A 71,640-nucleotide genomic window follows, 5' to 3' on the forward strand; every position below is an offset into this window, starting at 1 on the left:
TTTTAATCTTTTTTTTATGCTCAGTAGAGCGTTCTCTCCTCACAGTCATGGCCTCTGACCGCTACGTTGCCATCTGCAGACCCCTGCACTATGAAACCCTCATGGGCAGCAGAGCTTGTGCCAAAATGGCAGCAGCTGTCTGGGGCAGTAGTTTTCTTTATGGACGCCTTTTCTATACCACTCTGCCAAGGCAATGTCATGGAGCAGTTCTTCTGTGAAGTCCCCCAGATCCTCTGGCTCTCCTGCTCAGACTCCTACCTCAGGGAAGCTGGGGTTCTTGTGGTTACTTTTTCTGTAGTGTTTGGCTGTTTTGTTTTCATTGTGCTGTCCTATGTGCAGATCTTCACTGCTGTGCTGAGGATCCCCTCTGAGCAGGGATGGCACAAAGCCTTTTCCATGTGCCTCCCGCACCTGGCTGTGGCCTCCCTGTTTATCAGCACTGCCATGTTTGCCTACCTGAAGCCCTCCTCCCTCTCCTCCCCAGCTCCGGATCTGGTGGTGGCTGTTCTGTACGCAGTGCTGCCTCCTGCAGTGAACCCCCTCATCTACAGCATGAGGAACAAGGAGCTCAAGGAGGCACTGAAGAAACTAATTCAGTTAGTACTATTTCAGCAGCAATAAGCTGCCCGTCTCTATTCATGAGCGATTTCCAACTTATCTCAGGCAACTGCTGTGGTTTGCAAGTTCTATCTGTGACATTCATGTTTGTACAGAAATGGTGGAATTCATCCCACTGTTCCAGAGGCACAAACCCCATCTGCCTGACCCAGAGGCCTTCTGTAAATCTGCCTATCGCTGTGTCAGAGCTGGCCTCCCAGGTAGCATCTCTGTAATAAAAGGGGATTTCCTCAGTGCAGCACCTGAAGGTTGGGCTCTTCTTCCAAAGCGGGAGCCAGGAATGCACTCAGGGAATTGCACCCTAAAAAGTCCTGTTGCTCTGCTTGGGTTTTCCATTGGGTAAGGGGGATGCGCTCGCAGGGTGATGTGTTAGAGAATGAGGGCTGGATTCAGCCCTCACTTGTGGGTGCCCAGGACCGCTGGAGATGGTGAGTGTTAAAGAGGTATCTGCTGAAGACTGTCTCACTTATTAGGGGGCTGGTGACAGATGCCCTTCCTTCTGGAAGGGAATATGAAGCCACACAGTGAGCACAGGGAATCTCCCAGGACAGCGGGTGTCTGGGATGGGCAGTGAGTGGAGACTCACAAAAACAAGTGGAGTCACCCAAAGTAAAGGGCTAAAAAAACGAGGGCTTGGCAATCTCGGAAGGGGCAGTGGTGACTCAGCAGACACAGGGAAGAGAGCCCCAGGAGTGGTTCATGTCACCCACAATGAAAAACTATGGCCTTGGTCTAATGACACATCTGAACCCATCCTGAACCATTGGAAATGCTCTGTGATTGCTCCAAACGTCTTCCACAGCCACAGACCCTGGGGAGGGGGTTGTCAGGTGCAATGATGCTGGTCCAGCTGGGTCTGCCCTGACCAGCACGACCAGGGCAGAGTCACCCCGGGGCCCCACAGCCCGCTTGCGCTGCAGAGCAGCACTACCAGCCCAGGGCCCTGTGGGCAGCACAGAGGAGGGGCGCAAGAACGACCGGTCAGGCCGGCATGGACACACTCACCCGGGGAAAGGCTCTCTAGCAAGCAGGGTCATCTCTGGAGAAGAACAAAGCAAAATTGGGTGTTTGCAGGGAGGAATAAATGAATGCTTGTTTCTATGCATGTCAACTCAGGACGGGCTGCTCCGTCACTCGAGAAAGTGGAGTTGCTTGACACCCCTGGGGCCAGGAGTCTTGTGCTGTCCTGAGGAGAGGGCCTGGCACCGAGTGACTGCAGGTAGTCCAGGTTAAGGATCTCCTAGACACGAGGCAATGGAGACAGGGACCGACTGGTCTCAATTGCCTCGTGTCATTGCTGGCCCCTAGCCCTGGGGCTGATGGGGAGGCTGACACCTCTGTCCGCCCCCCAGGAGCTGCTGTGCCCTTCCAAGGGGCTCGAGCTGTGGTGTGAGTGCTGAGAACTCTGCAGCACCCTGCAGCGGGCACTGCTGCGGGGCCATCCCCAGCCTGGGCTGCTCTGCTGGGCTGGAGAGAGGGCGGTGGGGTGGGGAGAGCGGGGGAGGAGCTGCACTGGGCTGCAAAGGGCCCGGGAAAAGAGCACATCAGGGCTAAGACTAGGCAGTGTGGGGCATACACCGCTGTGTTGCTGGATCAGAGTCAGGGCTCTGGGGAAAGGAACCAAGATGTGAAGGGCCCTCTGAGCCCACACAGCGACCCACAGCGCATACATCTCTGCTTGGAGATGGCCACCACGGGCTCCCTGCACAGCTCCAGGAGATCCCAGCAAGACCATGTTTGGAGGGCAAGCAAAAATTGTTCTCCTCAGGCCAAAGTGGATGGTGAATGCAGGCCAGGGAATGAACCCCTGAAGAAGGGTGCCTCACGCTTTGCTGGGGCCACACATGAGCTCGGGGGGGAGGGGGGGTGCCCTTATGATGTGATTCTCCTCAGTACCATGTAGAACCATGGCATTGCAGAGTAATTTTGGCTGGGAGAGAGCACTAGTTTCTACTAAGTCTCTAGTCCTACCTCCTAGGCCATAAGTCACTAGTCCTAGCTCCTTCTCAAAACATCTCCAAGTAGATGAGGTTTCTCATGACCTTGTCCAGACAAATTTTGAAAAAAACTCCCAAGATGGAGATCCTCACGACCTCTCTGGGAAGCTGGTCTATTGTTTGATCCCTTAAGAAGGAAATGTTTTTCCTTCTTTCACGTGGGATGTCCCATATTTCTGCTTGTGCCTGTTGCCTCCTGTCCTTCCACTGTCCATTTTTTACCAGAGCGTGGCTCTGATTTCTCTACACCCTCCCAGCTGGTCACCGTAAAGAGCAATAAGATCTCCCCTGAGCCTTCCCTTCTCCAGGCTGAACAGACCCATGTCTCTCAGCAGCTCCTTATGCCTGATGGGCTCCAGGCCCAAACCATCGTTCTGGCCTCTGCTGTTCTCACTCCTGTCTGTCACTCTCTCTCTTTCCTGGGCAATCCACGACTGCACACAGCACTCCACATGTGGCTCACAAGCGCCAGACGGAGGGGCCTCCGCTGCAGGCTGCTCCTCTGCAAAGGGAGGAAACTCGATGTTTCTAGCATGGAGCTGATGTCGAAGCAGCATCCGGAGCCCGGCCAGCCCCAGCAGCCTCAGCTCTCCCTGGCCCAGCCACAGGGCCCCGAGCAGGGCTGCTCACCCTGCTCCACTGCCCCCGCACTCCCTGTCCCCTCATGCCCCATCCCAGCCCTGGCGCTGCCTGGCTGCCCTGGGACGGGGCAGCTCCAGCCCCCTGCAAGGGCCAAGAGGCATGGGAGGAGCGGGCTGGCATGGGGGAGGCCGCCATCCCTCTGCCTGCCTGGGGCTGCATCCGTGGCACGGGGAAAGCTGAGGAGCAATAGAGGGATCATTAACAGCAGGAGTAGAGGATGTAACATCAACCGCAATACATTGCTAGCTTTGGGGGAAACCAGCCTTGAAGGATATCATATCCATGAGCTTCAGTAAGGCTTGTTACCACTTTTACTAACCAAATCCATTTGCTATTATCATATATCATCGTTCCTTCTCTCTCCTCTAAGCATTCTCCAGTTTTAGACAGTTACATGAGTAACCTTGGCGTTCTGTTTGAGAAAGTTTTCAAGCTGGTGGAAGGTTACTTCAAGTGTTACTGATACATTAAATGGTGCAAAAAAAGGCATCGTTTCCTCAGTCCTATGAGAAGTTAACCAGTAAGTCTGCTTGGTGATTTGGTCAAAAATATACGTTACATTACAACAGCAAATGTTGCCTTTCATGTATGTAGTACCCATTTCACTCTATGTCAAACCATGGGCAGCTTCCCATCCAGTGTTATTACAAACAGCTACATTTAGACTAAAGTTAGATCTTAGGGTGAAGGTAACATTAGTGCTTCCTATCAGTCCTTGACCTCATGCTGTTGCAGATGGTATTCCTCCTGCAACTGTAGTTTTAAGGAGGGGTTGCAACTGATCTTCAATACCCGAGTTGTCCCATGGGCAACATGAAAAGGCAGAACCTGCTAGAAACAGGTTTTGGGTGTCTGTTCCAGTTATCAGCGTTCCCACGGTGAGAAGACAACAACCCATTTCCCTGCAAGAGAAGACACCCAGGTCTTGGACACCATCCAAGCCTCACTTATGGTGAACTTACTCCTTTCAGGGTCTACAGCATCCCATACTCCTTTTCCTTTGGAAAACAGCGGAGTCACCCAGACTGATCCCTGAGTTGGGTGTTTAACCACAACCTCATCTCCAGGACATCGAGAGGGTTTTATTTCTGTTTTAAGAGGGATTCATGCAGCTACTGACACAAACCCCTTAGCTATGGGACTTCCCATCGGCGTTTGTCACTTATTTAGCCGACTTATGGCTTCCCACAAACGGGATCACCACTTAGAAGTATTCTACGAGAGAAGAGTCACTCTTGTGTGGCTGCTGTTTCTGTCGTCCATTCCATCTTTCTGCTACCACATTACTTCGAGGTATAATACAGTAGGTGGAAAGTGCACTGAACTCCATCTGAAGCACACCAAGTTTGCACTTCTTTACTCTTCAGATGTGATCCATTATCAGCTTGTATTTCCCTGGGAAAGGGGAAAGCAGCAAGCCACTGGTTCAAACCAGCAATGCTTGCTAGACCAGTTGCAGCTCAGCTGGGGAGCACATTCTCTCTACTGCCAATTATTTCTCCTCCTCTAAGGATGTCTTTCCAGCCTTCAGGTGTTCGCATGAGTCTGGAGGGTGGCCTTTCTTTTAGGCTCTGGTTCCCTTTGTGCTGAGATTAATTCAGCTTTCTTTGCGACAGCTGGGGTCAGTCACACCTGCGTTCTTCCCTGACCCTGCTTCCATTGGGGGGATTTATTGGTTGGTCACAGTACAAGAAGCAAGTGGAGTTCAAGTTCCTGGAAGATGTTCTAGGAGACCAGATCAGAAAGCACATAGATGCCTTTGTCAAAATAAACACCTATAGCTATGACAAGAGGCTTCTCGGCTTAGACAAAGGAAAGTATGAAATTCAAAGAATACCAACTCAAGGGTTTGAAAAAGAAGGATTGCTTTTATCCTAAAAAAAATTCTCAATTTTAATACAGTCATCCCAGAGCAATTGCATTTTGAGTTCACATGAGGTTAGCTGTTTTGCTTTTGTAAAGCATAGGTAAAACATCTTAAGCTTTACAACAATTTTTTTAGACAATGAGCAGGCATCTTCTTTCAATTCTAACTCTGCCATATGAATAGGCCAGCATCCTCCTACTTATACTAGTGGAGGGCATAATTTATATGTTGTATAATGTGCTTCAGCCTGAATCAGTCCAGTCTGCTCATCGGCCCTTTGAACTAAGCTGGTTAATTTTGCCTTCAGCCCATTTGGGAGCCCTCCTATTCCCCTGTTTGCCAGCAGAACTGCCAAGGGCAATAATCTCTCCATACGGAGATGGGACCAGATTACCGGTGCAATAATTCTGCCTGAATTGAGTGGAGCTCTGTGCAGAGTGAGCAGCCATCTGTAACCTCCTTTTCTTCAAAGAACATAGCTGCAGCTTCTGTTTTGATTGAGCAGCTCCTGCAAATGTTCGTAGTTAGGGCACGGCAGACCCATTTTTCTATGGGGCAAGTTTCCATGTTGGATTTAGTTGTTCCATAGGGGCTTGATCACGGAGATCCTCATGCAATCGAGCATGTATTCAAAGGGTTTAGACGGTACTGAGCCTAACTCCCACCCTGAAGTCTGGGCTGCAGAAAGGATCAGTCCCACCTACTCTGCATTTAATTAATACTGCATTTCATAGCTTGGCTATGAAACACAGAAAAAAGGGAAAATATCTCTGAACTTGGTCAGTAGGCTCTGGGGAAAATTACTTCTTGAATGCAAATCCCAGGGCTGATGCAGCTCGGGCTATGGGTCGGAGCTCGGCTTTTAAGGCAGGGGTTAGGGGAGGCTCAGGGGAGGGTTCAGGCTCTGCTCAGCGGTTCTGGGGAGCAGTGCGGGCACGGGCTGGGTTCGGGTCAGGGCTGGGGCTGCGGGCGAGTGCTGTAGGGCTGGGGCTGAGGGCGAGGGCTGGGTGCGAGCTGGGAAGGGGTCACAGCTGGGGGGGCTCCGCGGCTGGGGTGGGGCGGGGGGGGGGAGCGGGGCAGGGCCGTGGTCGGGGCAGGCTCCAGCTCCAGCTCCAGCTCTGGCTCCGGTTCCAGGGCAGCAGTGCGAGGCCAGGCCAGGCCTGACAGCAGCAGTCTCCCCGCGCGGTCCCACCCGCACCGCCACGGCCCGGCCCTCCCCGCCCCGGCTGCTGGCTCCATCGCGCAGCGCCCTGACGCCCTTCGCGCCCCCGCTGCCTCCAGCCCTGGCGGCGCCGTTCGGGGCCGGGTGTCGCGGAGGGGCTGGGCCGGGCCGGGGCTGCGCTGGAGTCAGGGCGGCACCGAGCCTGCCCACCCTCAGGGGTGCCGCCCCCGGCCGGCCAATCAGCTAGCGAGGGGAGGCAGCGAGCCAATGAGTGCCTGGGAGGGGTGGGGTGTGCCCTGAGCGACATGCAGGCCGCCCAATGGCGTGTCCCGGCAGGGCTGTCCCTGCTGCCCGGCCCTGGGGCCAGCGTGGTGCAGCACCCGCCACCCGCCGCCTCCTGCGCCTGGGCCCGGGCTCGCCCGGGCTGGGCCCGTGGGCGAGTGGGGTGCGGCGTGGGCGTCTGCCCCACGGCCGCGCCGGGAACGGCCTGCTGTGCTCCCCGTCCCGCCGTGGCGCGGCCCGGCTGTCACCCCGTGCCTGGCCATGGCACAGCCCATCTGCCCCCGCCCCCCCGGCCTTGGCCCCGGCCCAGCAGTTTGGTGCTGCCATGGACAAAGTCCTGTTTCAGCAGCTGTGGAGCAGTTTGTCCTGAATTTCCGGCTCCAAACCCATCCCTGTGTCCACTCGGCACGTCCCTGGGTCATGGCTGTGGTTGTTGTGGGTGTCAGAGATGTTGCTGTTGTGGGTCACAAAGATGCCTGAAGGGTTGGAGCATCTCCCGCAGGAGGAGACGCTTCGAGAGCTGGGACTGTTTTGCCTGGAAAACAGGCTGCTGGTGGGGATGTTTTCCAGGTGTGTAAATATGTGATGGGAGGGCGTAAGGAAGACGGAGACCGTGGCTCTGAGTGGTTCTCAGTGGTACCCAATGAGAAGAGGAGAGGCAGTGGGCACAAAATGGCAAACCAGGAAATTCCACTTGAATGTAAGAAAACACTTTTTCACTGTGAAGGTGGTTAAACATGGGAAGAGGTTTCCTGAGCGGTTGTGGAGTCTCGACTCTGTGCGATACTCCAAACCCACCCGACCCGGTCCTGGGCAACCTGCCCTATTTGCCCCTGCTTGATCAGGGGGGTTGGACCAGGGGATCTCCAGAGGTCCCCGCCAAGCTCAGCTGCTCCAGCACCTCCCAGTCCCTGCCCTTCCTTTGCCTCCCGGGGTCAGAGGGAGCCCGGAGTGAGCGTTAGCAGAGGGGCTGCAGGTTAGGTGGTGAGCGCGAGGGGTAGAGCTAACAGGGAAGGGGTCCAGGTTAGCAGTTAGGGTTCAGGCATCTCCTTCGGGTTTCTGCTTCGGGGTCGTGTTCAGGGTAGGGCTAGGGACGAGAGCTCGCTGTATCGGGTTAGGGATTGGGTGAGGATTAGGGTGAGGTTTTGTTGTTCTGCTGAGGGTTTCTGGTCCTTGTTCTGAGTGCTGGCTAGCTTTGTGGGTGACAGGCGAGTGAAGAGTTAACAGGACTGAAGTTTGTCAATTGATATGCAGAAGAACTGATAGCACAAGAGCTGACGTGCACAAAGCTGTTGAACAGAGGACTTAACAGGACTAAAGAAGTCTACCAACCGATATGCGCAAGGACTGATATGCGCAAGGCTGCGGAATGATTAACAAGACTGGAGAAGTGAAGTTTGCCACCTGGAATCTGCACGGACCCCCGGGGAGGGAAGAAACAATACGGAGGTATTGTGGTCTTGCCTCGCTAGCAGGGTCCCCCCAAGCAGACAAACAGACAGTCCTGTGATTGTGAAACTCGCAAAAGTCAGCAAAAGCAGTGTTTGCCCAGAGCCCCAGCCATATAAAAAGAGACTTGGGAGCTAGGAGAGTTTGAGCAGGGACGGGAATGTGACCTGACCATCCTCTCCGGCTGGACCGTGAGTATCCCCCCCCTCCCCTTTTCCTGGGACGCTGGGTTAAGGTAACTCCTCGAGGTTGAGAGCCCTCTCACTAGGAGAGTGAACAAGAAAGCTTTCAAGTAGGGATAAGCAGTCCTTCCAATTAATAACGCAGTAATCGACGGTTTCAGGTTATCCTTTCTAAATTAGTAACTGATGGTTTTGTGTTATCCTTCCTAAATTAGTAATCGCATTATTCTAATGGATGTTACTAATCCAAGAACTTGTGTGAGGAAATAAACATCTTTTTTATTATTATTACATTACTGTCTCAGTCGTTGCTATCGAACCTTCATGGCATGACAGCGTGACAGAGGGGGATTGGGTTATGACCGGAGGTGAGGGCTAGGGTGAAGGCTAGCATTTAGTGCTAGGGCTGAGGGTTAGGGATTAGGGTGAGGGCTCAGGTAAGAGTTAGGGAAAGGGGTTACAGGCCTGTGTTTTGGCTTAGCGGTTCGGGTTTGGGGTGAGGGATTAGAGTAGGGGGTTGGGGTAAGAGGTAGGGCTGGGGTTAGGTTTAGGAGTAGGGCTTAAGGTTAGTGGTTAGTGATGAGGAGGTTAGTTCCTCCAGCCCCCGGGCAGTCGGGGATGAAACACGAGGGATGTGGCCGTGCGCAGCCCCACGCTGCCCCTCGAGCTGCCCCCCCTGCCCTCTCCCAGCTCTCTCCTGCCCGGGGCAGCTGTGTTCAGGTCCGGGAGCCCCTCGTGGCACCGGCTGCTGCTCCTGGCCCAGCTCCCGGCAGCAGAGGCGACCTCACAGCCGCCACCCGGCAGGGCCATTGTGACCCCCCTTGTGACACCCGCAGCGCTGCCAGGCGCTGGTGAGGCCGCGGCCCCGCAGTGTCTGGGAGGACGGCAACGGGAGAGGTCAGGAGCACGTGGGGCTCATGGAGAAGCCACCGAGCGCAGCTGCATCTTTCCCTGCTGCCCTGGCAGCCCTGCAGAGCCGAGGCGTTTCCCGAGGCCTTCCCACCTCCCGGCCCGGATGAGAGCGACGGGGCTGGGGCTGGGCAGCGCCACGGGGCCGTGGGGGCCCTCGGCTGCGGTGGGGGCAGAGCCTTGCGGAAGGGGCTGAGGCACAGGAGAGCTGGTGCCAGGGCCAGGGCCGGAGTGGGGGGACAGTGCAGTGCCGCCACCACCCCCGTGGGGACCCTCCCCAGCTCTGCGTTAAAAACTCTCCCCCTCACGCCTCTGCTCTGCCCTGCAGGATGGAGGAGAGACCCCCCAGCCGCCCCCGGACAGCCTGGGAGAAGGAGGACAGCCGCCCCCGCAGGCCCCAGGCAGCACAGGAGCAGGACAGGGCTCCCAAGGGGAGCAGCTTTCCGCAGAGCGGTGAGTGAGCGGACCCGTGGGGCTGGGCTGGGCCAGGGCCGGGGAGCGCATCCTGCTCCACGCTGGGCTCCCATCTCCCCGGCAGGCTGGTGTCGGGGTCCCCAGGGGTGGTGGCACAGTGGTGCCCAGCTGCCTAGGCCCTCTCGGGGCTTGGGAGCCGGCCCCAGCACAGTATGTGCCACGGAAGGAGAGCGCAGATGGACCCAGCTCCTGCTCCCTGGGATGGGCAGCGAGCGGCAGCTCTGCAGCAGGAGTGATGCTGCGGGACAGGGACCTTTCCTGCCCACCTGCGAGCAAGTTCCCAACCCTGGTGCAGCTGAGGCGCTCCCCTGCCTCGCTGGCTCCAGCATCGCAGCCCGTGTGCTGGGCACCCTGCAGCCCTGAGAAGCCTGGGGGAGACTGCATCCACGGGAGCAGGCCATGGCTGGAGAGAGGGCAGAGCTCAGTGTGCTACTCTCTGCTGCCTGTGGTCAGTGTCTGCAGTCCTCCTGGCTCTCGTCCTTTCTCAGGTGCGAGGTTTTCCATCTGCAGCTGGTCAGAGCTGTCCAGAGAGGATGAGGAAGCCCTGGAGTTCATCCAGGCCTTTGTGAGCAGCAGACAAAAGGTAGCTGCAGCCGTGTCCATTGGGGCTATGCGTGTGTCTCCCTCCGGGTCCTGTCGGGTCTGCTGCCTGCTGCCAGGCTGCTGGGGGGCTGCTGGCTGTGCAGAGCTGCTCCTGTGCAGGGGTCCTGCACAGTAGTGCAGCCCCCTCACTGCTCTGGTCCTGCTGGCCTTTCCTCTCCCCTCTCACACTCCGTCTCTCTGTGTGTCAGGAAGAGGTGCAGAAGCTGAAGTTTCTAGCGTCCATCTGCACCCTCTGCAGAGACAGCAGCTCCAAGGCCTTGCAGTGGGGCCTGGATGTTTTCTGCTGCAGATACGAGCTGGCAGAGAATATCAAGGTGAGGGGAGATGCAGCAGGTGTGAGGAAGGGGTCAAGGCCAGCTGGGCACAGGCACAGCTTGGGCATTGGGAGGGTTGGGGCATGTATGCATTGGCAGAGCTCCTGCCGACAGGACTCCAGGTGCTCCTGAGAAGCCCTGCAAGCTGAGACCTTGGCAGGGTGGGGGGTCATTCTGGGCTGCAGTGCAGGGATGGGGACATGAGGGCTCTGCCAGCCTCGCAGACTGTTGCTGGATCTGCTGGTGCTGGGTGGTGGCAGTTGCCATGCCTGAATCCTGGTTGTGCTGTCCAGGTGCTGCTGCAGGAGGAGTCCATGGACCACCTGGGCACAGCAGTGCGTCAGCAAGCCATGCTTGCTATCACGGCAATGAGGTACCTACCGCAGCGCCTGGTTTGGCCCAAGAGCTCTCCACAGCATGGCCCTGATGGAGGTGTCCCTGTCTGGGAGGTGTCCCCCGTCCTGGGAGGAGGCTGGCGGTGCTGTCTGCTGGGCCTCTGCTCTCCCCTGCCCTGGGCTGGTCAGTAGGGCAGATGGGAGGGCAGAGGGGTGCCTGCAGGTCCCCAGGACACCTTGGCTTTTACCCCAGAAGGGGAGGCAGATGGTTGAGAAGGCGTGAGGCCTACCCGCCAGGACTGTCCTCTGTCCCTGGAGCAGTGTCATGGAAGGAGGGGGCACCTCCCTATAGGGCTCCCCTAGCTGCTATCCATACCAGCGCGGGGACTCCTGGCCGAGAGGTCCACATCCACCTGCCCAGGGCATCAAGGCAGCACTCCCAGCACCAGAGGTCGAGCAGGCACCTCTCTCTCTCTTTGCAGTGCAGTGGAGCCGGTTCTGGAGGGCAAAAAGAGCAGCCTCCTCCATGCCTGCTTCCGGAGTGTCTTCTTGCTTCCTCCCAAAGAAGACATGGAGAATGTGGACACATCCCTCTATTCCAAGGTATGTGCTGGATGAGCTACAGGGAGCCTGTCAGCCCCTCTGGGCTTGCCCCTGGCTCTCCTGTGCTGTGAGGCAACTCCCTTCGTTCTCTTCCTCTGGGCTGGGCCACGGCAGAGCCCCCAGGCTGGTCCGTGCACAGCAGCTCTCCCCTACCCTGAGGCCTCTCCCTGGCCACTGCAGGGCAGTGGGTGTCATCCCCTGGCAGCAGGAGTTCAACTCATTCTGCTGTGGGTCAGAGGGGGCGGTGAAAGAGTGCCACAACCCTGTGTCCTCCTTGCAGACCCTGGACGCCATGGACAGCATGTTGGAGGTGCTGGTGCTCAACTCTGCCACTTCCAGCCTCCTGGAGCTGCAGAATATCTTGCAGGTGTGGCATTTGCAAAGAGTGGGCTTCCCAGCTTCAGCTCAGAGGGAAGTGACACCCTCAGGTGGACATTCCCCACCTCAATGCCATGTGCAGGCAGCACACTGCAGGGAGGGGACCCACCTCCCTTTGGTGACCAGGTGTTCCCCCCTGTGCTCTAGGGTGAGCCCAGTGTCCCCTGGCTGCAGCCCAAATCCCTTCCCCTTCCCCAGACTCCTCCTGGGTCACAGGAGAGCCTTGCCCCCTGCACTCCTGGGCCAATTCTGCCCCCAAAGCTTTTCTTGCACTAAAGGCCTGGGAGGAGTTGGACCCTTCTTCTCTTGGCACCACACAGGTGGCAGCTGGTGCTGCATCCCCCTGCCTCCCTTTCCCTTGTACTTTCGTCCCCAGATCTGAATGAGGCAGAGACCTCCTGGGACCTGCCCATCCTGCAAGGGGAGCCCAGCTGAGAAGCTCGGTTCTTCTGCCATCCCATGCCCCCATAGCCCCCATAGCCCAGCCTCCCCCATGCAGACTCCCAGGGAAGGTCCTGCCCTAAAGCCCTTCCTTGCTGAGGAGGGCACACTCAGCGATGTTCTGGAGGGGAGGCATGGAAAGGAGCAGGGACTGTGCAGGAGGTGGGGGTCTGGATTGGCCTGTAGGGGCAGGAACCCCATTCCAGGCTTTGCTCTAGCCCTGAGGAAGCCTTGATGGACTGTAGCAATGCAGCCAGGGGCTTAGCAGAGCTGCTTCTGCTGGAGTGGGCGTCAGCTCCCCGGGCAGACCAGTAGCCTTTCTCCTCCCAGCTCCTGTTGCCCTTCACCAACTCGGAGAGAGCAGCTGTGCGTGAGAGGGCTGTGGGGAGGATTGGGAGGCTGAGCAAGTTGCTGGCCAACTATTCCTCGCTGAAGGTAAGGAGCCAGGCACCTTTGAGCCAGCCCTTTGTCCCTTCCCTGCAGACCAGAGCACCTTTCAGCTCAGGGGTCCCTCTGAGGGAAGCCTGGGCAGAGGTCAAAGTGCTCAGCCAGGCTCTGCCCTGAAGCAAAAGGTCTTTGTCCCTCTTGCCATGAGCTTCTCTCTCCAGTGCTTTTTTTCTGAGGAGCCAGCTCTGCCCCTAGCCCTGTGCAGGGCAGGAGTGTGCGGGGAGCATGACGTGAGGCCAGGTGTGGCAGCGCTGCCTTGCCTGGGCTGCTGCCCAGCTGCTTTGAGAGCCAAGGCCTGCAGGGCCTTCCAAAGCTTGGACTCACTTGGGATGCATGCCTGGGCAGACTCCTGGCTTCAGGGCTTTGGTGGCGACTGCCTGCCATCAGCCCTTCATACCTGTACCACCCCCTTGCGCAGGTCTGGCGCCCCTTTGGAGGAGTTGATGAGAGCCCCGCCTGCTGTGGAAAGATCTCTGTCCCAATCCTGGGACAGCTGGTGGGGCGTCTCATCCTTTGCTGTGCTTATGAGGACGCGGATACCAACCGTGGGGCTTTGGATGCTCTTCGTTGCCTGTTCAGTTTCGTCATGCAACGAAAACGTAAGAGAAGCTGTGGTGGGCTGCGTCCTTCTGGACAGAGACATTGTGGCAAGGCCAGGGAAGCCATCACACTGTCTCGGCCACTCTGGTCCGTGAGACAAAGAAGCAGGAAACATGGCTGATGTAGGAGTAGGGGAGCAGTATGTTAGTACCTGTCCTGGATACCCCTGGCCTGGAAAATGCTCAGCAGCCCCTGCTCACCCTGTGGCTTCTGTGGTGCTTCACACCAGAAAGTCCAGTCGAATCCAGCAGGCTTTTGGTACCCTTTGAAGCAGTTGCCCCTTCTCTGCCCTGGAATAGGCCCTGACCCTCCCTGGGAATCCTGCTCCCCATACGCTCCTGGCACGCTCTTTTTCTCTGCCAGGCTGGTTTCTCCCTGACGCCATCAGTCTGCCACCTCCAAGTCTCCATCACTCCTCCTGACCGCTCTGTCTTTCCACTCCTGTTCAGGCAGGGAGCTCTTGCAGGATAATCCAGAGTATGTAGCATCCCAAAAGGAGTCGGAAGCTGACGATGAACTCTGCCTTTCACGGACCAGCAACATCAGTGTGATCATGAGGGTGAGGAGCACCTCCCTTGCTGGGACTCTTGGCCATGGAGTCATCAGGAGACTTGGATGAGCAAAGGGATCCCTAATGAGTGGAGCTGAGAGGGCCTTGCAGTTCATGCAGAATGGGCAGAGGGAGTGGTGGAGAGAGAAGCAGCTCTCAGTGGCACCTTGCATAATGGCTGCACGCTGGTAGCAGCCACCACTCTCACCGGTGTCTCTTCCGCTGTGCCTGAGCGGGCACTAGCCAGAGGCTTCACTCCGAGTGCCAGCAGCAGCTCCAGCCTTGCTGGCCACCAGCAAGCTGTGGTTGCCTGCAGAGCCAGTGCACTGTGACCCTGATCCCAGCCATCCTGCCTTGCCCTGATGGCCCTCTGGCCACATGCCCCACGGTGCCGCTGCTCAGCACAGCGCCCACTCTTGTCTCTGCTGGGGCCACGGTGCCAGCATTGCTCTGCACCCCTCTCCAGAGCAGTGTCCACTGCTCAGCTAAGCACCACTGACATGGCCCCACAGCGTGACATTTCTTCCCTCACCTCCTTTCTCCCATAGCTGTTTGTGAAAAACCTTCATCCTTCTGAGGGGACAGATGTCATTGTCACAGCCATGGAGGGCATGAGGAACTGCAGCACCTACAGCACGGTGGTGGCTATGCGCATGCTGAAGGTGTTCCTGCTGGACGCTGTCTGTCCGCTGGAAGATGTAAGCAGCCTGGGGCTGGTGTGCTTGGGACTCGAGCCCTCTGGGACATGGTTTCCCCCCACCAAACCCAGGGTTCTTGGGCTCCCGACACCCTTTGAAGGCAGCAAGGAGCATTGGGAGTGGTGTAGAGGGAAGGAGATCTCAGTGGGAGCTGGGGTAATGTGTCTCACCCATGTGTCTTCCAGGTGCCACGGCTCATAAGGTGCCTCTACCGGAACCTGAAGTATGTCAGGAAGTGGCCGGCCAAGGTCACCCTATACAAGACCCTTTGCCAGCTGGCCTGCTCGAACCCTGGTGAGGTGACCATGAGCCTGCTGTACTGCTCCCCACTCTGCAACAGGTATGGGGCCCGTCAGCCTCGAGAGCTCATCCAGATGGGGAGAAAGGCCCAAAGAGGGCCAGAGCCAAGGAGATTCCCAGGACACCCCTGAGGGGCAGGGCCCTCTGTCTCTCCCACCACTGCCCAGCGCTGGTGCATCAAGCAGCCGTTCAGACGGCAGAGCTGAGCAAGTGTCCCTGCCTTCATGCCCAGCACCCAGCAGCTATGCTCACTCCCTGCCCCACAGGGGCCTTCAGCTTGGTCATGTCCTGCCTGCATGGGCAGGATGCCCTTGGGGCTGCCAGCGAGTAGGTGGTGGGTAGGGGTAGGGCTGCTGGACAGCTAGGGACTTCCAGGGCTTCCCAGGCTGTGGTGCTGTGGCCAAGGAGGCAACTGACAGAGCACTCTGGGCCTGCAGCACTGCCGTGACCATGTGGAAGGTGCTGATGGCTAAGCCCCCGGTTGCGACAGACGTGCTGCGGGAGCTGCTGAGCTTGCTGGAGGAGCGGCCACTGCGCAAGCAGTCCAGCTCCGACAGGGACAACAGCTGCATCCTTCCCCTGGCCGTGAGTTACGGGACGAGACCTCACTTGCCCGCAGGCTGGCACCTGCCTCTCCAGGCCCCCTCCCCCCTCCCTGTGTGCCCCCAAGCAGGGACCTCCCCTGAGCCCATGGATACAACATGCCCAGTGCCAGGCCTCCACCTGGGCCAGCACACAGGGCTGCCGAGTGCTGCTTGGGCCTCTCTGCACGCAAACACCTAGGCTGGCCATGCTCAGGAAATCTCCATCCTCCCCTGTCCCTGCATCCCCCGACCTCGCTCAGCAGGCTGGAAACGCAGGGTAGGGTTCAGGGCAAGGTTAGGAGCAGGAGTAGGGCTCCTGCAAAACCTGAGCAGATGGCAAAGCCTGGGACAGGGATCCTGGCAGAGCCTGCACGATGCATGAAGCCTGCCCAGGCGATGGTCATGCTGACGCAGGAAGGCTCATTGTGTACAGACAGGAGCTGAGGCCAAAGAGCCTGTGGGCCTTGACCCTGGTCAGGCAGCATGTCTGTGCCCTCCATCTGCATTTTCTGTGGTCCAAGGCTGTGCCTGAGGCTCCCACCTCGAGGGTTCAGGAAGCAGGACAGAGACTGTTCAGGAGTGAGAGGTGTCTCTGGGTGTTTTCTGCAGGCAACGAGAGCACTGCATGCGGTTGTCCAGGAGCCCGTCTGCCCGCAGGCGGTGAAGGCGTTTTTCCCCCAGCTCTTCCTGGCGCTGCTCTTTCAGATGGTCTTCACAGCAGAGTTCACGCACCAGGAAGCAAATATCTTCCTGAGGGAATGCCAGCGGGATGAGTCCCATGCCAGCAGCCATGTCAGGTGCTCGATCCCAGTCCCCCTGTCTCTGCCTTGGACCTGAAGGCAGGGCCAGGCTGCCAGTGTGACCCGGGCTTTGCTCTGCATGCAGGTGCGCCGTGGAGGCCATGAAAGGTCTCCTCCACTGCGCTGGCTATCAGCATGTAGCCCTGGCTGTTGAGAGAAACGGTGGCTGGGACCTGTTTCTGCGTGCAGAGACATCTCAGAAGGGAGTGGCTGTGCTGGCCAGGTACAGCCCTTTACGCCCTGCTCTCCCCCAGCACCTCTTCTCTGGATTTGAGGTGCCCTACACAATGTCCTCCATGAGAGTGAAGGAGGACCCCAGTTCTCCAAGAAAAGGGCTGCAGCCTCAGCACGTGTGGCAAGGGGTCACCCAGCAAAATGGCCGTGGGAGCTCCCTGCCCCAGCCTGGAGAGTTGCTGGGGGAGCAGGTGGTGTTAGGAGTTGTGGGAGTGGTCCCCTCCCAAAGGCCTGGAGTGCCCTGCCGTGGGGCCTGGGCTGCCATCACAGAGAGCGTTGGGGATGGTCTGGCTGCAGTGCCAGTGAGGGCAGAGCCCCAGGAAATGTGCAAGATGCAGAGAAGAACATGGGAAGGCCCCAGGGGGACAGGAATGCAAAGGGGTCAGGAAAAGGGATGTGTGGGAAGGCCATGCCTTCCGGGTAGGAAGGGTGTTTCTCTGCTGTCCCACCAAAAGGAACATAATGATGACTGACGCTGGCTTTCTAATGGCAAGGTGTGGTAGGGAAAGACCAGCCCTCCATGAGCAAATGCCGCCGGCTGCGGTAGGTGCGTGCCAAGCACTGCCTTGGCCTGCCTTGCCCTGCGCAGGGGGAAATGGCTAGAGTGGGCCGAGCAATCCCAGGGGAGGTGTGCCTGCTTGGCTGAGTACCAGTGGTGCTTTCTTGCCTCTGCCAGAGAGATGAGGAGCGCTCCCGGGCACCTGTGTCGCTGGATCTTCCGCCAGCTGGCAAGGCTGCTGAGGCAGGAGGACCAGTTTCATCAGATGCCCGCCATGGCTTTCTTCGTCGAGGTGGGCCTCATGGCAAGCAGTGCCTCTCTGGAGGTGCCTCTAAATGCTCTCTGCTTGCATTGTGCACATGCCTGTGGGGTGATGTTGGTCAGTGGAGCTGGGGCAATGCACGCGCTCCTCTTAGTAGCCCTGGCCTTGGCTCATTTCTGCTGGGCGACCACTCGCAAGCACTTGTATTTCATGCCTCCTTTGTGGCAGCTCTCTGTGTTCAAGTGCTCCTCCAGGGGATGAGAACAAGAGGCTGCCAAGGGCTCAGAGGCTGTGAGGAGGAGGCGAGCGGTGTGTGCAGTGTGCCGTGAGGCCCAGGGCTGGGAGCAGGGCATGGGGAGGGGGGGTCTCTCCAGAATCCCTGCTGCCTGTGGGCTGAGCTTTGTCAGGGCCTGGTGCCCTTGCCCTGAGTGGTGGGTGGGATCCAGAGCTGCACGCTGTCGGCTCTGCCAGTCTTTCATTGCTGTGTGCATTTCAGTTGCTGGAATGCCCTGACCTTGCCGAGATGGATGATGACGTCCTGCCACTCCTCCGGAGTTATGTGCAGACTCAGGGTCTGGAGATGCGCAGACTGGTGTTCAGAAGCCTCCTGAACCTGTTGAAGAGCCCCGGGATGGTGAGCAGGGGGGCAGCCGGGTGAAGCTATGCTGGCAGCCTGGGGCTTGACAGGAGGTGCTGGGTCACACAGTGGCTTGGACTTTGCTGGCAATCAGGAGGACCCGCTGGGAGGGGGACGAGGAGGCAGAGCACAGGGCCAGGCTAATGCAGCCAGCTGCTGCTGGGCCTTGTGGCAGCAGCCTTCCTCCATACAGAGGCCGTAACATGCTCAGGGCCCCCTTGGAGATCTCTGCCCTGCACTGCAGCCTCTGTGCCCAAGCCATGGGTGTGTGTAGAGCCCTGGCCCTGGCCCTGAGTCCTGATGGGAAATCAGCACCCAGAGCACTTCTGGCCAGGGGGTTCTGGCCTTACTTCACAAAAAGGAAGTTGTGTCTTTCACACAGGCAAAGAAAATGCAGACTCTGCTCCCAGACATCCTGGAGTGGCTGCAGGACGCTCGCAAGGACATGTGTGTGGGAAGCCTGATGTTGCTGAGAAACATCCTCAGCTACCTGGACCAGAAGGGCTCCAACCCCATCGCTCTGCAGCTGGCAGAGAAGCTATTGCCACGCTTTGATAATGTAAGGCTGGTGGGAAAGCCAGGGGCTCTCCTGGTGTGTCCGGGGGTCTGTATGCATGGCTATGGGTGCTGTGTGTCCCTCTGCACGTGTGCCCATTGGCATGTGTATTTGCACCTCCCGCCACAGGCCCTGCTGCCTGTCAGGAGGCCTTTTGCCCTGTGGTTGTCAGCCCATTCCCTGTGCTGGCCTTGGTGTCTTGGGCTGTGGGACTAGACCAAACCAGCGCCCTCTCTGCCCTGAGCTGCTCCGTCTCATGCTTGACTCCCTGTGGCACCTGTCATGGCCTGGGGCAGAGAGGAGCAAAGAGGCAGGAGCAGGCTAGAGAGCAAGGGAGGGGCCATGCCCCAGGGCTGTCCCTTTCTGTCATTCTCTTCTGTGCGGGGGCCCTGATGGAGCCCCAGAAAGTTCCCTCCAGAGGCAGAGGGAGACAGAGCCCAGGGAAGCTTGTCCTGCTGCTGCTGCCGACAACCCTCATTCTCCAGGCTGCCTCTGCAGAGGCTTGTCCCCAGCTCCAATATCCGGCCGGGGTGAGGGACGGTTGTGCCTGGGGAGGACGAGGCCTTGCAATGGCAAACCCTCTTCTCGTGCCCGCTTCCTGGAGTCGTTGCTGAGGCCTCCCCTCCTCTCCTCCCTCCCCACAGGAAGACAGCACAGTGCGAGAGCTCTCCATCCTCCTCTTCAAAGACCTGATGGAGATTGTGGTGGGGAAGAACAAATGGTGGATGAAGCAGCATGTGCAGAGGAGCCTGGTCCCACTCTACCTCCACATGAGTGAGGAGATCCAGAGAGTGGCCCAGGTACGGAGCAGTGATTTTGGGAAGCAATGCTGACGTCCCTTGGGTGGGCCTGAGCACCATGGCAAGGGCTGCTGACAAGTGTCCCTTTGGATGCATGTCCGCATGAGGTCCAACTTCCTGTGTCGCCAAGGATAAGGCAGAGCTGCATCTGCCTTCAGCGAGGGGCAGACCTGGTCCCAAGCTGCATCTTCCCATTCCGGGCTGGGAAAGACTCCAAGCCTTACCAAGATGAGGGGGACCCAGGATGTCCTTCCCTGGCTGTGGTAGCATCTCCTGGTCTCTGCTGCTGTGCAGGCCTCTCAGGAAGCCCTCGTCAGTGCTGCACAGCTCTTGAAGTGGGAGGAGCTCAGGCAACTGGCCAGAAGAGGGGAGACGTGGAGGATCGGGGAGTACCTGGTAAGGACAACAGCAAAGTGCCCGGGGCCGAGGCCGGATGAGGGCTGGCCCAGTGTGCAGGGCACACAGCTGTGCCCCTCACCCACTTGCTCCAGACAGAGCCCCAGCCACGACAGGCTCTGCTCCAGGCCCCTCTGCTCTTGCTGCCCCCCGGGATGCTGAAGGGGCCTCTGGCCTGGCTGGTCGTTGGCAGAAGAATTGGGGGGATCTCAGCAGCCACAGGCCACTGGGAGTCATGAGGAGGAAGGAAGAGGAGGCCGGTCCTGGGCGGAGGGGCAGGCCTGGCTCCCCAGGGAGTCTCGGTGCCAACCCCCTTGCCTTGTGCTGTCTCCAGCTGCTGAGGGACAGGAGCAGAGGAGTGGAGCGATACCTGCAGCAGAGCCTGCCATACTTGGAGAACCCTGAGGCATCCTTGCGGGAGGCAGCTGTGAGGTTCATTGGTGAGCGCCAACCCCAGTGCCATCCCTGACCATGCAGATGGGCTGAGAGGAGGTTCTTCAGTCCCTCACAGCATGCCTGGATCCTGCGCCCTGGGGACCGCGCTTGGGCCAGCTTTGCCCAAGGGGAGGAGGATGTGTGGCCAGTCTGGCAAGGCCAGATGGGAGCTGTGCTGCTGGGGGCTTGGTGGGCAGTACGAGGGGTGACAGGAGGTGTTTGCCTAGGGCTCATCGGGCAGCGAATGAAGCAGAGGAAGGGGAAGGTGCAGGAGATCTGCAACGGTGAGTGAGAGCAGCGCTGGGTCAGGTGACCCTGGCAGGGGGGAAGAAGGAGCCCGGGAAGTGAGTCCCAGTTCCCTGCCCTGCCCCAAACGAGGAAGGCCCTGTCTCCCTGTGTGGGGGAGAGGAGGGAGTATTTGGGGGTCATCTGGGGCATTCCTGACCAGCAACCTGCAGCTGATCCATTTCTCCCACATGCTTCCTCCCCACCCTGGGAAGAGCTGGGTGGGACTGGCCCTGCCTGGGGTGGGGGGAATTGCTGGGATCTCTGCAAATAGGGGAGTTTCTTATCTGCTCTGTTCCTTCTATCGCAGCCCTCCAGCCTCTGGAAAATGACGCTGAACCCTCAGTGCGTTGCCTGGTGACACAGACCATCCTGAACCTGACAACTCCAAGGAAAAGGTCTCCATCAAGGTTCAGCTTCAGAGCACTGGGTCACTGGCTCCAGAGAGCATGGGAGAGGTGTCACCCTCCCGCCAGGAGGTGACTCTATTTGAGCAGAGCTGGCGCAGCTGGGCCAATGCCATGGTGCTGCACACCGCAGACATGCAAGTGTGCTGGAGGGGCTGGGTCATTGCTGGCACCTCCTGCAGCCACAGGGCAGCTCGACAGCTCAAGCGCATCCTGTCCCATTATTGTTCTACCAGTTCATCCCTTCGTTGTGCTTTCCCCAAAGATAAAGCCCTGTTTCTTCATCCCGTGTGAGTGCTATTTGTTTTAGGGAGGCAAAGGCGAGGGGAAAATCTTATTCCCTGCATGAATCAGGATTATCCTGGGCATGACAGGGTGTCCTCTCTTTCCAGCATCCCAAGACAGTGCAGAGCAGACTGACACATTTTGGTTTTGCTGCAAAGCGCCAGTTGTTCTGCTGGACTAGAAAACACAAGGGAAAGAGGCAGAAAAGCTTTAGCTGCCCCTGCCCTCTCCAGAGACACCCCAGGGCAAGAGCGGGCACCTGCTGTCCTCAGGGCTTGCATCTCCTGTGGAAGGGCAGGGGTGGGGTATGCCATGCAGCTCTATTTCTATCACCACTGCCTACCCCACGCCAATCCTGGAGCTGCACGTTTTGTCTGGAGCGCTCTGCACTGAGCCTGAGGGGAACAGGGGGAAGGTCCTGCAGTGAGGCTGGACCCTCTTTCAAATGTCCCATTACCCCATGGGACACAAGAGATTTCACCATCTGGCCTCAGTCTCAATGCTGTTGAGGAGAAAGGAGGTCTTGACAGATTTGCCTTGGAAATAAAGCCCCTCTTCTGCCAGCCCTGCACAAGGAAGGGCACAGGGCTTGCCTGGAGCCAGGACACTCTGGCTCCAGCAATGAAATCAGCTGCCGTGCTCGCAAAGGCCCTCAGGCAGAAGGTGCCCTCCCTGCTGTGCCCAAACACTGCAGGATCTGTATGCACAGGCGCCAGCACAATGGAGCCCAGAGCACTGCCCGGTGCTGGGGACTCCAACCCCTTTGCAAATGAAGCTCTCCAAGCAACCTTATTTTAAAAGTCAAATAGAAGGACAATGCTTGAATGGGGTCCTCCAAAACAGTGATATCTTATTTACCTAGAGGTTTACACCTTTCAGAGGAGGGTTTGAAGAATGATTTCTTTTCTCTGCTATCCCTGTTCCCCATGGCTACTTGCTTATATTTTCCCTTGTAAGACCTCAAAAGCCAGGAGCGATGAGCTATTTATTCAGTGGGGCACCCTGCAATCCAGAGCTTTTTGGTTTGCAAACTGTCAGAATGACAACACTTCATTGATTTTACCCCCTTCCCTGAACAAAAGAAGATGTAGAAGAAAAAGATTCATCAGTAAGTCCAGCAATTTGGTGGTGGACCAAAACACTTTCCATCAACACTGAAACTCATTTTTCTATTACCATGCACCGGGGGGAGGGGGGGGGAGATCTGACAGGGTGTAATTGAAACCTATCAACTAATGCACAAATCACTAAGTTTATGTATAAATTTTGTAGATAAAGTAGGTTATGCTGCACTGAAAAAAATATTACCGTAGGTAACAGTTGGAAAATTGGATTTACTTGGAAAAATGAAAAACTGAATTTGTTATTCTTGTGACAGCAACATCACATCGAGTTGTTATGTATTTGCTAATTTTGTAACTGTGTACATTCAACTACCTAAGCACTAAAACTAAATACTTAGTCCTTGCACATCTTCAAGTCCTGTGAAGTATTAAAGATTCTAACTTCCTGCACAAGATTTTTTGCATAATAGCGCCCACATAGTATTCATGAGAAATTAAGCAGGGGCACCACTCATGTATTAAACATGATGCAGCTGTCGGGCTGTAGGTAATTGCATTGCACTAGATGTTTCCCATTCACCATTTTAACAGCCTTGTCCATGCAAGAAAAAGATTTAGAGCAGAACAAGTAAGGCAGCACGATCGCGCCCACAATTTCTCTGCGTTGGGGAAGTTTCACAGCATTCTGCGGAGCACAAATTCCAGTGGCTTAGCTAAGCATGACTCTTAGTCCAGTCCAAATGGCTTTTCCTTGTTTAGCTCCAGTTAAACAAAAACAGGCCTAAATTAAACTAAAGGGAGCCACAGATAAGCAAAATAAGAATGGTCCACACTAGGATTGGCATGGGCTCAGTTACAGCAATTTAAATGTACTTATTTGGACTTCCTCAAGAGCCCCGCTTTCCTGCATAGACTCCTGTGAAATTCCCGACAATATTCCCCTCTCCGGCAGGAAGTGCGGGGTGGTGACATGTTCAAAAGGCATCACCTGGACTGGAACTGGCCTGCCTGCCAGGCTTCGCCCAGAACTTAACCTACGCAAAGCCTGTGGCGTGCTTCTCAAATTAAATAAAATTATTGATTTAGTATGTACTGCACGTCAGACAAGTCTGTGTGGAATAACAACGTCTGTGCAGGGCAGCAAAACAAGCCAGACAATATTCCTCTGCAGATGGAGTTTCAGTTCTACCTTGTCCGTTACCATTTATCGGGGAAACGACCACTCGGAGACCCTGCTGCACTGCAGGGTACAGTACAGCTGTAAGAGCCGTATACGTTTTCTGGTATCCGCCTCCCAAACGAACAGGGCATCTGTTTCCAGGAGCTGGCTATTGGGAGAGGGAAGTCAAACAAGGAGAGTGACCTGAAAAGGCATCAGCCAGCCTGTTCTGACAGAAATATCTCTGCACAGTTTTATAGTATGGAGTAATACTGTTGGATATAAACTTCTTGTCCTGGTGCGTAAGTAGCCAGAGTCTACTTAAACCTAGGTCCAGAGACTACAGTGAATTCGAACACACAGACCTTTCACTAAATCTGAGGATTGTATGAAACTATGTTTTTTATTTTACTTCTGAAGTGACCTCAACAGAACTTCAGATTTTGCTTTGTATTAAAACAGATAAAGTGCAGGATAATACAGGACTGAAAATTTCCATACTGATCAAGTATTTAGCATTTTTACTTAGCCATTTCTTAAAACTGTTTACAAAAACATTAACACAGACAATTTGATATCAAACACAAAGTTAGCTATTGGCACAGCATGAGGACAGGACCTAAAAATCTAGCGTGTACTATTTTGCCTCAGGATGGGGAAAAGAAACACGCCACATATTTACTGTTTTGCCAACAGCTGATGGATTATTGCTGATAATACGTATCGGGTGGGCCAATAGCAAATTATTCCAAAATCCACGCTGGGACCAAAGTTCAGAAACGCTCCAGCTGTCGAGTGCCTGGTTCTGACTCAAAGCTCCAAGCAGAGTTTACAAACCGGCTCCCCAGCTGGACCCAGAGGAAGAAATCACACCGGTCTCACTAGACTGTCACCAAGGAATTTGAATAAGCATCTAAAACATCAAGCCTTGCTGAAATTTAAGCTTCCAATCCACTGCGAAGTAAATTACTATCAAATAAACATGCTGTTCAGTTTTATCTACTGCACTGAGATCTTTTAAGACACTGGCATATAATTATCACTAATGAACTTGTAGGACAAATTAATTGTAAACACTCTTTCAGAAATACCCGAAGGCAGACAACAACGGGTCCGTTACAAAGGCCCCGATGTGGAATAGCAGCCCAGCGCTCCCTGCACTTCCAAATACGTGTCTTCCTGCTCTAAGCTCACTGGGGATTTGCCTTCGCTCGAGCCCAGCAACGCGGCCCAACTCGCGGTGCCGGCACGCTGCTCATGCGGCTTCGCCCGCGCAGGCGGGGGGTAGATGCACCGTGAACCAGCCCCGCGTGCTCTGGGTTAAAGCTAATCCTTTTGCTGACTTACCATTTACAAGCTCAGTTTTTGAACAGCAGCAAGCTGTAAAGATTTCCAAGCAAATAAATTAGTCTATAACATGTACAGGATTCCTCATGATAACACATGAAATATTATCCTTCCCTTTTATTTACTTCCACTAGTACTATGGAAATAGTGGTACAGAAACTTATCTGGAAATGGAACATTTCAGATTACATGAATATTACTACACATTAGAAGCTGATCCCACTTTTTATTAGCTGAAGTCTGCAGCTTTTTAGCATCGAATTTGTAACAAAGAGGCTGGCTTCATTCTGATCATCTTCAAGAGAGCTTAAATACTTGATTTAATAATGGATGCAAATGGCTGCTCAAGAAAGATGCTCTCCAATTCATGACACCTGTTTTTTTTCTTAAATGAATCATTTATTTACATATATGGAACCACAGAATACTGCCCAAAGAGTATAAAATACTGAGATCAAGACTATTTCTTCTCTATAAAAGAGAAGAAGCAGTAAAAGTTGCTGCTGCCATTGCACGCATTTTTGGGAGTGGAAGAAGGAAACAAAGTCCCACAACTCTTAAATGTCAACCGTTGTCTGCAACAAAAACAAAAAGCCACCTTTCAGTCAACGTTATTGGCTACAACTATCTAAGCTAATGTTTAAACCAGTGCATACAGGCTAAGGGCCTTTCGTACCACCAGAGTAAGCATGTACAATTTGGTAGATTTATTTTACTGAAGAAAAGCAACTTCAGGGCAAACAGCTCCTTCGAGGTATTTTAAGAAGCAGCAGCTGATCAATTCTAGTTATTTATTACCCCACTGGAATTACAATCATGTTTTCTGAAATGTTTCCTCTTACACTGCCATACAATCGCAATGTTTTATGACACTGTAATAAGAAAATTGGGGGGGGGGGGGGCGGGGGGAGGTGTCTGAATCAGCAAGGCAGGCTTTACCTGGCAGCGAAAAAGCATAGGTTCTTAGTGAAACGAGGGAGAAAGCGATAAAATAGTAACAGGCGCTCATTTACGATAATATGAGCTCAAGCTAGACAGAGAAATCAAAGCAGCACTTTGCTTTGCTTCGGTATTTCTAGAAAAGCGACCGGCAGAGGTACAACGGCACGAATTTGCCCCGCGAGGGTAGGAGCCTCCCGCCGCCTGCCCTCTCGCTCGCCGGGCCTGGAGCCCCGAGGCGGCGCCGCGCCGCCCAGCGGCACGTCAGCACGGCGCCTGCGCCCTTCCGGGAGGCCCGGCCGCTTCTGGCACCCGCACGCGCAGCCCGGCGCTCCTGCTTACCGCCTCGGCCACCCGCGCTGCGGACCCGAGCTTCGCTAACCAGGCCCAAGTTGGCCTAAAGGACCCGGAGCCATCAAACTTCGCAGCGGCCTACGCGAACGTTTCCACACGCCTTCCTTCTCCGGGTGCCGCTAACCACCTGCGCGGCAATCGCCGCGACACGGGCTGTAAGCGTACCCGCGCGGGGAACCGACGGCGAAGCCGGAGGGCCCTGGAGGAAGGAATCCTAATTTGTGCAGGAAAGGGAAGGCTTGGTGGAAGGACGGAGACCGAGCGAGGAGCTTAAGGAGCCTGCGAGGGCGGCTGAGGCCGCGCTCGCACGGGAACGGACGGCCGCAGGATCGCCGCGGCGGGACACGCGGAGCCTCGGCCCCGACCCGGACACCTGGCGGCTCGTAACGGAGCAGTCCTGTCAAAGCCGCACGCCAGCCCGTCTCCGTGTGGCGGGGAGGCTGTGACGCCCCGCACCAGCTGCAGCCAGAGCGCGGCAAAACGACGTCGCGGTTGTGTTTGGCAGCGACGAGCAAACGGCTCGTTCGCCCCCGGGCCGTCTCCCACGGGGCAGCGGCTGCAGCACGGAGCAAGCCATACACAGGCACAGGCAAATCCGGATCCTCGGTTGCGTTTTAGGAAGCGTCTTCCTGAACCACTGCACTGAAACAGTCTTTTGAAAGCAACTAGGAGAAAATACAAACCTTTATAAAAGGTGAAAACAGCAGCAATTTGAAAAATCGTATGGGAGCTAATGGCAGTCAGTTCACTCATGCCCCCTTCCACCTGGCTGCTGTGGCTGCTGCAAAGGATCCCTCACTGCTGGTTACAGCTGAAATACCCATTTCTTTGGTTTGGGCAAACAGTTAATCAGAGAAAGGAAGATCTCAGTGCCGCAGGACACAGGAGCCGCTCCTGAGCCATGCCTTCAAACGATCTTGTCTCTAAGCCGCCAGAGCGCTACCTGTTGTCTGAATCCGTAATTTTGAATTATTCTGACCTCCGTCAGCAAATTGCTGAATTAGCTCCCACAAGATCATCAGCAGCATGCCTACAGAAGTAAGGTCCCCTAACCAGGCTGATGTTTTTCAGGATGATCTGGAAATTAGTATTATACCAGACGGCAGACGAAGAATCTCTCTTTACGCCATATTCTAGCCATCCTGAAATGTCTTTTTGCCATTAACATTGCATAACTGCAGCTCCCTCAAAAGAAACGTGGGTGACATAAGCTCTCTCACTGAGAGGGGCACATCCAGTGGTGAATCATTCTTTTAAGGACTAACAATGACAAATTCTCTCTCTCATATTTACTTATTCCCCCACCTCCCCCTTTTGCGTGGAAACCCTGCGCATTATCTATATGTGATACAATCTATATATGATACAATCACTTCAGAAGCATCTTTAATCTGTAGGAAGAAAAAAGAAAGAAAGAAAAATAACCATGAAAAAGCAACCTCTGCCCCCAACATGGGACGTATATTGTAATCACTTCTTAAAATTCCTAACAATTTGCTAAAGGCTTTAAAAGCCTAGTAATAAAAAGCTTTAAATGAAATAGGAGAGAGTGACCAAGCAAATGGATAACACCGACTATTTTTGATCCCTCCATTCTCCCCCGGTAAGTTTGGCCTCTCCAGTAAGAACAATCATGAGATACCAGAAGGTGACTTTTGCAGAAGTTAACTGAGCAAAACTATGCTTCTGTATTAAGCTCCATAGACTAAAGTTTCAATTTTTATAAAAACTTGTTTCCTCTGTTGTTGAATTCTGAAGAATTCTGCCATAAGATATAGAAGGTAAAATCCTCTGTTTCCTACAAACATTAAAGTTATGAACTAGGAGAAGGTCTCCAAGGAGCAAAGCTAAGGTCCAGTCTTTTCAAGTGAGAGAGGATTTTCTGAGCTCAGATTTTGGTTTCAGATTTTTAAGGATGAATATTTTGGTCATCTTAAAAGTTTGTTATTGAGAGAATAAAATAGCATCTAATAATAATTTTAGTCCATAGAATGGAAATAGCTAGATATTACTTGGCACATCACACTTCTACAGAGACATTTTCTGAGTGTATACATAGCCTAATTTTTAATAAATTTAATTAAATGGTTACATCCAAAACATCACTAGGATAAGTACCAAAAGTTAACCTAGTAAACCAGGAAAAATTCTACCAGTTAAAATTTTGACTTCTAGTCTTTAAGTTTAATATTAAAGTCAAACCGTGTTTTGAAGTATTCAAAACTGTAATAAAACATAAAGATACTTTTAGGACCCAGAGACATGATAAATTACTCCCCTGAAGAAAAGCTACTTCTTGTTTAGAACGCACACAAAGTTTCAGCTAAGACTTATGCTTTTGTCTGACATTAAGTAAAGAGTAATTTTGTTTATGGTGAAAATGCTGATTAATCGCAAAGGAAACATATATTCATCGTATTCTGCAGGAAGCATCAGAAGATAGGAAGCCTCTGTCAGGAGTTGAACAGGAAATGCATTTTTATTAGATTTTTCAACTACCGTAGAATTTATACTGCTGAGGTTACGGCTGGAGACCACCACAGTAGGGCCCCTTACCATTTTAACAGTGAACAAAATTTCTATTCAATATGCTTTTGTTGTTGTGTATGCTCAACACCCTAAATATTTAGTAGGACTAAGTCATTATTAAAGGGGAATATTGGAACTTGTGTGGTGTCTCTGGTATTATAACATGCCCCTGCTGTCATATATAACAATTTCAAAAATTTTTTTTACATCTTCTCTAATATAGACTAAGAGTAACGCAACAGTTATACTGGCTGAGATAAAAGGTTCATCCAAAGCCCAGTAACTTGTTTTTTTTTGCAAGCATCTAAAAACAAATAATAGGGAAAGAGCATAAGAATAGAGAATAACACTTCAGTACACTTTCCCAGAAGTAAGTCTAAAAGCAGCATTTGCTTCTTCATCTGTGACTTTTATGCTGCTGTCCCAAGAGAACGCATGCAGGTTTCCTAGAACCAAGCAAGTAAAATAGATTCTGCTCCATGTGTAATTAGCAAACAAAAATTAGAGCAATGATTTATTGGCCTCACTCTGTAAGGGGTTTGTGGGGGTCTGTGCAGGCCAGTCACTCTGAAAGCACAGGCTTTGGGAAGGATAAATAGCTCACTCCTACAAGCTAGATGAGATAGCTTGGTTAGGCATTTCTTTTTTTGCAGTGCACGTTTCCAGAAGCATACATCAGACTATCAGCTTTCATACCGGTATATCCTCTTTCCAGACTCAAGGGACTGAGCTCTGAGCTCTGAGCTACTTTCAGGGACCAAAAGGGATTATTCTCTGAGGTTCATTCTAACCTGGTGGTGCTAATTTACTTAAGCTCCTCATAGTGAATGGAGGAAAAAAGGGTTCTGCAAAGGACCCTAATTTAGTCATTCCGAATCAGCCTATAGAGAGACTTATACTGGCTGTTGAAGGAGTTTAGTTAGATTAGCTTCATTAAGCTAAGTTAACCCTTGAAAGCATCACGCAGAGCGTATCAAAAATCACACTAGGTAAAATCAGTACAATGCTGGGACAGAAGATCTCACAAGAGTCTTTCATTCTTCCTTCCTCGGATAGAAGCGATGCTGAGATTTAGAACAATGTGAAATACTACATTAAGTCATATGTGCAATTTTTTTCCCCTCCATGATAGATAACCTTCCCAGAACTCATTTTTCAGCCCGTGACATTTCATATTTATGTTTCAAAATGTATATACACAAGAGAGTTCTTTTCTCTGCGTGTGGTTACATCTCCCTTCTAAACAAGAATTCAAAGATCATGTGTACTTATAAAAGAAATCATCATTCTGAGCAATATTTCCAGGTATTCTTAAAGACACCCATTTTACAAAGATTGCTGTCAGGGACTTTGTCTACCCTGAGGGCAAACATGCTGCATTATCTGCAGAAATGTGAAGATGGAAGATCAAATCATCTCAGAGGCAGCCACAGCTGCCACAGGGAGGTTAGTTGTAGCAGCTAAGGTTCTCCACAAGGCCAAAGGAGCCACAAGGAGCCACAGGACCCTGACTCCTACCTTGCCAGGAGGAAAAGAGCAAATCAGCTGCGTGAGGGAGAAAGACATCTGTGTAATGCACTCTGAAAGTAACTAAAGCACTTTCTTTTTTCTTCCTTCACTTCACGTTCCCTATAAACACTTGCTTGCACTTGTGTTGCACCTTAACACGGCTTAAGTGTGATTCAAGATAAGAAGGTGTTCCCTGCACAGGAGAGCGGCAGATCTAAGGACGAAACCCTGGGACAAAGTCGGAAATGCTCTGCTTCCCTGAATGTCCTCTGCTCTATGCAGGGGTGGCGGAGTGGGTTCCCATTTCACAGGCATGCACCAGTACACTGCGGACGTCTCAGTGTCTTCTCCTCACCGTGGTGGGTTATGTGGATGGCAGCCAGCAGGACGGAACTGGGATAAATCCTGATTCTCAAGGCTTAGAGGGATAGTGTCCCTCAGGCCTGGGCCAGCATGTCCCTCACCCAGCATTCACACTCTGTGGACACAGCTAAAGGTGGGACCATCCCCACCTATTTGTAGCAGTCTAAATTCTTCATGCAATGAAGGACAGTTGTCGAGCTCAGCACCATCGTCAACAGAGAGGGACAGGTGCCTTCAGAGGTTGGTCTGTCTCACCGTAGGTGGGGCAGGTAGAAAGGCAGATGGGGCCCACTGACCCCCTTCATACTGCAACTGCTGAGGGGTTAGGGCACACGGCCAGTTCAAGCTAAGGCTTATAATTTAAAAACTGTTTGTTTGGGGTTTTTTTTAAATATTTTTGGGAAGAACGCCATGATTTTTCTGATTTCTCTTCCGGGTGCTGGATGCTAGCAGGCAACAGTGGGACCATAGTTTATGGAAGGTGTCAACAGCAACAACAACATTTGATTCCTCTACACATTGGCCCAGATTCTTATAATGACTTAATATGAGGACTAAACAGCTGCTTCTGTATTTTGCATTGTCTGAGTAAAAATACCTGGCAAGTAGTGAGGCCTGACCACAAACATTTTTAAAGTCTTGAAATAATTTCCTCGTTTACTTCTTGTTTCAAACGTGTACACATCAGATGTCTAAGTGATAACAGTCATATAGCACAGTTATGATATTTATTTATGCTGCAAACGTGCAATGGTAAGAGCAAGTTAATAAGAAATAAGAAAGCATATGTGAAATATTGGCTTGGAAGGGAAAAAATATCTGACACGTGTAAGAGTCATCTTTACTCAAAAAATGTTTGATTGCAAGGGCAATGTGAACACAAAATCTTGCAAATGGTCAGCCATGACATTGATTTTAAATAGAAATGTTTCCAAAAGAAGCACATAGCTAATACTAAATGAAGTCCATTTATCTGGACAGCATTGGAAAGCAAGCAAGAAAGCAAGCAAACCCCCACACAATGTGACATGGTCTAGGTGATCACGCTCCAGAGTCACCCTGTAGAGATTACTCTAATAGCTGTCCAAAATATATATTTTAGCTCCCCGTCCACTGATTCTTTCTGACAAAGAAAACTTCACATGCCTCTGGGATCTCATTGCTTCTGGTAAGCTTGTGCTTCTGCTGTGCAATTTACTTGAAATATTTCTGCCACAACTTCCCCACCTGGAGAGAGAGAGAGAGAGAGAGAGAGAGAGAGAGAGAGAGAGAGAGTTGTTCTTGCAGATGCTCTTGGAAGTTGTTTTTGCAGAATGAGAAATGGAGGTAGACATTCAGGCTGTCCGTTTCATCCTCTGCAGTTTTCAGCCCTGGCAGAGATGTGGACTGCTCTCGTGACACATAAGAAGCAGCTTGGAGCTGAGAGGTTTTGATGAAACTGCCTGAAGTGGTCCGAGAGGTCATCAGAGGAGAATAGCAGGCAAACTGTTGGAGACTAGCAAATATAAACTGTGTAAGTTTTCTGATCTTGCTTCTTTGTTTTGTTCAAGCATGACTATGAAATTCTGCCTTTGAAAAGAGGCATTACTGTTGAGTGACTTTTGTGAGGTACATTTTATGAAGTAGAAAGAACTCCATTTTTTTTACCCTTTGTTTTAATTGGTGTCTTCTTTGCTTATTTTTCAGTTATATGCCATTTCCAGAAATATCTGTCAAAAGGAAGTTTCTGGTGTTACAGAGTCAAGGAGTCAATAGGTAGCTGCAGCACTGCCTATGTGCTCAGTCTTAACTTGTCCCCTCTAGCTGTACACATCGTGGCAACGATGCTCTTAACACACACGCTTTGGGCCTCCCCACACTGCTTTCCCTCTGCCCATAGAGTGGCATGGAGATAGGGACGGAGACAGGAAAGAATATTTCCTCTGCTGCTAAAGTTGGAGGCTGGAAGAGGCAGAGATCTCGTGAGAAAGAACTGATTGACCTGTGATTGTGGAACAGGATTAAGGTCCCAAAGGACTTGCCAGTATTGTGGACACTGTTATGCAGCTCTTGCCGTCTATCTTTTCAGTGTAGAAACTGAACACTAGTGATACTTGCATACTGCACTAGAGTGCAGCAAAGGTGAATACAAGGGTGTTGGTGAGTAAAGAAGATTCAGCAGCGGTGTATTTATTACCTGGGGTGCATCAGGAAGAGTGTTGCTAGCAGGTCGAGGGAGGTGATCCTCCCCCTCTCCTCAGCCCTGGTGAGGCCACATCTGGAGTACTGCGTCCAGTTCTGGGCTCCCCAGTACAAGAGGGATGTGGCACTACTGGAGCAAGTGCAGCGAAGGGCTACAAAGATGATTAGGGGACTGGAGCATCTCTCTTAGAAGGAAAGGCTGAGAGAGCTGGGCCTGTTTAGCCTGGAGAAAAGAAGGCTGAGAGGAGATCTTATCAACGTGTACAAGTATCTGAAGGGAGGGTGTCGAGAGGATGGGACCAGACTCTTTTCAGTGGTGCCCAGCAACAGGACGCGAGGCAATGGGCACAAACTGAAACACAGACCTTTCCATCTGAACATGAGGAAAAACTTCTTCACTGTGAGGGTGACAGAGCACTGGAACAGGTTGCCCAGAGAGGTTGTGGAGTCTCTATTTCTGGAGATATTCAAAACCCGCCTGGACGTAATCCTGTGAAACATACTCTAGGTGACCCTGCTTGAGCAGGGGTGTTGGACTAGATGATCTCCAGAGGTCCCTTCCAACCTCAGCGATTCTGTGATTCTGTGATTACCCCAGTGGCATCACAGGTGTGTTTATGGGGATTTCCATAGTCCAGAACTTGGCTGAGGTGTACAAAAACCTTACTGACACATCGTTAATGCAGATTATCTCCAGTATTCACCCATGTACTGTAGGAAAGGTGGTCTGAGGAAATACAAGCCTGCTCTTTTGGAGACTGAGGTCGCAACCCAGAAATTCATGAGCAATAACTGGAACCAATCCACACAAGATGTAGCCCAGTACAGCACATACAGGACAATGACTCTCCTGCTTCAGGTTTCCTGGCATCCCTTGAACATGGTCTGATTTCACTTAGGGCGCCTTAAAGACAGTTTGTGCCTAAAGGCACATCTCTGCTAAACAGACATGAGGTAGGTGTCCACTTTACCTCCTCCAGAAGGATCTACACTGATAGTTGAAGTGATGTTAATTAGCCAGCTGCCTTGTGTCATGATGTGAATACTGATGGTTGCACAAAAATGCATGGACATTCTACCAGAGTCAGAGAGCAATAGTAAGGACTAGTTCTGTTGAATTCCTTCAGAGGGTTGAAAAAGAAGGTACGTTCACTGCTTGAGCAGAATTCCTTAGGGCATGACTAACATGTTGAGACTCAAGTGGTAACATGCACTATCCTTCTCAGTCAGTTTTTCATTTCCAAATCAACACTTCAAAAGTGGATGTTTAGGCAACCTAGTGACTAGTCTTCCTTTTTAAAAGGGGTAAAGATCAGAAATATGAATCTGAAGGATATTTCCACCAACTCCCTCAAGCAAATAAACAGAGCTCGCTATTACACACTTCAGTAATACATTCTGAGTTAGACATCAACTGTCACTCCTTGAGAGAAGCATTGACTTTGAAAGGAAACTTTCCCCAAAAGGCATAAAAGGGAATACATTGATATTGAACATACCAGTGATCGATATGGATGTGTACTGATAACACTGTGTTTCTAATGCCATCACAGGTGGCTTTATTCTGTGCTTCAGGTCCTGTCTACGTGATGTATGTGAAGAACAAAAAAAAAGTGACGGAGTTTATCTTCCAGGGACTCACACAAGATGATACATTAGCAAAAGTATGCTTCACATTCTTCTTAGTCTTCTATGCCACTATTATTCTTGGAAACCTGCTTATCATCATCACTATACAGAACAGTCAACAGCTGGACTCTCCCACCCCATACTTCTTCCTGAGCTGCTTCTCCTTTGTAGATATCAGTTACTCTACTGTCACAGTTCCCAAACTCATTTATGACCTTCTTGCTGAAAAGAAGACCATCTCTTTTGTGGGCTGCATAGCACAGCTCTTTGGGGTCCATCTCAACCATGGGGAGGCAAAGAGAAGTGTTCAGGAGGGACTTTTCAGGAATGTTGTTCTATTTTTAGCATGGCTGTTCAGAATGGAACTGAAAATAAATTCAAAGTTACATGTAGCTCTCATCTTTCTTTGGAAATTGTCAGTCAAAAGGATGTGAGGATATTGTCACCAGTCAAACCCAAGCATTTGGGGTGGTATTGTGGCTTTTACCTTTAGACACCTTAGAGCTGTGTAAGTCTCAGTTCCAGGCTTCTCCTGGCATTAGGAGGAATAACTAAGTATTTTGAAAGGTTATGCTTTCCCACTAGCTCCTACGAGCTTCAGAGAGTGGTGTCTGCTCACGTTTCTACACAAAAAAAGTGATGGTGGTGCTAAGCTTCCAAGAGAAAGCAAATCCTTCGGAATGGCACAGCACAAGCAGGTTTCATCTCACATATATTGGTGTGCTGACATGAGGTGCCTCAACTTGAGAGAGCTGCTGAAGACAGCAATAACCTTTGAGGGGACTGAGATTCATTGCATGGTAAAATAGGAGCACGAGAGGAGCAGGATGCTGTACTAGGTCTCTGCCTTACAGTGAAGGGTGACATACACTGTACTAGGCTTTCCAAGGCTCCCAGGAACACTGATGGACACAGAGGTCGTTCCCCGATGCCAGGCATTAACTCCGATTTTCATCAGTCTGTGCCAACCTGGTGTCTCTGGGAACGCTTCATTTAAAGGAGCTCTGCTAACACCTTTCCAAGGCCTTGACCTTATGTCATAGCTGAGCTTTGTAATCTACCAGAGCAGCAATCCAAGCACGGTTAAATACCATAGTCAATGTTGGAGCCACAATCCAGATCAATTATCAGGACATTTTTCACCGCTTTATTTAGAGATCGGATGAAGTTTCATACTTTGGCCAGTCATCTGGTGCTTTACACTATAAAAGTCTGAGGAATAGGTATCTCAGTGGAAATATGGGGATCCAATATCTCTCCATACTCCATACGATATAACCTAATTCCTAGCTGAACACTGAAAATTTCCCTAAAATTCTTAACAGTACTGTTCTTGATTCATCGAGTTTTCCTCAACTGTTTGCAGCAGGGAAACCCCCAAATGCCCCTAGGACCTCCTGACTCTGGGCAATGCTGTTCTACCACAAAGAGACTTACTTTAGCATTGCTGTCATGACAAGTGATTCAAGGCAGGGATTTTCCCAAATCTCCTCCTGGAACTGAGATTTGGGGAAGGAAAGAAGAGGAACAGGATTCTGGATGTTGGATCAGAAGGCTTTCTTAGAAAAGCAAACTGTAGATTTGAAGAGACAGCAGCTCTTTAACATTTTAAATTCCCTAATTTTGTCTGGGTTTCTCGAGGTGGAGACTAAGGGATAGGTGAATGCAGGGCTTAGATGAATGCGGGGCTTATGAAAATCTGTTCTTTTTGATGATATTTGTCAGAAAGCATATTTAGGTTTGAGATTGTGATTCTTGATTGAAACATGCTGCCGGTTCTGCTGATGCTTAGCTCTAGATGGCTTTGACCATCTTAAACATCAGCGCAGAGAGAGGTGTGCAGACATGACTCATTGCTGTGCAGGGAAGCTCTTTGATGACAACCTACCTGTCTTTTTCTGGAAGAGTAGTATTGTACATTGCTCTTCCCAGAGACCTGTAAACATACACAGTAAAGTAAAATGATGCCTGTGATTTCTTTTCAGGCTATTTCCTTCCTTTGAGCTGGGATTCCACTGAAAGAGACAATTTTGGACAACTCAGAAATCCGTTTTAAAAATCTCACATCTCTGTTCAAGATAAGGACAGCGCAACATTGATACGTGTAAAAACAGTGAACTTCACATATCTGATGATACTTAATAATCAGAAACAAGAGATAAACCTTGAGCTTCAGGCTCTGCAGCAACAGAAAGATGACAACTAGCAGGACCATAAGGCTACATTTTCACATTCTTTTTCCTGCATTTTAGGACCGTCAGGCCAGTGGGATAATAGTGCATATAGTCCAAATGCTTTTACTACCCCGTGCATATTCTAATTTTAGCGTTACTGAGACAAACGGCTTCTGAGATAGTGATGGCCTTTAATCATCACTACTTGATCAAAATTCAGACTATAACATACTGAAGATAAGTTTTCTCCCCAGCCGTGTGTCTTTGGGCAAAAATAATGATGTTTCGCAGTCATATCACCTCTCTGTAAAATATGCTGGCAGCAGTTTGAAAGAAAGAGACTTGTAAAATCCTTCTTTAGGGTGCCATAGATGATCATAGGACACAATCTTTGCTATAGTTATGCACAGCTTTAAGGAGAGGAAGTCAGGGGAAATAACAGCCCTAACAGACTTGCAGCGAAATGCAAAGGGAATCCGCAAGACCTCTTTCCATCCCCCTTTGACTGTAAACCTTATGCAGAGGCAGGAACCTCTCACCTGTCTGAGATTAATTCTGTCACTTTCAGCTCAATAAAGATTTCAACTCCTTCTGCCAACTGAGGGACAGCATTTGTAAACTCAGCCAGAAGGGATGAAACATCTACTAGTGACAGAACACCTATCCTTAGAGCTAGCTTAGTTGAATTGATAAAAGGATTCCAAAGCCTTTCCCAACTTTCTCATCTCCCAGAAATGATTGGTCATTTATTCTCAAAATCGCATTGATGACAGACATGTAGCTGGTAAGTCACCATCTTATTTCAGCATTCTTTTAAGTGAAAGAACACTGCAGCTTGATTAACTTTCAAATTATGCCCAATGTCCTTAAAATAACCACCAATTCACTCAGTTGCCTCAAGTGGATTGCTGATAAGTGGAGATGAAAAGCAGGAATAAGTTCTTGTTACTTTACAATGGTAGCAAAATTAGAAGTCAATCTTTTTTGCATTTCTGTAGTTTTTTCATGTTTCCAGGCAGAAGGGGAAAAAGGAGGTAGTAATGAGTGACAGAAGAGGGAGATTTAACAGAAGAGGGACAGTTACTTTCCCTAGTGTTTGGGGGGCAAAAACAGGGGTGTCTGTTCTCCAAGATTTCCTTTCCAGAACTTCAGGTTCTGTGTGTTGCACTGGAAGAGGCTACTCCTTTCAAATACTGAAGACGTAGCAGAAATGGCCATAAATTCAAATCACATTGCTTTTCTCCTCTTGAATATCTTTGAAAGCTTTTTCTCATCTTGACGGACCGGTGGTTTTCCTACATGAGCAAACGTTCCTAATAGAACAGAGAACTGCAACTCTGTGCCACGCACTCCTCAGGCAGGAGTCCTGTTTGTGCTTGGAACTTGCAAGTTAAAAGTCAGGATTCCTCCAGCTTTCAGCAGCAGAGGAACACAGTCTTTCAAGATAGAAGTTGCAGATGCAACCAGTTAAAAGTCCACCTAAAATCACTTCTAACAATTAAGTACCTTTCTGAATCTCACCCTTGGAAGCTGATCAAAGCTTCCTTGGAAGTCCTACTCTTTGTATCAAGGTTTTGATAAATTTTCCCCAAACAAAGTTCTCTTTCTAACAAGTCTGCTGAAGTTTCTCTAATATGACCTAAAACTCTCCTCAGAGCATCCTTCACCTCCTTATTCCTTAGGCTATAGCTTATAAGATTCAGCACTGGAGTCACCACTGTAGAGAACAGAGAGGCCCGTTTATCTCAGTCCAATGAGTAGCTGCATATTGGGCTACCGCACATAAAAACGGTGCTCCCATAAAACAAGAAGAGAGCTCTCAGATGGGAAGCACAGGTAGAGAAGGCTTTGCATCTGCCCTTGGAGGAGTGTATCCTCAGGGTGGTGGAGATGAGGTAGATCGAGGAGATTAGAATTGTCAGAGATGTGAAGATGCCACGAAACACACCAAAAAATGTGAAGTACCATCTCTTTGCTATAGGTGTCAGAGCATGAAAGCTGGATCCTAGGGGGATGTCACAGAAATAATGACTGATAACACCAAAGTCACAGAAAGAGAATGTGAAGGTGGAGATAGTTTGCGCAAGTGCGTGGACAAAGCCAGTGAAATAGGAGATGATTACCGTCTGTGTACAGGCTTTTGAGGACATGACAGTTGCATGAAGGAGAGGGTTACAGAGAGCCACATGCAGTCATATGTCGTTACTGCCAGCAGGAGACACTTCACACTAGCCATGAGGAGACAAGTGAATAGATGTGCCACACAGGCACTGACTGAAGTGGCTCTCCTCACTGCTGAAGAGTTCACCAGCCACCCTGGGAGACAGCTGAGGAGTAACAGAAATCCACAGAAGCCAAGTTACTGAGGGAAAGGTACACAGTGTGTGAAGCTGGGGGATCAACCTTCATCTACATGATCATTCCAAGATTCCCTATTAATGTGCTTAAAAAAAGCGGGTTAGCTTCACCTCTTGGCTTTCTGTTAGTCCAGAGAGGATAAACTCAATGGCCACACAGTGATTCCTCTCAGGCATGCTGCTAGCGCACTCATATTATCTCCCGACAGGAAACTGGTTCAACACCTAGAAGCAATGGGAAACTGGCAACACACAATGGATTGTCTCAGTAGCCACAAGGAAGTACGGCGCATTTTCATCATAGCTTCTGACTAGACTTCTTTAATTACTCATTGAAATGACTTGTGATACAAGGGAGTACTGTTCCTATTTTTCAGGTGAGAAAAGAAAGCGCAGAAAGATAAAATAATTTATTCAAAATGCAACAGCAGCACTGTGAAACACAAGTCCGAGTTTGGCACTACAATGGTTTTCGTATGCCCTCTTTCTCCTTTTCTAAGGAAAAAAGTCTGCTTTTCTTGAGGACATCTATGGAGCACTCTTCTCCCCTCACTCGTGGCCAGGGTTGGGTGTACAGTATTATGCAAATGGCCCACTCCAAGGGCAATGGCCCGCTTGTTCCTGAAGATACATGGTCTTGACACTAGTTCAGACATCATTCTTTCTGTATTGCAATCACCAATACATTTTTTGCCTATTAGCTAACTCCCCTGGGCATTGGTAGCAGGGTAGTTAGAGCTCAGTATGGGCCAATAAGTCCATTAATGGGACAAAGCAGCCCCCGTTCAGCCTTGCTGAAATAGGAATATAATGGTTAGGCTGCAGCTGTGCCAACTTGGTAAGACCTGCCTTAATTACATGGACCTCCACCAGCCTGACCTTTGGGACTGCAACTTGTAAACATACAAATAACAAATCCACATCCTGGCAGAAGAAAGTAAGAGTTTCCTCTCTTGAATGAAAGGTGTCAAGCACTAAATCAGTCATCCCTGTAAAGGTTCTACCAGCTTCACCTCACATGAAAAATTATTGTTCATCTATTGGAGGTTACCAGTAACCTGGCTGACGCTCTCAAAGCGGAGTTCTTATCATGTGGGTGACTGAATGGAGGTTTCAATTCTTGCTGAGGTCTGTTTCTAGCATAGGCTTCAAGGTATTGCATATGTACAAAACCATTCTCTTACTGACCTGTTTCATCCAGAAAGGCAAGAGAAGATACTGTAGGTACCAAGCCAGTTTATTCCCCGCTTGAGCCAAATCTTCAGAAGTACTTGCCCGTTTCAAGAAGCAGACAGCAGGATTAAAACCAGCCTATAATGGTTAGGTACACAGTTTAAGTGAGGAAAATGCTTACCCTGCTTAGATGCACAAAAGACCAGACTGCCTTTACACACTGAGTTGTCTTTGCATAGCTGGCTGTTGTTTATCTCCAGCCTACCCAACATTTTCTGCCCTAAAGCACAGCAACTAGCCCAGCTAATTTTCAGAAAAGGGCTTCAATGAGCTTGCTATCAACAGGTTGCTCTCTTCCATGGACTACTTGGGAAACTAAAGGAGGAAATTTCCCTCTCCTGCCCCAACGTGAGTGATCAAACACTGGATTAGGTGCAAATTTGTAGAATCTCCATCTGTGCTGACATTTAAAATTCAGTGGGATCGGGCTGGAGAAATCTGATCTGACTGAACCTGCTTTGAGGAGGAGGTTGGACTTGATGACCTCCAGAAATCCTTCCCAACCTAAATTATTCTATGATTCTATCTGCAGATTGAAAATGATCTTTTTGATCTCTAAAATGAAGAAATAGGCCTACCTTCCTTGCATGAAGGTGTGAGGTATTTTATGCCATATTGATCCCAGAAATAAACTCTTATTTCAAAAGCTACAAACATTTCATGTACCTTCGTAACAGTGAGTAGCTTCCTTCTTCACTACAAAGACATCTTACTGAAACAAATCAGAAGATTTATCTAAATAGAAAAACTTTAGGACTTCAAACTTGCAATAGAGCCCCTCCCTGCTCCACCTGCCCAGATAAATGTTCTTTGCTTCGATGTTTGCAGAACTACGCAATTCAGTACTGCCTTTGGAGCAACAGCTCCTTCTTTTCCCTATATGTTGCAGCTGACCTGCAGCCTGGGTGTTGTGAAACATTAGTGGAGTGACACGCTGAGAAACAACTTCAATATGAAATGTGATATTCTAACACTCAGCTTGCCGCTTTGGAATTCTTTCTTCAGAAAAATGGTGTTACTGAAGTACTTGGTGTATTTATGACTCTCGATGCAGTTTAATGTCTGTAAATTAGATCTCCTGCAAGACACCAGGCCTTAATTAGGAGTCTCAGCAGATGCACTGTAATGAAGAATCTTTCTGTGAATTAATTTCCCCTACCCGTGGTTAGGGGTCCAGTCAACATCTATTCTGGGCTCCCCCTATAGACAAAGGAAGCAATAGCACCTTTAGAGGACAATTCATCCCATCTTAAGATAAGTGTGAGAAGCAGAAGGAATCATCCTCTAAGGGTGTCTTTGTTGTCATTGATTATAGGACATGCCTGTCTCATTCCCTGCCCTTACTACTTTTTACTAGTGAAACTGATGACATAAGTGTCCTAGCAAATTCAGTGAACCCTGGTCTGTCCCTATCAACTCACAAACAAAGCTTAACAAAGCTTTAGACTGCAAATTTTAATATAAATTCTTTTAATAATAATAAGACCATATTCATGTAAATAGCAGTACAGTGTAAGATATCAGAGGAATCAGTTCTGCTTATCTGACTCTGAAGAACTGCAGTGCAACTCCGTGGAGTTTAAGTATGCCATCTGAATGTGAATCCACCTCTGTTATTAATTATAATCAAACTTGATAATTCTTCCTCTCATTAAAATGCACAGTCCTGATACACAGTTAGCTGGTTTTTCCACAGAAGACTCCTGTTGTCTCTAATAACACATCCACCCTTGGACTCGTGTCCTTTGTTAGATAACGTCTTTGTCTCATGGACCATCTAGTTTCAGGCAGCCTGCTCATCTGTGGAGCATATATTTTGCTGTGATAACCTGTTCATCTGTGGACCATCCAGGCTCAGATTCTGTGTCCATCCATCGGGGTAGATTTTTCTTCAAATGCAGATAGAAAATTCTTCAAGTAGGTAATCGCTGGTGATTTGCTTAGAGTTCTGGTGCCTCTGCCTTAACACTGCCTTTGCACTTGCACCTAATCCCACATATATTTTTCTTCTAAGATCCTTGAATAATTAACTCTTTTGAAGAAAAGAAAAATAATGGTCTATTGGAAGATGTTGACATAGATATCATGCTTTAGTAAACAGTTTGCCATTAACCTCTCTCTGTTCTTGCAATATCACTGGACACTTATTGAAATTACTTTACGATAAGATGATGAAGAAAGCTGTTCTGGGAAGCTGAGGAGCCTTTGAGACATATGAACAAAGACCCTTCCCCTGATTCTGGCGTGAGTTTAAGGACATCTCTACCTGCCAGAAAAGCTAGCTTATTTGTGCTACTTCGAGGGCTTAGAGGTTGTTCGACAAACTGGTGGCCTTCAGAGCAAAGAGCTGAATTGGGTTACTCAGCTGAAGAGTGATCTGCTCTGACTGTCCCTAGCAGGGAAAGTCATCAGTGGGGCTTAGGCAGGCAGAAATGTCCCAGGTAACGCAGCCCCGGTTAGACTGTGCTTACAGTGGCTGCTCGTGTTGTGGAGTGGGGGCGACTCCTGGGACAATGAATGTGCAGTGCCATGTGTAAGACGACGAGTGAGGGAAGCTTGTCTCTTTGGGCTGCACCATGAGGTCTGCAATGAATTTGCATTGGACCGAGTCCTCTTCCAGACTGGATTAGACTGGCAATGTAATGGCTTCTGGAGTTCTTGTCTAGACTACGTGAAAGCCGTGGTGTTCAGGAGATAGCTGGGTTAAAAGTAGATCAACAGGTATTGCTTGTCTGGGTTATTTATCTTTCTTTGCTGTAATCCTCTCTCACAGTTTAGTCAGGAATATCTGAAACCTCCATGGTATTCTAGGAAGCATGAAAATGTTTGCTTGCAGAAAATTTGTACTTCTAGATCCTGCCAGAGTTGCTCTGGGAACTGACTGGTTATTGTTTAATAACACCTGTCAGTCTTAATGATAAAGCTATGGATATGGAAGAGTGGAACATATTTCTTCCTCAGACATCACGTTTACACATTAAGGGGTCTAAGTGGTTCAGGATGGGCAGAATGGGGCGCTCTGAGTGATGACCCCCAGTGAGAGGGAGTGTAGCTTTTTATGGGACCTTTACTTGCAGTCCTTCCTAAGGATAGGGAAAAATGGTCTTACACCCATTTGTCTAATAACTCTGTGTATTGAGGCAGTGTTATAGCAGGTTCCGTTTCCTTCTCTGTGCTACTTCCATGGCCAAAGCAGCTGAGACTGAAGTCTTTCTCTACTGAAGCCAGTGGCTTTTTGTTCTCTACGAGCCAGCTCCCTGAGTCAGATGGAATGTGATCCAAAACCAGAACTCAGGGCAGCATTAAGCTGCATTAACGTTGGACTTGAAATAATTCCATAAACCTGAGCTGGTCACTCTACACTCTTCCTGTAATTCATAGATATAAGTATATACCTTTCAAGGGAGACAGAGACAGGTGTGATCAAACTATGGAGGCAAACAGACTTTTATTTGCCTTCATGAGCTACAGAAAGAGCCTACAAGTTTGGTTTATGCTTTGGCAGCTCATTAACAGAAGTCTAAACTTAGGTAAGATGAATCCCAGCCTCAGCATTTGTAAAAAATTCTTCTGTGTGCACATTTTTAGCCTGCGATGAATGTGAATTGGTTCAAGGATATCCACCCACAACAAAAGAGGGTAGGCTGTCCCTCAGGACCACCTGCTGTGTGGTAACTTTGTTCTTACATCGAGGACTCGAGTCGCCCACATCACTAATACTGTAAACAGTTTAAGGTGCCTGATGAATGTGACCCACTTTTGCTAAAAGGTTAATGATCACCTTCAGCCTGGGAGTCAGGAAAAAAAAGACTACAAGGATGTATGAGGTAAGGGAATGGAAACAGAACATGGAAGCGATACTGCTGAACTGGTACTAGTTAGCAACAGTTGAAAACAAAGCTGGGATATCTTCAAGGCATCAAACTTGAAAGTAAAAACTTAGGTGAAACTAATTGCCTTCAAAAGGGTCACAATTGTACTTTCTCACGGTAAAGCTGTAGCTCTTGCTATTACAGAAAAGTCTTTAATAGTACAGTTATTTCTTTCTTCACTTCTGCATTCACTTTTCTCCTACTTCTGTTGCATAACGAGCAATTATTTCAGAATAAATTCATCCATGAACAGCTGTACTCATCATTTTAATTTTTTAAGCACCTGTTCCAACTCCTTTGGAGGTTTTATTGACTGACAAACACTTTTCTCCATGTAACAGTCTGTTCAGTGCCTCATTTTGAGGACCTCCTTGATCCTCAAGCTGTAGACTGTGGGGCTTACCATTGTATAAAACACAGATATCACCTGGTCTTGGTCAGGCAAGGAGCCAGAGCTGTGGGGTGTGTAGCTGGAGTGCCAAAGGATATGGCAAAAACTATCAAGTGCACAGGATGCACAGGTGGAGAAGGCTTTGTGCCTTCCCTTGCTGAAGTGACACTCCAGGATGGCAGAGATGATGTAGATGTAGCAAAATGCGTACCTGCAGTATGACGAAGATGTCACCTAAGATGCAAAATGCTGCGAGGATGATCTTGTTAACCCCGATGTCAGAGCAGGAGATACCACAGATCAGGGGCACCACACCACAGAAGCGACTGGTGATGCTGGAATGGCAGAAGGACACCCAAAAGGCACAGCTGCTGTGTATCATTGAGATTAGAGACCCACAAAAGTAAGAACCAAGTCACAGCTGGATGCTGAGGCTTCATGACATGACAGCTTTGTATAGCAGTGGTTTCCAGCTGGTCATATGCCATCACAGCCCGAATGAAACATTCGTTGGTGCAAAATGTAGAGAAACAGTACATCTGGGCAGCACAGCCACCAAACGAGACAGCTTTGCTCTCTGCTAAGAGACTGGCCACCGTCCTGGGGGTGATGCCTGAGCAGCAGAGCTCTAAGACTGCCAAATGGCTAAGGAAAAGCTATTTGGGAGGGTGGTTTGGGGAGACAATCCTTATTAATGCGGTCAAGCCCAGATTTCCAACTACAGTCATCAGGTAAATAATTAAAAGCATTACAATGAGAGTGGGCTGTGCTTCTGCCTTGTTGATTAGATCTAGACCTCTGGGAGGAGGAACTCAGCTACTGTGGTGTAATTTTCTCCTGCCGTTTTGCTCAGATATTTGTTCACATTAGGTAAGCAATCTTGTCTTGATACACTCTGGAGAACAACTGGCAAAAACCGATCATGATCATATGCTCCCGCTAGCGGTGAACAGCTTACTTCCTTTGGTCAACGAGGACAATACTGATTTCATCCAACATGCCATTCTGAAATGTAATCACTTGTGGAGGAATGGTTAACTGAGAGCGGGCATGCTCTGATTGGGATGAGCAATCCCGTCTTCGGGGTAGAGGAAGGAATCTAGGCCAAGGCAAGCGAACCTGCTGAAAGCGGCCTTATGTAGGCCAAGGCAAGCGAACCTGCTGAGGCCTGCTGAACGTGGCCGTATAGCGGCCTTGAGCACTACAAAAGAAGGTATTCATGAAACTGGTAAACAAGTCTGGACGGAACTAGGTTCCATAAATGTCGATGGAGCACAGTCAGCAACTTTGCACCAATCATGTACCCGCTTTATACGTATGGACAGAAACTGTAACCAATCATGTAACTATTGCTAGCGCATGCGTATTGCTTGTCGATATATATACTTTGTGTAAGCTCTAATAAAGGGAGAACGACCATACTCATATTGAGACTCATCGTTACTCCGGGGTCCCCTCCCTCACTCCAACAATCACTTGTCTGTGTTATCCCAAACCAGCTGTAACATACATTATCTACCTAGATTGTTCCAGTGTGAAGCTGGAGCACTATGAATGCCACTAAGTCACAGTCTAATAATGGGAAATACATAGGTATCAATGTTCAAGAGCTGTTAGTGGCAAGTAGGCTAAATGAGACTGGAAACAGAAGAAATAGTCTCTGACAGATCTTAAAGAGGTAGTAACATTTCCCAGTTCTTTGAATTCTTAAATCAAAATTACATATGCTAGTGAGCATTTCAGTTACTACTGTTTCCAGGGTCTGAGGGCACTAATAGGCCTTAATGGGCCTGATCATCCTCGCCTGAGGCAGCCACTTGCACCTCCTGCCCATGGGCCCAGGAGCCCCATTTAAGCGCAACCCTGGGCCTTCAGTTTCTGTCTGAGCTACCCTAGAGGAGCACTGATCTCCAGCTCAGCTCAGCTCAGCTCAGCTCAGCGTGCAGACTCCATTGCTCTGGACCCTGCCCTGTGGACTGACTTCCCAGCTTGACCCTGGACCTATCTTGTCACTTTGGGCCTGCCCAGTAGGCACTGGACTGTCTCTGTCCCTGGTTACCCTCACCAGGCCTGATCCTGACTCTGACCCGCAGGCTGACTTCTCAGCTTGACCTCATACCTGCTTCATCACCATGAACTCTCCTGGTCATCCGGACTCTTGGCTGAACTCGGCTACCATCTCTAGGTCTTCTCTGCCCACCTGGCTCAGGGCCAGAGGGACAGGCCCTGGCTGCAGCCTCCTGAGCTTATCATTCTACACATCCTGAATAGGGAAAAGGAAGGAAAAAATGGGCACTTCTATGGCATCACTCATCTCATCATGTAGCAGATGTCTAAGATACTCACATGAACCATTCTGTAAAAATACCTGTTACTTTTTTTTTTTCCTCCCCCTCCCTATTGAGAAGAAACTAAGATGGAAGACAGAATCGAAGGCATGCTTAAAGGTATATCTCTAGGTGAGATGAATTCCGTAAGCAGGCATATGCATGTAGAGCTACTCCAGATTTATTACAAATAAACCAACTATTCCTTCAGTGCCGTATTTATAACTGCGATACTAATATTTGTTTAATTCAGAAAAGGATATTAAAGTCCACTGGTTGGATTCCAACTGTTTCCAGTCAACTTGATAGCATTCTACTAGACAAATGTCTGATAGAAAACACTCTTTGATTAATTCTGCTCATTCCTGCACCAAACCAAGCTCCATTCACTCTCATAACAAACTGACTGTCTGACTAGTAGGTAAATGGGCGTGTGAATTCATGAGCTGACTTTTGAAGGTGTGCAGGATATACAGAGTTACCTGGGAAGACAGAAATGGATGGTCAGCATCTTTGGGGAAATTAAGGTTTCAAATGCATTTGTCTGCATGGGATTACAATGATATTCCAGAGTAGATGTCAACTGCACTTAAACTCCACAACTATGAAAAGAGTTAAATTCATATCCATTTTCACTTATCATGACTTCATTAAACCAAAGGTAAGTAACTGCAATTTGTTTGCATGGAAGAATGCATCACTACAATCTGCTGCTGCTGTATCAATTCTATCAATAAATTGGACATACAAGCCACAAAGAACACGTGTGAAAATGAGGCTATTCTAGGATTCCTAGACTGTAACATTCTAGTTCCACATTGTCCTGAAATGATGTTTTGCTAAATTTCAGTCTACTTTTAAATAGAAACAGACTTTGTCTCTGTTATTTCTGTTTTGTATAACAGAGATGGTCTCTTTCCAAAATGTTGAGAAGATTTGGATTTATTCCACTCTTGCTAATACCCAGCACTCTGAAAAATAAGGAGAACAGGCTTTTATCTATCTGGTTAACGATGGAGCTTCTATATGTGTGTATAGACATCTGGAGATCAAGGGTCTATAAGCAAATCTGGTAAATAATCCAGTCCTTATTGGGGGGAAAAAAAAAAAAAAAAAAAAAACCTTGCAAGCAATTACATAGCAACTTATGCTTGGATCATACAAGAACTTCCAAAGTGAACCCAGATGTTACTTCCCAGTTGAGAAAGCAAGCAACTCCACCTGTGTTGAAATCCAGTGTTGTAGCAGGCAGGATTAAGCAGTGGGTGTAAGAAAATGAATGGCTATCCTTCATAGCAAAGAAACTAGAGATGGGAAATAGATCTTTCAGCTACTAATTTCTAAGGCCAGGAAAATGCAAATTTCATACTATCCAGTGCAACTAGTAAATTCCTTCCTATGCAATGTAAGAGTTAGAAAAAAGAAAAAGAAGTACTTTTTTTTAAAAATTTGATCTTAGTATGTAATATGGCTCAGATATCTTTCTCAGCTCCAATATTTCAGGATACATGAGAAAGTAACTGGGTTATAATTACACTCACTGACTTGGATTCCCCAGTTGGAAGGACAAGATGTGAGGTTTTTGCTGTCTGTGCTTTGGCTGTCTATGATATAAGGTATATGATCTCAGAAGTAATCGCCTTCACCTAAGCTCTGCATCTCGTGTTCTTCATAGTTTACAAAGAAGATTCATGGATCCCGGGCTATGAAGATGTCTCTTCTAAGAAAAGATGAACAGTGCCCAAGAAGTGCCCCCCTTTTTTCTTTATTAACTTTAAAGGAAGATTAGATTGACAAGGTCAGATGGACTCAAATCTGCTGCAGAGGTTTAAATTTGGGTAAGATAAATCCATGTGTTCAGCTATAACTGGAATAAGCTGGGACAGCCTTTTGCTCAAGCCTATGACTAGATGCATAGTCAACTATCTGAAAAGAGCATGTCGGATATTTTTGTGCCACAACACTCAGATATGATGCAACGCAATGTTGGTCAGTACAATACAATACAAGATAATACATTAAAACAAGTAGCAGCAGTAAACAATAAGTATCACCTATTTACAAAATAGAAGCTCTCCAAATGATGTGTATATATAACTGATGGTATTATCAACAAACGTTGAAAAACAGAAACTTTCTCAACAATCTTACTTATTTCGAATCCCCATTTTCAAACAAATAGATAGGGTCCAAAAACTTTCTCAGCTCTGTGGACACGCTATGATCGTGCTTTGCCACCAGATGGCAAAGGCACAAACCTGAGTGTATATAAATGTGTATACACTGGTGCTGATGTTTTCCGGTAAGTTGAAGATGGCCATTTTATTTGTTGAATTTTCTTTAGCCATAGTAGGGCGCTATATTTTAAAAAAATTTTCTGAAAATTGTCATAATTCTCCTGCACAAGTTAATTATGAAAAATCATACAAGGGGACATCCATAGGTAAAGGAGGAAGTGACACAATCCAGTATCATAGCTGGGGAGGCAGCACAAGTATTTTGGGAAGCAGAGTAAAGGGAAGACAAGAGGATTTTCTTCTGTGAGGTGAACTGAATAACTGTGAAACTTCCACCTTGCAGTAATTAAGTTACTGTGCTCCTTCAGCAAATTATCCATTATGAATGTATTAATTATGTCACCAAATACGTCAAAAGTTCAACATCTGCCAACAAGAGAAATACAGGGAGTTACATTATCTGTTTGCGTTAGACTAACTGACTCTTAGGATTCAGTTCATCTCACCTAAATTCAGGTATCCTACTGAAGTACCTCATGCTAGTGCCTGGGTGGTTTGAGATCTCTCAGTAGAGATAAAAGGGAGAAATTAGGGAGGATTGTGGGTGAAAACGCTCATGTCATCTACCAGGAAGTATGTAAAAGCTTTGTCTGAATCTAATCTAGTCATCTAAACCCCCTCTGTACTCAACGGAGAGAGACAGGCAGCTCCTGGAGATGATTCAACTTGTCCTAAGGAAGAAGCGCTCTGTGAAGATGCTAACTTCTTTCTCTCTGATGAACACAGAGGAAGCCTGATTAGCTTTAAATAGGTCACTTGCATACAGCTAAAGCTCAGTAAGGAAGTCTTCCTGTATGTTTTCCCCAAGTGTTTCACACCTATGAGCATTTGAAAGAGTAATCATGGAGCCTGGCCTCCTGCACTGCTGTGGTATGGAAATATGGTGTGACGGCATGGTGCAGAACTGCAGGCTTGGGAGGGTAAGGCTGGTGGATTTCCAGGGCAGGATTTTTGGTTTTGTTTTTTTACACATGCACGTGCAATTTCACACATGCTTTCTCCATGTCATGTTGATTAGGCTCCATGCATCCCAGATTTTGGGATGTGCATAGTTTACTGTGCACATAAAGACAGGCAGAACAGCACACGGTGCAGCTCAGTGTGATATTTCAGAGAATGCATCTCCTGGACATAGCTGTGCAGTAGATCCAGACCCATCATGGATCTTGAGCACATGCCACATGTCTATACAGCAGATGGGATTCATCTCCCTGCAGTTAAGCCATTTAAAAGTTAGGTGACTAAATCTAATCTAGTTGTCTAAGCTGCCTTTGTAGTAAAGGAAGGAGACAGGCCATTCAAGAAGATAATTCATCATCTCTCTCTTGCAAACTTATCTTACAGGGATGTGGGACATTTTCCATTTCCACTCATTTTCTGCTGGTATTTTAAATGCTATCTTAAATTTGCCCTCACTCCCACACCTGCAGAAAGAGAAGGAAGGTCAGAAGCAGCGGGGGAGTCATTGATATTCCTGGTGGAGGCTGCTCTCCAAAGATCTCCCATCTTTGGGCAAATAGTGTTTCTCTTCAATGGTGAATTCCTACTTCTCTAATCTTCCTTTTGCATGAGAGAGCAATGTTGAAACACTGAAATGTCTTCTGGGTCAATTATGCTAAATTTCAATTGAGAAAAATCAAAATGCTTCACTTTGATCATTTTGAATCATTTAATTTCAATAAAGAAATTATTAGATATTTCAGAATGTATATCATAGACATTGCAATACAGTCATATAGTATGTAATAACAGAGTGTGTTTTGAATTAAATGAAACCAGACAAGAGAGTAGGTATGAAAAATGCTTTGGAAACTGGAAGTGCTTCTCTATCTCAAATGTAACAATGGATCAAAGTCAACTATACCAGCTGACTAGCTGGGCAGTTGGTTTAAAAGGAAGTGCTAAAAACCTGGGAATAGGAGCACTTACAGAGATTATTTATTTATTTAGTTATTTATTTATTTATTTTTCCTTGGGAGATGTTGTGCTGGAAGCGGGAAGGGGACCTGTGGGAAGATGGAGGCACTGTGGGATACGTGGAGGAATACCGGGGCTATTAAGGTAGTGGTAATGCTGCATGTGTGTCCATCGCATGCATCTCTAAGCACACGAGGTTTATCAACTGGAAATAACTGAGTATGTAATTACCTCACAGGAACAGCTTTTGGGAAAGAGGTCTTCAGATATGCATGGGGGTTAGGGCAGACTGAAACAGCAGCAGGTGGCTATGGCCCAAAAGTGAAGGGGCTCAGCTGGACTTCAGGGAGAAATAAAAGAATGGTGGAAACAGTGAATTTAGGAGCAGAGTTAGCCAGCTACAAACGAGGGACATGTCTGCAGAGGATGCGCAAATGACTTTTTTGCAATTTCTGATCACCTCACAGCCTGTCATTGCTTGAAACAAGGTAAACCCTGGCCTCAGCTCAGTTCTGCCATTACGAGCATTCACAGTCTGTGTCATTACCTGTGGAGGCTAGGCTGAGTGCCAGTCTGGACTTCCAGCTGCTTGAGCTTATCTAGGTAGTGCCCTGAACTGCGCTTCTCACGCTCGCTTCTGTCACTTGCTCCAATTACTCATTTCTTCTCCTCCTGCTAGGCTGAGCCATGTCTCCTTTTAGTCCTCTCCTCCCTTCCTCTGCCTTCCCTCCATCCAGAGTCAGCGTCCTCACGCACAACCTAACCAGGCCACCACAGCGGGACCATTCTTTCCCCAAACAGCCCCTGGAGTCTTCCTCAGCTGAGTCCCTTGCTCCAGGAGCTCAGCCAGACCTTGGCACTTACTTCACAGACCCCCTCGGTGTTGGCTGTAGCCTGTCCGGCCACCAACACATCCAGGTTCCCCCACCCCCTGGACTCTACCTTCTTCAGCCATGGCCTTGCAAAGGAGGCCACAGAGTTGTGCAGGGACAGCCCTGAAGAGCTGGAATTTACTACCCGCTGCTAAGGATACAGCAAAAAACAAAGACACAAGTGCCACTTTGGGGAGGGGGCTGTTCTTCCTTCCCTGCCCCACTCCTTCAGTGACCACCTCCATTTATGCCCCACTGAAATTTTCCAGGGTTCTGCTCTGTTGGGGTCTTGGCAATTTTGCTGCCATTACTAATCTGCTGCCCAAGGCAACCCCTCTGCTCTGCCTAATAACCTGAGAGAGGTGGCAGGAGAGAGAACAAGTTGGGCTGGATTATGTATACTGTCAAATTTCAATTATTTTATTATTAAAGTTCTTTTTTTTTTTTTTCCCCAGAAGGGGCCACCCGTTTCATAAATTGTGGAAGTGATGGACTTCAGCACTGGATTCCTCAGTTGCCAGTTTGATTTCTCTCAGCATTAAGATGTATGCCTTTAAGAAGACATTTTGTGCTGGTGAGGCAAAATGGAGAGACTGTGGAAAACAGGCACGTCTGGCTGATACTTATTAACTGATGACTAGTAATATTTGATGGATGCTAACATAGCCATAAGAACAAAACTGTGGAATTTCAGATTTTTTTTTTAATTGCTTCATCTGTAATTGTGAAACTGTAATTTCCTAGTTTCTTTTTTTAAGCTTTACCTTTCCTCCAGGGGGAATGTCTGTGATTTCCTTTGCTTTTCTCTGAGGAAACACTATGCAGATTATTACATGTATTGATTTGAACTAATCACTCTGACTTTGACAAGGAAGCCAAATGCAAATTCCAGGTAGGTTACAGCTTTAAGGAGCCTGTGTCTAAAGACTCAAGGCAAGCAATTTAATATAATTGGTTGTCTTTCCAGGAAATGACTTAGGATGATTTTAGTAAGGTCTCCGTAGGTACAGTTAAGAAACTTGGGCCTGACAAATTGCAATGATGCAACTTGAGTTTGCATGTGTTTAAATTGGCTCCAATGTGCATCATTAAAATCTCAAGTTCTTTCACTCCTTGAAATTAGCAGCTCTCTCATCTTACAGTCAGACTTTATTATTGCTCTAATCTAGGGACAGTGAGAGACCGCCTTGAAGGAAAAGCAGCCTGTGAAAACTGGCAGGATCTCTACAATGCTTTTGCTGTATCTCCAAAAACCCACAGAGACCCTGGTCTAATCTATTTCATTTAAAGATGATGGGTCAAACAGAGCTGCCTGCATTGCACTAGTGGGGCTGCAGCTTTAAAACTGCCTGGACTGAGCTGGTTTTGAACTACTCTGTTTTTTGCTGGGATGATACACAGCTGACTGACCAATTTGGTCTACATAGCAAAGGCAGTAAACTCAGAAATGGTTTCTGCCAAAGATAAGGCCAATTCACAAGTTTCCCTGTCTTCTTCTGCTGTCCCAGGCCTCCTACTCTGCAGATTTCTTCTTGCGACTCCATCTCCTTTGCAGAACCTGGAAAGTAGGGGACAAAGTTTTCATTAGAAACCCAGTTTTTAATTTAATTTTAGAATAAAGAACATTCGGAGGGAGCCTAGCAGGGAGGATGGAGCCCACCTGCAATGTGAGCTGCAGTGAGGGATTATTCCCTTGCAACAGAACTACCTCAGAGCATCTTGTCTCTATGTCTGAAACACAAATGGCCATGAAAGAAAAAAGGATCGTTCTCAGCCCCATGTCTAAAGGCAGCAGCTAAGTCTGTAATTGGCCTGGGCTCATAACGAGCATCCTTAGCTGGACAGCTCAAGACCTGACAAAGCTCATTAATCCCACTATTAGTCAAAATCAGATTGCTTTGATCGCGTTACTCCAGGAACATAGTCCTGGTGTGGCATGAGAAGGCTGAACAAAGCCCTTCTCCAGACAAACACTTGCCCCTCTGCTGCCTACATAAACCCCACGGTGACAGCTCCTCAGGTATAAGGCTGACGACCCTCGGTGGAAGCACCAGTCTGCAGGGTTACACAATGCAGTAGCATGCACAGTGCAAAGAAGAGGCCTAAACAAATCTCAACAGCAGTATGGCATGCATAAAAAGACTTTTCCTCTCCTTCCAAGCTTTCTATTTGCTTTGAGATCCAAAGCTAGGATTCAAAAACTAGAAAAAGGAAAAAAAAAACAGCCAGGAAATTGTGATAATAATGAGTGTATAGATGTAAAAGCGTGTGGCTGGGCACCAGGGGGAATGGCTCACAGCAGGCTGGCAGCTTTGTTAAGCAGAGTTTTCCCCTCATAAAGTCATCCCGTCTACCTCCAGCCTATCACCTTTCCTTCGCATGTCTGGAAATGATGTCCAGGATTAGTTGCTCCATCACCATCCTAGGGACTGAGGTGAGGCTGACTGGCTTGTAGTTCCCGGAATCCTCCTCCTTGCCCTTCTTGAAGGTAGCAGGGGCGTTTGCTCTCTTGCAGTCCTTGGGAATCTCTCCTGTACACTTCCTTTTTAGGTTTGAGGTCAGTCAGGAGCTCCTTGTTCATCCACATAGGCCTCTTGCTACCTTTGCTTGATTTCCTGCTTGTTGGAATGGACCACTCTTGAGCTTGGAGGAGGTGATCCTTGAATATCAGCCAGCTGTCTTGGACCCCTCTTCCCTGAAGCCCAGGGTATTGATCCTGCTTTTTGTCCTCTGCTCCCTCCTCACAGGATCCTCAACTCACCATTTTGTGGTCACTGCAGCTAAGACTGCCCCCAACTTCCACATCTCCAATCAGTCCTTCCTTGTTTGTATGTATGAGATCCAGAGTGCCTCTCCTCCTCAGCTCCTTGATCACCTGTGTTAGAAAGTTGTCATCAATGCACTCCATAAACTCCCTGGATTTCTTGTGCCCTACTCTGTTGTCCAGCCAGCCAATATCAGGGTGGCTGAAGCTCATAGGACCAGGGCCTGTGGACATAAACTTTATTCCAGTTCTCTGAAGAATGCCTCACCTATTTCTTCTTCCTGAAGAGATTGTCTACAGCAGACACCCATTACATGGTCACCAGTGCTGGTCTGCCCCCCAGTCCTGACCCATGAGCTCTCAGCTGGTCCCTCACCTGTTCCCATGGAGAGCTCCATGCATTCCAGCTGCTCATTCAAGTATTTCTCTTCACACTTGAAACAGATTGCATTTTAAGCAAGAGCCTAAAATTTGTCAAATTTAACTTGATGGCTTCAAGGAAGTGCTTCAGCTGCTGCCTTGTACATCATACCCATTCAACTTCATCTGCAACATCTAAAGTTGATTGTAGAGAGGGGCACACTATTCCTGTACTCATCCTGCACCACAGGTGTCTGCCTCCTGACAATATAGAGAAAGAAGATTGAAATCAATATTCAGAGATATTACATCCCCGCTGTTGAAGGGACCATGTCTGTACTTACCAACAGTTTGTGCCATTAGGGACAAATTCAAAAGACTCTTTTGCTCTTCCCACGAGTCTGAACAATAGTGTACTAAGCTGTCACAGCAGAAAAGTCTGGCAGGTGAGCATTCCACAAGTCAGCTGGTGACCACTGTTCAAATAACCTGCACAAGACTTTCTCCAGGAAAGCAATGGTTCTTCCATGTCAAAACCATGATGCTACAGAGCCTCCCACAGAGTTCAGTGTCCTGACTGACAGTAAGGGTGGGACTCAGTTCTAAGAGACACTCACAAACACTAAGCAGCAGTGGGATGAAGGGGGTGGTCATGGCCACATATTTTTCATTCCAATGACGCACCCTCCAGTAGCCCATCTCCTGCTTGGGGTCCTCTGCATGGCAGCTGGCAGACTCATAACAGACACCCAGGGCCCAGTGGGTTTTGTCTCCTACTTCAGCCTCCCAGCAGTGGCAGCCTGATGAGTAGGCAGATGATCCCAGCACACAGGGGTAAGTGGTGAAACGCCGAGAGCTGTGTGGCAGCTCCTGGGGGATGTCAGTGAAATAAACACTCTTGAGATTCTCCGAGAGCACCACACTGGCATGAGCTGTCTGAGGGTCCAGAGATACATCTCCTTTGGCAGAGCAGAGACTATGAGAAAGCAGGGAAAACCAAGGGGGAGGGAGCAGTGGATTCACACACCTCACCCCAGAAGAATCAGCTAGAGAAGAGCAATTACACAGCCATTTGCCCATTGACCACAAGGCAGCTGGGCATCTGTCAACCCTCCATGCCCCATCTCCTCACCATACCACACGCTTGAATTGCCTTCTCTGAGTCCCTACCCCAAACTGTCTTAGCTCTATGCTATGCCACCTTTCTCCTGAAGTTGCTTACCTTCCTCTGATAGTCTGCGCTATCATCTGTTTCATCTCTCAAGTGCCCCACTCTAGACCCCTTATTCAGGCAGGCACCAACAATACTGGGACCAGGGGTCACTTCTGCACTTTGGCAGAGTGACAGGGGTGCTGTTGAGCACATGCGCTGATATAATGGGCTTTCTCCACAAAGGGGCCCACAAATGAGCCCTCAAGCCCATTCATTGGGTTCACCAACAAGATAACCATTTAAATGAGAAGAGTCAAGTCTAGTCACTTCAACATTTTAAACCAGGCCTAGACATACAGGTGAATTCACTGCCAAACAGAAGACACTTTTCAGAGCCAAGGACTGGACTCAAGTCCCAGACCTAGGTCTCTATATAGCTTGACTACCAGTGCACTTTTTCAGCATCTTCTTAAGCTGAACTAATGGCCTAGGGAAACAGGCCATTGCCTTCTTCAGCTCAAGAGGGACAGAAGGTAGCTCCAGGTTCTTAAGTGTTTCATACCTAAGGAAAGAAGTGACCTCATCTAGCAATCAAATTAATCACAGTGTCTAGAAGATGCCATTCCCTAGTACAAAACACAGCAGCTGTTTCTAGGAATTATTGCTATGCTAAGGTTGAAATGCTGGAAGCTTACCAAAAGTCTATATTCCCACTTAGAAACCATGAGAGGAAAAAATTAAGGGGAAGAAGCTGACAGTTCATATATGTTGGGATTTGGCCCAGAGTCAGTATAACTATCCTGGTCTGAGAAAAGGCAAAGGATGGAACTGACCACCAATATATCAGGTTTTATCTTCCAGGGGTATCATTCTATTTCAGTGCAATGCAGCCAGTCTCCTAACACTGCACTGAAACACTGGCATGGCATTAATCCCAGAGGAAAGGAGCACTCCTACCAAGCAATTGCATCTTCAACTACTAACGGCTCCTTCCCTATCCCCTCCCTCCCCTCCCCCCAAATAGGAAGAGGAATAGGGTACTTCACCTCTGCAGGACACTCTGCATGTCCTAGAAAAGGAGAGGGAAGACAGTAAGTCAGATCCCACCAAACCCCCCCTCCCCCCCCATCAGCATAAATATTGTAGGGTGTGTCTGCATGCCCAGCAATCCTTTTGCCTGTTAGTGCTGGGCTTTATCTAACCCAGGTGTCATTAATTCTGCTAATTATTTGGGGGAAATGGAAAGAAAAGCAGCACTTGTAAGGTCTGGCTCATGACATCTGGATGAGTCACACCCCATTTTTACCCTTTGAGTATAAAGTCTTGCTTTCCAAGGTGGAGACCTACCGTGACTAAGTTTAAAGCTCAGCCTTTTCCTCACCTCACCAAGAAAGATGAAAGTCATGTTGCTATCAGCTAGACCACATGGAAGAGATTAAACAGGGAGATCCAGGGCTCCTGGTTGCAGAGGGCCATACAGATTAATAGTGACCTCTAAAAATGCAAGGCAGAGCTTCACCCCTGCCCCAGAGAAAGGGACTGCCACAAGAGCTTCTTTGAAAGGCTGTGATCCACACATTGGCGGCAGGAAAAGCCCCAGCATACAAACCTTGAGCACCCCTGCTCTGGACTCCAGGCATCTTTCCATGTCCACCATGAGGGTGTTGAGAGAGCAGCACTGCTCCAAGAGGTGTGCTGTGGTGGTCTTCAGCCCCCCCAGCATCTCAATCTCTTCTGCTCTCAGGCAATGCAACTGCTGGTCCTCCTCTTGCTCTGGGAAGGAGTGCAGCTCCTCAGAGTCACAGGTAATGTGCTTATGACAGTTCCACACTAACTCCTGTGGGACAGAGAAGTCACCAGGAGATTAGAGAGCATCTCCCAGCTGGGGACTGACCTGAGGCAACACCCCCAGGGAAGGGAAGAGCCCCTCTTGTCAACTCTTCTGAGCTCACCACACCACTCCAGTTCACTCCAGCTGGGTGGGCCTAAAGAGAAGGCCCCTACCCCACTCCTCCCAGCTCTGCTCCTTCTTCCACTTACTCTCAGCTCTTTGGGCTTTTTCTCCTCCATGGATAAATGTTCCTTCAAATCCTTTGCTTTTCTGCCCAGATGCTCCACGCAAGCTTGTAGCTTATCCTGGAGAGGGAAGGGCAAGAGATTCTACTCAGGCAAAATGGTCCAAGGCATCAGATGCTGAACCAGCACTGAGAAGGCTTCGATCATACCAGTTGAGAATCATATACCAATTGATCTGACATGTCACTTCACGCACTTTGCTTTCATGGGGTGTCAATTATAAATTCCAGCAATCCTCTGGCTATTCACACTGAACATCTGCATCAGGTACTACACAGAGTGTTTCTGGGTTAAAGTTCTGAACACCTGTGTGTACAGCAGCAATACAGGTTACAATAGTCCTCTGCCTTCAAAATTTAGCTTCTGAACAGCAGCTAGAAGTGCAAACAAGGAGTCAAAGCAAGATAGTTCTACACTGTATAGATTAATTTTTTCTAGGGAGTCAATCACCAGAGCAACTTTCCAGGAAACCTACTGTATCTCTGAATCAAAATGGAACTTCTGACTCCACCCTCAGATATGGGACAGCAGGAATTACTCAGTGGAACATCACAAATTTTGCTCTAACACTCCCTCCTGCCTCTGAAAACGACTAATCGAATCCTAAGTTGTGATTCCGAGGAAAAAAAAAAAAGAATGGGGGAGGGGCCTGAAAAATGCCTCCAACATTTTGGATGCAACTTGTGCAGACACCTTTGCTGGGATTCTGTCCAAGATTAAGACATCTAAATTTAGATGAATTAGATGCCTAAATTCCACAAGATGTCACTATAGTCACAGGAGTATTCTAGAAAGCTAATTAGCTGACCATGCATCTACTGTCGGGTGAAGTGAATAAGTACACTTGTCAGACTGTTGGTTCTAGCCACCAACACAGCCAGCTCAATTGGTTGAGGTTGCCTCAGAGGGTGAACCACACATCCCACTCAGCTGCTGGAATGTTTCTTCAGCTTCAAGATGGAGAGCCCGTGAGCAGTAACATCAGTTTCTGATGTCGGAATCATTACTGCAGTTTTGGGTGGTCTCACCTCAAGCTGGCCATGAGGTATAGGTACATTTCTACATACAGCTGCCTTAGTTCCTGTTCCTCCTTGCTCTATCCATTAGACTCCAGTTTCTTTACTGGATCATAGAAACGAAACCCCGAGTCCCCAGCACGTACCCTCCTCCTTCTGTAGCAGGGACTGTCTTTCTCCTCCCTGTTTGCAGAGAAGAGCGGAATCTACTAATAAGTTCTGCTTCGCTGCTTAGAGCGGGTAGGAGCCAGTAGTCATTGGGCCTACACTCAGCTCTTATGCCTAGATTAAACTCCTTCGCAGAACTGGGGAGGTCCTACATCCTCTTTCATAATCTACTCATGTTCTGATCCCTAGACTCCACTTCCAAACTGTGGTGCTTGAATACAAATTTCTCTAGAGCTTCTCTGGTCACCAGCACCCTTTTGAAATATTTAGCGTCAATGTCAAACTAGAGATACAACACTTGTTCCCAGACTGTTCTGCTGCATTCCTGTGACTTAACAAGTATTGGTGGGTCTGAACTGCCCTACTTCCTTACTTAGCATGAGATGGTTAGAAGTTTAAAGACTGGAGTGGAATGCCAGGTATCTCAAACCTTGTGAAGGAAATGCTTTCTAGCAGTACCACTTGCTTACCTTGTGTTTTTTTGAGGGCTTCATCCAGGGGCCCTCCTGTATGAGCGAGATGGCCGTGGGAGACTGCACACACCATACACATGGCTTCCTGGTCCTCCTTGCAGAAGAGATTGATGACCTCATGGTGCCAGCAGCAGAGCTTCTCGTTCTGCATCTTTTCCTTGACAAAAGGCAACTGCCGGGCTGTCTCCACTATGCTGGCCAGCTGCCGGTTGGGGTACATGACTTGCTGAGCACAAACATGCTGACACATTGGGCAGCTGAAGTCCTTGACCACTGGCTCCCAGTAGTGGGTGATGCAGGCTCTACACAAGCTGTGGCCACCAGGAATCATGACAGGGTCCTGCAGGTAGTCAAGACAGATGGAGCAAGTGGTGTCTATGTTAAGGACCTCCAAATGACTGAGGCAAGCCATTGGTGGTAGTGCTATGAGATGGGCACAGACTTCGGGAGACAGTTCCTATATCCTGATATAGGAATAGTCACCTGGAGAAAAAAAAAGAAAAAGAGAAAAAAGAAAACCACACCACAGAGCAAATAGATCACATACATGCATTATTCACCATGTGGACTCAAGGAAGCCTAAGAATCAGGCCTCATAGATATTCTCTCCTAGCTTGAGTGAGGAGAGAAGACTAGAGAAAAGACATATGGGTTATGTAACCCAGACACCTGGTTCAGCTTCACTGTCCTGTTCCTCACTGACCAAGGCAAGCAGTAATTTAAGTAACAAGCATTTATTGAATTCCCCAATACCTTGCAGGAGAAGGAGTTCTTTCCCCATATCAGACATGGGGGGGGGGGGTTGAAGGCAGGCTGGAAATAGCATGCATGTTAGCAAGCACAGTAGTACTGAATATTTCTGCTCTGTCACCTATGTACAGACTTTTTCCCTTGAACTCAGTACATGGTAACTAGACACACAGAGAAACAGAAATGAGAGGTCCCACTTTCATACATAGCCCATTGAAGCCAGTCTGGAAGAGGACTTATTAAAAGATAGCCCAGGCCTCATGGAATAGACTAAAAAGACTAGCTTCCCCCTCTCACTGTTTACACATGGTGCTTACAAGATGAAAAATTCCAATGCAAACAAGTTTTTTAACAAAGAAAACATTTTGCATCCAGAGGGTGACAAAACGCTGGGACAGAAGCCTAGAAAGACTGTGAAACCTTCATACTTGGAGACAGGGAAAAACCAGCTGGATAAGACCCTTAATGTCAGAGGTACCCGAACTTGCTCAAGGGTGAGACCGCTGGGCTGAGTGCAGCCGAGCTGCAGGACGAGGTCTGCAGTTACCTGGTGAGTGAGCTCTGCGCTGGGGCCCACGTCCCTGCGGCCGGATGTCCCATGGCTCCTGCACCGCAGGGCCGCCTGGCCGTGGGTGCGCGGAGGGGCGTTTGCAGCCGGGGATGAGCTCCCACGTCCCTGCTTTGCCCTAGGCCCGAGACTGCCCTGTACTGCTGGAGAGGCTCTTCAGCACGACCCAGAGCTGCTGCACGGGGAGGTACCAGGCATCGCAGGCACCAGCCGTCATTGTCCTGGGTGAGAGGCAACACCGAGCTCTCGCGCTCCTCCCGGCTGCGTCCCCCGGGTCGGGGTCGGGGTCCAGGGCCGGGGTTGGGGTTTAGGGCTAGGGCCATGTCCTGATGGCTGCGTTTTCCTGTGTGCCAGGCGTCCTCCAGGACACCGCGCCAGCCAAGTGGCTCCAGCAGCGGGACCTGGAATTCCTGTTGGGAGGTAGGTGATGGCGGCCGGGCTCCCGCCTCAAGGGACAGGGAGGCATCTGGAGGCCCCGTGGGTGCCGGCCAGGGACGCTGGTGCTGAAAGCCAGTGGGGCGTGGGGAGAGGGGACTCGCACGGCCCCCAGGCTCCTGGCCAGGGAAGCCACCCCCAGCTGGGCGCCGCAGGGCACCCAGGGCCGTGGGGGAAATGGCTGCCAAGCACCCATGGTGCGTCCCTGCGTTGTCTTTGCAGCTCAGCAGAGGCGGCAGCGTGCCGAGGCTTCCTGTGCGTGGCGGGCGGCAGCCCCAGTGCCCTGCGCTGGGGGACCCCAGCACCCCGGGGCAGGAGGGCAATAAAGCTCCGTCCACACAGGGAAGGTGCCGGCTGTGTCTGGGCTCTCTGGAGGTCTTGCGCTGACCCCGGCCCTGCCGTGCCCAGAACATGGCCCTGGTGCCCCCCCCGCCATGCCCTGCCCAGGGACACAACCTGGGGGTGGTAGGGACACAGGGGAGCAGAGAGACCAGGGGTGAGTGGGGGGCACTGGGGATGATGGGGGCACCGGGAGGTGCCTGAGGACGCTGGGGGGCACTGGGGTGGGACAGGGGATGAGAGGGGCCCTGGGGATTCCATGGGGAGTGGAGGGACCGGGGGGTAAGGGGGGGGCTAGGGGGGGCCAAGGGGCCCCAGGAGTCCCTGGGAGGCACCCGGGGGTGAGTGCAGACCCGGGGGTGGAGCTGCTCTCCAGGGGCGGCGCCAGGAGCATGGGGTGGAGCTGGGAATGGGGCCAGGGCAGGGCGAGCCCCAGGGGTGAGTGTGGGCTGCCGCAGGTGGGGAGCTCAATTTGGCCCCTCATGGCAGCTGTCTGCCCCTCCCTCCATCCCTCCATAGTGACCTGGGTGCTGGGGGCTGGGAGGGCAGCGGCGGTGGCCTCAGGTGAAGAGCGGCAGGGCTCGGCTGTGGGGCCACGCCAGGCTGGGGGCACCGGGGCTGGGGCTATGAGCACAGCCAGGGCGCAGGGCTGCCTGGCTGCAGCGGGCCAGGCCAGGCTCGGCCAGGGAATAAAGCCCGAAGGGCTGCAGCCCAGCACCCCCTGCTTCCCCAGCGCCACCCAGGCTGCCTCGCACCCAGGGCCGGGCCCTCCCCACAGGGCCACCCCAGCCGAGTTCACAAGCACGGCCCAGAGCCGCCCAGGGCCAGCCCGGGATGGGGCTGCTCCCGTGAGCCCCGCACACAGGCCAGTGGCAGGGGCAAGCAGGAGGCTGCGTCCCAAAAACAGGGATTTGGGGGGCCACGTGCCAGGGCAGGCAGGAAGGGAAGTTGTGAGGTTTGGGGGCCCAAAACGGAGACTTGGGGATGCATTTTTGAGCTCAGAAACAGGGGCCTAGCCATCTGTTTCTCTGGTTGAGAACAGAGACTAAGTTCCCCGTTTTTGAGTCAAAGATGGGGACTAAAATCCTGCGTTTCTGGGACCGCAAACACAGGCTAGTTCGAGCACTTCGAGGACCAGAAATGGAGCCTTAGTTGGCTGCCTTTGTGTCTGAAAACAGGCCAAGAAATCCTGCATTTCAGGGGCCAGAAAGAGGGCCTTTATTTGGCTGCCTTTGTGGTTGCAAACAGCAACCGAGGCCTGTGTTTTTGGGGCCTGAAGTGGAGGCTTAGCTGGCTGTTTTTACTACTCAAAATGGAGACTAAGTCCTCTGTTTTCGGGTCCAGAAACAGAGACTGAGACGTGTTTTGGGGACTTAAAAACGGTGGCGAGGTTGACTGTTTTGGGGACAAAAAACAGAGGCTACATCCTACATTTTGGGGGCTGTTTCTGTGGCTGAAAATGGAGGTTAAGTCCTGCGGTTTGGGGTGGCTTATTGCGCAGTTGGAGTAGCGCGGGGATGGGGGGGGTCCTGGGTCAGATCGGGACCGTGTCAGGCGGGGGGATCCCAGGGGCAGCACTGCGGGGGGTCGCGGGGGGGGCAGGGGCAGTGTTGGAGCTGACCCGGGGCTGGTCGCGGCGGTGTCGGGGAAGCCCCGGGCCGGTGTCGGGGATCGCGGGGCCGCGCTCCGGGCTCTGCGGCCGCTTCCGGGTCCCGGGCGGGGGGGGGCGGGACGGAGCGGAACGGAAGCGCCACAGGGTCAAACCTCACTGAGCGCTGCGGCACGCAGGGAATTCTCGTCTTCCGGCACCGGGCTTCCGGGCGGCCATTTTGGCCTGCAGAGCATCCCGGGAGGCGCAGTGTTCCGGCACCGAGCCTCCGGGCGGCCATTTTAATACGCAGGGCGTTCTGGGAGATGTAGTCTTCCCGTTATGGGCTTCTAGAGGACCATGTTGCGCCTCTCGAAGTGGCGGCAGGTTACTTCTCTGCAGGCGGGTTCTCACTAGCTGGCTGCCTTGTTCTCCGTGGCAGGCCAGGAGCTGTAGTTCCTGTGCCTTCTCAGCCCTGCAGCAGTGGCCCGGTGTGTCTGTCCTTTACTGGACATGTGCCATTCACACCAGAATCCCTGTAGGTCACTGGAGACAGTGGAATTTCCCTGTTTTTCCCTGGTACAGGGTTAGGGTTAGGGTTTAGGGTTGCGGCCATTTAGGGTTAGCGTTAGGGTTAGGTTAGAGGGTTAGGGTTAGGGTTTGGGTTAGGCCCATTTGTTGGCCCTCTAGACCCCTTAGCACCCTCCTAGTGCACTCTGGACTATGCTTTCAGTCTTCCTTCTGCCCCAGAGCTGCATCTCGGCCCTCTAAACTCCTTAGGACCCCTCTTGTTCCCCCAGAACCCCTCCGGAGACCTTGGTTGTGCCCCAGAGCTGTCTTTTGGCCCTCCACACCCTGCAGAATCTCTCTTGTCCCCTCAGACCACCTCCGCAGGTCTTCCTTGCTCCCCAGTTTTTACTTTTTTGGCCCCCTAGTTCCCTTAGGACCTCCCTAGCGTGTTCTGGGCTACTTTGGGGGCCTTCCTTGTTTCCCAGAGCTGTACCTTGGCCCTCTAGACCCCTTTAGGAGCCTGGTAGTCCCCTCAGAATCCCTCCGGAGGCTGCCTTCATGCCCTGGAGCCCTCTGTTAGCCGTTTAGCACCTTTAGCAGCCCTCTCTTCTGCTTTGGCCCCTCCTTTAGCCTGTTAATTTCCCCCTGCAGGCCTCTGTTGGCCCTCTACACCCCTTAGCATCCCTCTAGTGCACTCTGGACTATTCTTTCAGCCTTCCTTTGTGCCCCACAGTCGTCCTTTGGCCCTCCAGCCCCTTTAGCTGGGGCGGCCCTGACAGTGGGACGTGAAAAAGACACCTTTGACTACATCCAGCTGAAGAAATGTAAGCCGAAGGATCAGAGGAAATAACTGCTTGCCTAGGTTTGTTACCTAGCAACACATTGTCAAAGTTTTTTATGAACAATCATACTTGATCAGGTGCCTATTCATTCCATGAATATTAGCGCAAAAATGCGTACGTTACCGATCCTCTAAAGCAAGTCCATGGCACTGGGGTAGCATGTGTAGTGAAGACTAAATCCCATAATAACACATTTTGATGTTGTTCTCTTACATGAAAGCACTTAGAGCAGATTAAAACATTTATCGTACTCTTTTGTTTGTTGAATGGACCACGATACTAAGAGAGACCTGCAGTGAAGGAGACATAGCAGCCAGTTTCTTTAGAGAAGGTGTCTTGTCCTGTACTTTAGGGCTTGCTGTACATCTTGAGAGACAGTAGTGAATGACAGGTCTCCTTTTAACTCCTGGGGAGCAGAAAGTCGTGACTTGAGGGCAAATTGTTTCTTGCAGCTGGGTTAGAAGAAGCTGGCTACCAATCAAAAGTAATGACAATTCTGTGGAGTCCCTGGAAGTTTTGAAAAGACCGTATTTACCTTTTAGAGAAGGCTATGCACTTTCATTACTAACACCTGTGGTAATCAAGCCAGGTAAGTGGTACACAGGTGATCAAGCCATTAGTCTTTTGCAGAACGGCACCGGGGGGGGGGGGCATGCGCAGTGCGCCCCGCCGTGCTTACTGCTGTCCTCGCGTGTCGAAAAAGTAGTACTGCACCCGCAACACGCGCACTGCTTCCTGCCGTGCTCACAGCTGCCGTCGTGTTCCGAAAGTATCAGTCTCTCCGTGGACAGTGTCGGGGGAGTCCCGGGCCGGTGTTGGGGATCGCGAGGCAGCGCTCCGGGCTCTGCGGCGGCATCCGGGTCCCGAGGGCGGGCGTGCGGCGGGAAGAGGGGCGAGACGGAACGCAGTCGCCGCAGGATCAAACACTGCAGCATCCCGCCCCCCCCGGGCATGCTGGGAGCAGTAGTCTTCCGGCACTGGGCTTCCGGGCGGCCATGTTAGTCTGCACAGCATGCGGGGGGGGGGTATAGTTTTCCGGCAGTGGTTTTCCCAGTGGCCATTTTAGTCTGCAGGGCATGCCGGGAGATGTAGTCTTCCCATAGGGGGCTTCTGGGAGACCATGTTGTGCCTTTCGAGGTGGCGGGAGGTTCAGTTCTCTGTCAGCGAGGTTCCCACCAGCCGGCTGCGTTGTGCTCTGTGGCAGGCCTGGAACTGTACTTCCAGGTGCCTGTGCCTTTTCCGCCCTGCAGCAGTGGCCCGCTCTGTCTGTTCCTCACCACACATGTGTCGCTCGGGTGTCGAAAAAGCACTACTGCACCGTAGCGCGTGCGCCCTGCCTCCCGTCGTTCTCACTGCTGCCCCCGGGTGTCAAAAGCTCCGTACTGCACACGCAAGGTGAGCGCACGCGCACTGGCTTCCCGTGCTCACTGCTGCCCCCGGGTGTCGACGCGCCCGTGCTGCAGTCACCACTGCCCTCCCCCCGCGTACAAAGAACACCGCAGCCAGCCGGCGCGCACACGCAGTGCCCGTCGCCGTCTTCGCCACTACTCTCCAGTGCTTCGGTAACAGGTAAGTGAATGGGCCGTGCTCGTCGCCCCTTCCCGGTGCTCACAGGCCGGTGGCGCAGAACACTGTTCCTTATCGGTGCTTCCTGGTGTCGCGGGGATGGGCGGTGCCATCTCGGAGCTGCTCCGCGGTGCCCTTTCACCGAGGCAGCACCAGAGCCTGCTCGCTGATGCCCGCCACAGGCACGGGCACGGGCAGCCTCGGGGCGCTCGTTGCTTGGTGGGAGCCCCACGGGGCCGCAGCGGGCTGCGGTTCACACGCCCGAGCCGGCCGGCTGCGGCACCATGCGGCAAGCACGTGAGGGCGCCATTGCAGGTCTCACCTCCCTCCCGCTCCCCCTGCTCCCCCCTGCCCCTCCCGCTCGGTCCGCAGCCAGTGCACGCGCGGTGCTCAAGCACCAGCCCTCGCTGCAGCCGCGCTGCGTTGGCGGCCTGCGCATGCACGGCAGCGGGGAGCAGCACAGCGGCAAGCGGGGCTGGCATTTTCGCTCGGTGGCAGCGGTGGGTGAGGGCCAAGGCCGCCCGGAGTCGAGGACCTGGCGGTGCCGGTGAGGCGAGCGCAGGCCTTTGGGCGGCTGCGGGCGTCAGGTTGCGTCCTGGCCGCTGGTGCCATCGGTGCGTGGAGGCGGCAGTGCAGGGCAAAGGGTGGCGGGGACTGGGCCTGGCGCCGCACCGCGCTGCGCAAGGAGCGCAGGGCAGGGCCTGCGTGGGGCGGCGTCTGCCGGAGCGCGGTCGGACTTTTCCTGCCTCGTGTGTCGCCTTTAGGGCCCCAGTTCCTCCCCAGCGCGGGCCGGGGCGTGCGCTCGCCCCTGCGGATGCGGCCCGGAGGAGCGGGGAGGCAGGCGGGCCCCAGAGCAGGGTTGTGGCGCGGTGTCCGCGGGAGGACGGCTCCTGTTATGGCAGGCACGCCCGAGAGTGCTGGTAAGTCCCGAGGAGGTTTAAAACTTCTGGACCCAGCAGGTTGAAGGTCACTTCAGTCATACGTGAGGTACGATTAGTGCAGCCCCAGGTTATTTCCTTGAGAGTTGTGGCTAGGCAAGCAAGAAGATGGATAGAAGAACGACACTCCCAGGCACCTGGAGGCCTCCCCCACCCCCAGGCACAGACTGTGGTCACCAGCCAACGCGGGCACCAACTGACTGAAAGCCCTGCTGAGCCTCGCTGAGCCCTGCTCCCTCCTGTACAGCTGCCCCAAAGCCATGGGCTTCCCCAGTGCAGTATGTGGTGACAGGTCCTCCGTTGCCTCTGACGGCTCCCCGGGCACTCATGTGCTGCACAGGGGTCTGGATGTCTCCAGCAGTGGCCCAGCAGCCTGATGCCTCCTCTTGTCTGGCACGTAGGGTCCTTCACAGCTCTTCTGGGATATGGGGCCCTTGGGGAGTTCCCTGCTGCCTCTTCTGGCGTTCTTTGCAAGCTCGTAGATCCCTCCTCCTCCTCCTCCTCCTCCCCTCTCGTGGGGCAGGAGACCAGTGGCTCCTCCTGCAAAGCTGACAGCCACATGTGGCACCCCTACGCGCTCACTGTGCATCTGGGATGGCCCCCCCCACCCTGAGGGCCCTGCAGATTCCCACCCTTCCTGCAACCAGCCCCCCCAAAGCCATTAAACCACCCACAAGTCCTGCCCCAACAGCCCCACAGACCTCTAAATGCCTCCAAACCCTGCCGCAACATGGTCACTGACTCCAGACTTTCCCCTAAACTCTGTCCCAAAGCCCCAAACAATCCTAAAACCACTCCCAGAGCCAGTCCCCACAGCAGTGAGGTGTTCTAATAAATATGGGAGGTGATCTGTGTCTCCCCCTTGACTTGGTCCCACTTGAGAGAAAAGGGAATTTACAGCACTTCTTGGTGAAGAATCTTGACGGGTGGGTGCACAGCTGACAAACAGATTTTTCTCTCTTTTCTTCTGAGCCACCTCTTAGTAGCCTCTGTGCGTGCAAGAGGACTCTGTAAAGGTGGCTGACCTGGGATAATCATGCTGTGCACAATGCTTAAGGAGAACATTGACATAAAATTACAGGCTAAGGAATAACCTAAAAAAATAAAAGTCTCGGGAAAAGCCTAAGAGAGCACTGATGGGCTATGGGAAGCCCCAGTGATGCTGCAGAAAACAGCATGGGTTTTAGGCACCTCCTCAGAGCAGGAGAAATGTCTTACTCCAGCCCATAGGGCAATGGGTGCTCTTAATTACCACCTTTAATTACCGAAAGTGTTGTGACAGCAGAAGGGACTAGAGATGATGCATAGCAGTTTATGGACTATATGTAAAGTTTCAACAAACAACAGTCCCCTCTTCAAACAGAAACAGTTTAGTCTTAGGTAATAGATGAATGTGGCTTTGAGTAATGTGAAGAGAAGCAATTATGTCAATCACCCAGAAAGCCTTGGAGAAGTGGTCCAAGGATCTGATACCCTCACAGCCCCATCAGTCTTCTCGGTTTGTTTGGCAGGGTAGCCCACCGAGGAGGGGCATCTTGAAGAGAAGCAGCTAGACCTAGTGATCCAGTTGTTCATTTTGGTCATCACCTGTGAGGTCAGCATCCGAGCGTAAGAGGAATCTAGGAGCTGTATCAAAAAAGTAATAGGTTTGAAGCAGAGAGAGGCAAATCAAGTGCTGTTGTTCTTCCGTGTAGCTAAAGACTGAGAGACTTGTCGGTTAAGCGTGTGTATACAAGGGTTTGAGAAAGGATACTGAACAGTAACAATAATACTGAAGCAGAATAAAAATCAGGTTTCATGGAAGATGGTGTAGGTAAGTATTAGGTGATGTGCCTCCCTGTCTATTAACCTAGCCCTAATTGCTGTATGTCATGTTTCCAAACTGTTTACCCTGCAATGTATGATGCAAAGTGCTGTATTAAGACCTTTCCTTTAAGGAAAAGAAAAAAAAAAAACAGAAAAGAACACGGTAAAGAGAAAAAGAACATGCATAAATCTAAGTAGTGTTTCACTGCAAGTAAAATGCAAGTTTATCTCTTTCTAACGGAGGTGGAACCAATGATAGGAAATGCTGACAAAGAGAAAAGCTGGACAAGCAGTTTTTTTGTGATTAATACTGAAGGGATGGGATGAAAAACAAGGAAGCAAAAATGCAGTTTAGCGGACCTTTGATATCACCAGAAACTGCTACAGAAGGAGGTGTTCTGGCATGGGTAACTAAGGTAACTCTTGATAATGACTGTTAGTTATTTTGGCCTCCCAGAGGCAGCACTGAGGACCAAGTAACCTGTTCCGTTTTGTTATCATACGTGCATATATAGAAAGGGAAAGATATAATATTTAATTTTTAGATTGATTGCCATGGCTGAAGTTGAAGAGATCAGAAAAATGTAAGCAAGCTGAAGTAATGAAATCAAATGGAAGCAACTGAGAGCTGGAACCAACTCCATCGCCCAAAAAGGGAAAGCCCGTTCCTCCTGGCGAGGAAGGATCGCCATTAATAGCGGTCGAAATAATAGATCACCAGCATACAATGGAAGGTCTGTACGCATTACAAAAAGTATGCTACGTACATATATTTCTGCGCGTGTGACTTTATGCATCTATGATGCATCATACTTTAAGAGCTACAAGACAGCAAACTATTATCTTAGGGGAATGGTGGTCAGGTGGCCAGAGTTACTGAAGAGACAGAGAGACAGAAGTGTCCAAATTGTAAAGTTAAGAGAGCGCTTTCAGGAAGGCTCAGTTAGCGCAACTCCAGGTTAATTACCTGGCAATGGTACTTGGGGAAATGGGAAGACAGTAGATGGAAGAAAGGTTAAAGCCTTGTGGAGTTAAGGCTCCTTCTCATCAGTTCCAACTTAGAGCAGTTTTAGGAGGATTTAATTTCCTCCAGGAGTGTTAACATAGCTTTGCTGGTATCAGCAGACTGTGGTGGAAATTACTGGAAAGTAGTCAGGAACGGAACAAGGAACGTGAGGCTGCTTTCACTGAACTGGAAGAAGTGGCTGTAAAATCTGCTGCCCTCAAATTCCCAGGACAAGGCAAGCCTTTTTCAGTAATGCTTTCCACATCTGCTGAGTCCATGGGAGCAGCACCGTTAGAAAACAGCGGTAAGGGAAAGTGGGTGCCAGTAGCATCATCCTTACATCCCCTTTGGGGCCAGAACAAAAATTCTCCCGCTGTGAGAAAGACTGTTTAGCGGCAGTCTGGGCTGTAACTGTCTTTGAGACTTTCACCTTTGAGAGGACAGAGGCAATCCAATCTGCTCAATTCCCTCTGAAGTAGCTAATGTCAGGGAAGCGAATAGACAGCAGAGTATCATCTATCCAAGTGGCCCAGCGGGCACTAATCTTAACGAGCGGGGCGCAGTGGGGTGAGGGGGTTACTGTGCAAGTGTTACAAGAAGTGGCTCTTCTTGTGCGTGTCTGAATTGACAGAGCACGGTTGTGCCAAAAATGTGGACACAGGAGGCTTCTGAAAGATTAATCTCTAGCGGCTACTTAGTCTAACTTCCCTTTCACAGCAAGCCCGACTGTTGTCATAGCTTCCAAAACAGAGATTGGGGGAAGCGGTATTTGTGGCTTGCGTATTCTCGTTTACCTTGCTTGTGTGTGTATTAGATCCGCTTTTGTGCTTATAAACAGCTTTGGATTCTTATGATTCTCTGCAGAGCTTTGAATGTTTTTTTTGTTTGTTTTTTTGCTTTGCTTTATACTTTTGTAGGGCGATGGATTTTACTATGCCTCCATCAACAAGCACTGGCTGACAAAGTTGTTATGTCCCAGCAGAGACTCTTAGGCAAGACGGAGGAGTTCAGCTACGCAGCCTGCCAGAAGAATGTCGCCTGGGAGGGGTTGCTAGCCTTGAGCTATAGGCACTGGTGCATATGGCTCGTTCTGTCAGACATGAAGAGGTTTTCTTTGGCTGCAGAAATTTTAGCTCGGCTTTATACCCTATAGTGGTAATATTTTTGTATTTATAAATTGTGTTAATTCTAGGTGTTCAGAACATCGGGGAACGACTGTATGCCACCATGAAGAACTACAGGCTCCCGCCCTCAGCCCTTTGTAAGTTATCACGTGTCAAGAGCAGCCAGGAGACTCCAAATGCCGATGGAAAGGTTCTCTGCCTGGTCCTGACGAGGAGCCTTTGGCCATAGGAGGGTCGGCTGCGTCCTTACCGGACTTGTGAGTAATAAGCCACAATTCACGGACCAGCAAAGGAGGGGGGGAATAGCGACTGGTAGCCCAATCGCTATGGCATTGCTGTTGCTAGCGAGGCCACAAGGTGGCTGCTTAATGTCATAACAGCAACTTGGGACCCCAGAATAAAAACCGCTACAGTGCTTAGAGGAGGATCTGTGTTTGCCCAGGTTAGGGAACCATCATTAAAGCTTTTTGGGGGGGGGGAAGAGCTCCAAAACGAGACTCTTCCAGTGACCTTGGTGGTTTGATTCATTTGCAGGCTAACGTTCTGAGGGCTGGCAACTTGAAGAGGAGCAGCTCAGCCCATTTTGTTGATTTTGGTGATACTGTTTTAAGGA

The sequence above is a fragment of the Apteryx mantelli genome, unplaced genomic scaffold, assembly GCF_036417845.1.
Source record: "Apteryx mantelli isolate bAptMan1 unplaced genomic scaffold, bAptMan1.hap1 HAP1_SCAFFOLD_75, whole genome shotgun sequence".
NCBI classification, from domain to species: Eukaryota; Metazoa; Chordata; class Aves; order Apterygiformes; family Apterygidae; genus Apteryx; species Apteryx mantelli.